This window comes from Triticum urartu, chromosome 2 (genome assembly GCF_003073215.2).
Source record: "Triticum urartu cultivar G1812 chromosome 2, Tu2.1, whole genome shotgun sequence".
Lineage (NCBI taxonomy): Eukaryota > Viridiplantae > Streptophyta > Magnoliopsida > Poales > Poaceae > Triticum > Triticum urartu.
The window spans coordinates 21,026,330-21,098,418 of NC_053023.1; the positions used below are offsets into that span (position 1 = coordinate 21,026,330).

The 72,089-nt window shown below is 43.8% G+C and overlaps 4 protein-coding genes and 1 pseudogene across 7 annotated transcripts in view; 2 read left to right on the plus strand and 3 right to left on the minus strand.

Moving 5' to 3' along the window:
* Positions 1-28,366: 28,366 nt before the first annotated feature.
* On the minus strand, positions 28,367-29,303 carry LOC125540741 (dirigent protein 5-like). Its single transcript, XM_048704314.1, has one exon. It carries the CDS (start codon positions 29,203-29,205, stop codon positions 28,600-28,602), a length of 606 nt encoding a protein of 201 aa, XP_048560271.1. The 5' UTR covers positions 29,206-29,303; the 3' UTR covers positions 28,367-28,599.
* A 3,046-nt stretch (positions 29,304-32,349) lies between these two features.
* LOC125534788 (dirigent protein 5-like) lies at positions 32,350-38,116 on the minus strand. The gene is made up of 2 exons (XM_048697893.1): positions 38,071-38,116; positions 32,350-32,832 (listed from the first exon to the last, which is right to left on the minus strand). Exons 1-2 carry the CDS (start codon positions 38,114-38,116, stop codon positions 32,351-32,353), a joined length of 528 nt encoding a protein of 175 aa, XP_048553850.1. The 3' UTR covers position 32,350.
* A 37-nt stretch (positions 38,117-38,153) lies between these two features.
* LOC125535258 lies at positions 38,154-41,163 on the plus strand. Of its 2 annotated transcripts, XM_048698309.1 has the most exons (3): positions 38,154-38,488; positions 39,510-40,541; positions 40,661-41,163. In XM_048698309.1, exons 1-3 carry the CDS (start codon positions 38,318-38,320, stop codon positions 40,661-40,663), a joined length of 1,206 nt encoding a protein of 401 aa, XP_048554266.1. In that variant the 5' UTR covers positions 38,154-38,317; the 3' UTR covers positions 40,664-41,163. The 2 variants fall into 2 exon arrangements, with proteins under 2 accessions (XP_048554266.1, XP_048554265.1); XM_048698308.1 differs by having other exon boundaries at positions 39,510-41,159.
* Positions 41,164-42,335: 1,172 nt separating this feature from the next.
* On the minus strand, positions 42,336-55,503 carry LOC125534789 (annotated as a pseudogene).
* A 12,339-nt stretch (positions 55,504-67,842) lies between these two features.
* The window catches only part of LOC125535259 (amino acid transporter AVT1C-like), a 6,051-nt gene continuing 1,804 nt past the window's right edge, over positions 67,843-72,089 (plus strand). Inside the window, exons 1-6 of one of the 3 annotated variants that reach the window (XM_048698310.1) lie at positions 67,843-68,254; positions 69,075-69,421; positions 71,110-71,324; positions 71,444-71,467; positions 71,692-71,872; positions 71,956-72,089. The exon at positions 71,956-72,089 is cut by the window's right edge and continues 89 nt beyond it. In XM_048698310.1, the coding sequence (XP_048554267.1) occupies positions 68,064-68,254; positions 69,075-69,421; positions 71,110-71,324; positions 71,444-71,467; positions 71,692-71,872; positions 71,956-72,089 (1,092 nt within the window). In that variant the 5' untranslated portion in view covers positions 67,843-68,063. The remainder of the gene's footprint in view (positions 68,255-69,074; positions 69,422-71,109; positions 71,325-71,443; positions 71,468-71,691; positions 71,873-71,955) is intronic. The other 2 variants (XM_048698311.1, XM_048698312.1) reach the window with 2 other exon arrangements.

Below are 72,089 nucleotides of genomic sequence, written 5' to 3' on the forward strand. Positions count from 1 at the left end.
CTACATCAACCGCGTTGTGCTAATGCTTCCGCTGTCGGTCTACAAGGGTACGTAGATCATACTCTCTCCTCTCGTTGCTATGCATCACCATGATCTTGCGTGTGCGTAGGAAATTTTTGAAATTACTACGTTCCCCAACACTTTTTCTACTAGTGTTTATTTCTCTGATGGCTAACAAAAATAATTTAGTTTGACACTTTGTTAGACGAAATATATACAAGTACCTTGTATTATCATCAAACATATGAGGGAGTTAGTCCCAAGATATTGCACGTGGAGTTCTACCATGTTTCTTTTTTGTTCATTTTTTTCCTCTGGCCTTTATCATACTTGCTGAGTCATATCCCGAGTGTGACCTGTTAGAAATTTAGGGTTTGTGGTCTACCCCTATTCCTCTGCGCTTATCCGTGGTGCCGCTCACGATTCACATATCTGAGGCTAGGGGGTAGGGCCTTTTTATACTGTCTTTCCAAAGAGTGCACCTCTTATACAGATATAAGATTCCTAGTCTTTTCCACTAGTTTTCGGGAAAGAGTCTAGATAAAATTACCAACCACGATCATATTTGTCTGTTAACGGATTCTACCTGTTATGTCCCCGGAGCACGCGCTTGTGAGTAACGGGCCATAATAGAGTGTAAATTCCTCTAATTATGTAGACCAACATTAGGGCTGTAATCTAACTATATGATCTAGCTCCTTCCAATTATCAGTGTACCCGGGTAGTCTTTCCAATATAAATAGTATATTGTATTACACTGATAATCGACCAGCTTCCTTAAGCATATATTACTTAAGTACATTCCAGCAAGTAACAATTCCATGCTAAACATGTAAATCAATTCCATGTATAAATACATGTACAATTCCATAATGTGGTATTCCGAATATTAACAATTCCAAGCAATTTGAATATAGTTGCAGGACACATAATTCCAACATGACCCTCATTTGTGTTTATTGGAACTTCGAACCCACCATTACTGTTTGTTGTGGATACACTCCGATTTTTTTCACATGGAGTACGCACGTTTCTTTTTTTTGGGAGAACATTTACTAATTTATTCCAAACACAACTATATCATCTTTTCATTAAAATATTCAAACCTGTTACTAATTTGCCTATGTCATTCCTGATGTGTGAAGATAACTTTAGCTATGCTGAGTAGCAGATAAAATTTGTGCTCTGTTTTTGGGAGTAATTTATGTTTGTCTCTACAACTCTTTAGGTTTGTTGCTACCATTTTCGTTGTTCTATCCTTAAGTTCTACCACCCCCGCAAGGAAGTCTATCAACAAATTTACTGTCTGAATGGCAGTTTGGATGGATCCATTACTCTATTGTAGTTCATATCTCTTGCATTTCATTTTCTATATTATGTTGCATTTCAAAATCAGCTCATGTGAATCTCTGAACGGATCTACTCCCTCCGTTTCAAATTATAAGATGTTCTAACCTTTTTCTAAATCGGATATATAGACACGTTTTATTGTGTTTGTTCACTCATTTTAGTCTGTATGTAGTCCATATTGAGATATCCAAAACATCTTATATTTCACAATGGAGGTAATACATTTCTTTGCATGTCGGTTGAATTCGGTCCTTATATATTTGGGTGATGCAAACTAATTTAACCAGATACATAAGTCTTTGCATTAGCTCTTCACATGTGCTAGTTCAACCATGGAAATGAACATGTACTCCAGAGCGCAATGGAAATTTTACGTTGCATGCAAGTACTATGTACTTCTTGCAAAGGCAAAATAGACTAGGATGAAAGCAAATGATGAAATGTGCAATAATTCTGTAGAAGTTATTCATAGTTTGCAACATACTATAGCATATATGACTGATGCATTGAATTCTCGAACCAAAATATCGAGTTCATATAAAAAGCTCTGACAAACCAGGCACACCCGGTCCCCAGCGGCATTAATCTAAATAAGAATGACTAGACACCAAACACTACGAGGCACATCAAAGTAGAACTTCAGCTCATGATAAAGAAAAGAAGCAGTGTCTATGGCCATATGGAATAATTCCTCTCATCATCTCCTTGTAGCATCGCCCAGGCACCATAATCTTGCATTGCAAAGAAAGGAAGTTGACAAATGTTCTCCTGAATGCAAAATGGAGTAATATGCATATGGTTTTCTTCGTCTTCATTCCACTCCATCTTTCCAAGAAACTTACCACCAATGTCAGAATGCAGAACACATCCTGGAAACTCGATCACCATCTCACACTCATTAAGTGTAACAATCTTCAGTACAGTTCTCACCCTTAAATTGAGCGACGGAAATCCATCCAATGCCATCATGTTAATACTGTAAATGAGAGTCCATACCTCATCTTCGTAGTCATGCATAACATAGATATCTATAATGATGCCATCATGACTACTGCAAATACAAAGTGCTTCGTCCAACTCCAACAGTGACATCCAAGGGTACTGTCGGGGAGGATGGGACGACCACCGAAATGTGTCATCCTTAGTGTTGAATATCATTATGTTGCTAGGTCCATTGCTAATATATTGTCGTCGTAATAACCAATGAAGGTTGTCGCGGTAGAGGACTGTTGTATTGTGAGAACATGTGAGCCCACCCATACTACTTGTTGCAATGGTGGTTGTTCTATAGGCCTCAGTTCATTGGCTCCCACTGCAATGATGTAGAACTCAACCGTGAAAGTGAAAAGATCATCGTTCCTTGTCCAGATTGAGTAAAGCACCTGGTATCCTCCAGACGGACGATGTTGGTATAATCCGGCAATGTGAACCCTTCTACCTTGTAGGTCTTGTTCATGTAGCAGTGGTAGAGGAGCACGTTGGCGAGTACTTGGATTGCAAACTTCAAAATGTCCCTCCCAGTCATGGAAGGAGATTATAAGGAAGCCATCACATACTGCATAGATCACCAGGTTGTCTTCGTGGGGACGGGTGTTGGGATACCGGAGTATGGTCCGACGATTGAGCTTGCGACTTGCGGCACCAGGACTAGTGTGACAAAATACAGAGAGATGGTGGTCAAAGACATGGCCATCACTCTTGATAAGGTGAATGACTAGGAGTGACGGCTGGTGGTGGTGGTGCGCCAGGAGGAAGTCCTTGGTGGTGGTGGCATGACGCCACGACTTGCGGACAGCACGACACCGGAGGATTTCCTCTACCGGCAACCTAACGAGTATCTCTTGGATGATGATCGACTTGGGCAAGTCGTCGAGGACGGTCATGCTATAGATGTTCCGCGAGGGGTTTGATTGTTAGTGTTGTGACAAAAAAGAGGTAAAGGTTAGCAAATATTTGGTAGCTAAATGGGGTTCTTCTTTTGAATAGAATGTTTTCTTGTGTAAATTACACTACATACCAAAATATTTATACTTTGATGAAAACATTACAGGGGCACATGTATTCTGAACTGATTCAGTAAAGCTGAAAAAGTTTGAAATCTCTTCAAACGTTGGTCAGATATGAATGAACAATAAGTAAAATTTAGCCCATTTGGCCCAACCAAGATATGAAAACTTGAGAAGTGTTTCCCAAAGCGACGGATTGAAAAACCTATGCTGCACCACCGTTGTTAATGAACTTGTTAGGCAACAAGTAAAAAAGGTGGGAAAACGACACTTATAGGCGAGATAATTTACCATGGTACATATATGGAGGAGGAAGATGGCATAGATAGATAACTATGGTAGCATACCGCTAGTGCCATGACTGTTTTCCATTGTATCTGGAAAAAACTGGGGTAAGGAAAGGGGGAGAGGGTGATATTAGCTAAATGAATAGTTGGATGGACGAGATAGATAAAACATACCAGACGTCGCGGTCATGCATGAAGCTTCTCACCTCAGTGAAGGAGGCACTCCGACGAGCATTGGGTTTTGGTGTGGTTCCTTGGTTTAGTGAGGCCGAGAGGAACAACACAAGTAGCTTTATATGAACAAGATTCAATGGATGGAGGCGAGTCCCAGTTTTACTAGCGAACACGTTATGGGAAGTATTAATTAGGTTCCTTTTCTTTTCATCGTTGTAACTTATCCTATGTTATTTACTTTTAGAAAATGTCAAGACACATTTTTTTCCTTTTTTGATAGTGTAGCAGGTAAACAAGCGTTCCTTTCCAACAAAGGATTGAGAGTTGTACTGGAATTCAGAACATGGAAGTGGAAGAGAGGAAGAGATGTAAGTTCCTATAAAGTGATTTTGTTTAACGTTAAACCAATACTAGATGCGCACTGCTACGTGATACGTCTCCAACGTATCTATAATTTTTTATTGCTCCATACTATATTATCTACTGTTTTGGACATTATTGGGCTTCATTATCCAGTTTTATATTATTTTTGGGACTAACCTATTAACTGGAGGCCCAGCCCAGAATTGATGTTTTTTTGCCTATTTTAGGGTTTCGAAGAAAAGGAATATCAAACGGAGTCCAAACGGAATGAAACCTTCGGGAACGTGATTTTCTCGCTGAACAAGATTCAGGAGACTTGGACCCTACGTCAAGAAACCAACAGGGAGGCCACGAGGTAGGGGGGCGCGCCTACCCCCCAGGCGCGCCCTCCACCCTCGTGGGCCCCCTGTTGCTCCACCGACATACTTCTTCCTCCTATATATACCTACGTACCCCCAAACGATCAGATACGGAGCCAAAAACCTAATTCCACCGCCGCAACCTTCTGTATCCACGAGATCCCATCTTGGGGCCTGTTCCAGAGCTCCGCCGGAAGGGGCATCCATCACGGAGGGCTTCTACATCAACACCATAGCCTCTCCGATGAAGTGTGAGTAGTTTACCTCAGACCTTCGGGTCCATAGTTATTAGCTAGATGGCTTCTTCTCTCTTTTTGGATCTCAATACAATGTTCTCCCCCTCTCTTGTGGAGATCTATTCGATGTAATCTTCTTTGTGCGGTGTGTTTGTTGAGACCGATGAATTGTGGGTTTATGGTCAAGATTATCTATGAACAATATTTGAATCTTCTCTGAATTCTTTTATGTATGATTGGTTAACTTTGCAAGTCTCTTTGAATTATCAGTTTGGTTTGGCCTACTAGATTGGTCTTTCTTGCAATGGGAGAAGTGCTTAGCTTTGGGTTCAATATTGCGGTGTCCTTTCCCGGTGACAGTAGGGGCAGCAAGGCACGTATTGTATTGTTGCCATCGAGGATAACAAGATGGGGTTTTTATCATATTGCATGAATTTATCCCTCTACATCATGTCATCTTGCTTAAGGCGTTACTCTGTTTTCATGAACTTAATACTCTAGATGCATGTTGGATAGCGGTCAATGAGTGGAGTAATAGTAGTAGATGCAGGCAGGAGTCAGTCTACTTGTCTCGAACGTGATGCCTATATACATGATCATACCTAGATATTCTCATAACTATGCTCGTCAATTGCTCAATAGTAATTCGTTCACCCACCGTAAAATATTTATGCTCTTGAGAGAAGCCACTAGTGAAACCTATGGCCCCCGGGTCTATCTTCATCATATTAATCTTCCAATACTTAGTTATTTCCTTTGCTTTTTACTTTGCTTTTATTTTACTTTGCATATTTATCATAAAAATACCAAAAATATTATATTATCATATCTATCAGATCTCACTCTCGTAAGTGACCATGAAGGGATTGACAACCCCTTATCGCGTTGGTTGCGAGGAGTTATTTGTTTTGTGCAGGTACTAGGGACTTGCGTGCAGCCTCCTACTAGATTGATACCTTGGTTCTCAAAAACTGAGGGAAATACTTACGCTACTTTCCTGCATCATCCCTTCCTCTTCAAGGAAATCCAACGCAGTGCTCAAGAGGTAGCAAGAAGAATTTCTGGCGCCGTTACCGGGGAGGTTCGCGCAAGTCAAGATTTGACTCCCGACAACGAGCCATTTCTGGCGCCGTTGCCAGGGAGTCTACGCAAAAGTCAACATACCAAGTACCCATCACAACCCTTATCTCCCGCATTACATTAGTTGCCATTTGCCTCTCGTTTTCCTCTCCCCCACTTGACCCTTGCCATTTTATTTGCCCTCTCTTCTCGCTCGCCTTTCTTCCGCGATGTCTGAATCAAAAAGGGTTGGGAGTTCTCTCCAGAGTTTTAGTACTTTGGACAACCCTTCTATTCTCGCTAAGCTCATAAAAAAGGATACTATGGAAAAACCTACCGAAGTTATCAATGAGAATCTTAATAATTTTGATGAAGATGATTCTGGAATTTTTCGTTATTTACTTGATGAATCTTTGAAAGATGCTTGGTATAGACTATTAAGGATCAGGGCTAGCTATGTGCCTCAATACCAAATTCAAGTTTACTTAAAAAGCTTTTATAATGCCCTTCCTTCTTATTTTAAGCATGCCTTAGATTCTATATTTGAAGAAGGTTTTCTTGAAGGGGATGTCGTAGACACTTATGAAAAAATGAAAACCATATTTTGGCACCCCATGAATGAGAAAGTTGAATCTACATCTCTTTTGCTCTCTTACCAAAATGAATCTATTAAAGAGATAAAGGCTAGCCTAGATACAAATTTCCGTAACATACTTAATATTTCCTATACCATTAATAGACATGTGCTTTATCAAAATAGAAGGATTAATTCTATAGATATCAAGTTTTCTCTTTTCTTTCCTAATACCAAAGATGGCAATACCTAGATCTATCCTTGCTTTTTATGCCTAGCTAGGGGCGTTAAACGATAGCGCTTGTTGGGAGGCAACCCAATTTTATTTTTATTCCTTGCTTTTTGCTCCTGTTTAGTAATGAATAATTTACCTAGCCTCTGTTTTGGTTGTGTTTTTTTGTGTTTAATTAGTGTTTGTGCCAAGTAGAACCGTTGGGAAGACTTGGGGAAAGTCTTGTTATCTTGCTGTAAAAAACAGAAACTTTAGCGCTCACGAGAACTGCTGCCATTTTTATTTAGAAAGTGTCATTTAGTTAATTATTTTTTCAGATGATTAAAAGATAAATTCCTCACGTCCATCAATTTATTTTAGAATTTTTGGGGTTCCAGATCTTGCGCTAGCTACAGATTACTACAGACTGTTCTGTTTTTGACAGATTCTGTTTTTCGTGTGTTGTTTGCTTATTTTGATAAATCTATGGCTAGTAAAATAGTTTATTAACCATAGAGAAGTTGGAATACAGTAGGTTTAACACCAATATAAATAAATAATGAGTTCATTACAGTACCTTGAAGTGGTCTTTTGTTTTCTTTCGCTAACGGAGCTCACGAGATTTTCTACTTTAAGTTTTGTGTTGAGAAGTTCTCAAGTTTTGGGTAAAGATTTGATAGATTATGGAACAAGGAGTGGCAAGAGTCTAAGCTTGGGGATGCCCATGGCACCCCCAAGATAATCTAAGGACACCTAAAAGCCAAAGCTTGGGGATGCCCCGGAAGGCATCCCCTCTTTCGTCTACTTCTATCGGTAACTTTACTTGGAGCTATATTTTTATTCACCACGTGATATGTGTTTTGCTTGGAGCGTCTTGTATGATTTGAGTCTTTTCTTTTTAGTTTACCACAATCATCCTTGCTGTACACACCTTTTGAGAGAGCCATACATGATTTGGAATTTGTTAGAATACTCTATGTGCTTCGCTTATATCATTTGAGTTATATAGTTTTGCTCTAGTACTTCACTTATATTTTTTAGAGCATGATGGCGGAATTGTTTTATAGAAACTATTAATCTCTCATGCTTCACTTAGATTATTTTGAGAGTCTTAAATAGCATGGTAATTTTCTTAAATAATCCTAATATGCTTGGTATTCAAGAATAGTAAAAAACTTTCTTATGAGTGTGTTGAATGCTATGAGAAGTTTGATGCTTGATAATTGTTTTGAGATATGAAGATGGTGATATTAAAGTTGTGCTAGTTGAGTAGTTGTGAATATGAGAAATACTTGTGTTAAAGTTTGTGATTCCCGTAGCATGCACGTATGGTGAACCGTTATGTGATGAAGTCGGAGCATGATTTATTTTTTGATTGTCTTCCTTATGAGTGGCGGGCGGGGACGAGCGATGGTCTTTTCCTACCAATCTATCCCCCTAGGAGCATGAGCATAATACTTTGCTTTGATAACTTGTAGGTTTTTGCAATAAGTATATGAGTTCTTTATGACTAATGTTGAGTCCATGGATTATACGCACTTTTCTTCCTTCCACCATTGCTAGCCTCTCTAATATCGCGCCGGTATCATAAACCCACCATATACCTTCCTCAAAACAGCCACCATACCTACCTATTATGGCATTTCCATAGCCATTCCGAGATATATTGTCATGCAACTTTCCACCGTTCCGTTTATTATGACACACTCCATCATTGTCATATTGCTTAGCATGATCATGTAGTTGACATCGTATTTGTGGAAAAGCCACCATTCATAATTCTTTCATACATGTCACTCTTGATTCATTGCATATTCCGGTACACCGCCGGAGGCATTCATATAGAGTCATATTTTGTTCTAAGTATCGAGTTGTAATTGTTGAGTTGTAAGAAAATAAAAGTGTGATGATCATCATTATTAGAGCATTGTCCCAGTGAGGAAAGGATGATGGAGATTATGATTCCCCCACAAGTCGGGATGAGACTCCAGACGAAAAAAAGAGGCCATAAAAAAATAGAAAAGGCCCAAATAAAAAAATGAGAGAAGGGACAATGCTACTATCCTTTTACCACACTTGTGCTTCAAAGTAGCACCATGATATTCATGATAGAGAGTCTCTCATTTCGTCACTTTCATATACTAGTGGGAATTTTTTTCATTATAGAACTTGGCTTGTATATTCCAATGATGGGCTTCCTCAAAATGCCATAGGTCCTCATGAGCAAGCAAGTTGGATGCACACCCACTTAGTTTCTTTTGTTGAGCTTTCATATACTTATAGCTCTAGTGCATCCGTTGCATGGCAATCCCTACTCACTCACATTGATATCTATTGATGGGCATCTCCATAGCCCGTTGATACGCCTAGTTGATGTGAGACTATCTTCTCCCTTTTTTGTCTTCACCAAAACCACCATTCTATTCCACCTATAGTGCTATATCCATGGCTCACGCTCATGTATTGCGTGAAGATTGAAAAAGTTTGAGAAAGTCAAAAGTATGAAACAATTGCTTGGCTTGTCATCAGGTTTGTGCATGATTTAAATACTTTGTGTGGTGAAGATAGAGCATAGCCAAACTATATGATTTTGTAGGGATAACTTTCTTTGGCCATGTTATTTTGAGAAGACATGATTGCTTTGTTAGTATGATTGAATTATTATTATTTTTATGTCAATATTAAACTTTTATCTTGAATCTTTCGGATCTGAATATTCATACCACAATTAAGAAGAATTACATTAAAATTATGCCAAGTAGCAGTTCGCATCAAATATTCTGTTTTTATCATTTACCTACTCGAGGACGAGCAGGAATTAAGCTCTGGGATGCTTGATACGTCTCCAATGTATCTATAATTTTTGATTGCTCCATGCTATATTATCTACTGTTTTGGACATTATTGGGCTTTATTATCCACTTTTATATTATTTTTGGGACTAACCTATTAACCGGAGGCCCAGCCCAGAATTGCTGTTTTTTGCCTATTTTAGGGTTTCAAAGAAAAGGAATATCAAATGGAGTCCAAACGAAATGAAACCTTCGGGAACGTGATTTTCTCGCCGAACAAGATCCAGGAAACTTGGACCCTACGTCAAGCAACCAACAGGGAGGCCACGAGGTAGGGGGGCGCGCCTACCCCCCAGGCGCGCCCTCCACCCTCGTGGGCCCCCTGTTCCTCCACCGACGTGCTTCTTCCTCCTATATATACCTACGTACCCCAAAACGATCAGATACGGAGCCAAAAACCTAATTCCACCGCCGCAACCTTCTGTATCCACGAGATCCCATCTTTGGGCCTGTCCTGGAGCTCCGCCGGAGGGGGCATCCGTCACGGAGGGCTTCTACATCAACACCATAGCCTCTCCGATGAAGTGTGAGTAGTTTGCCTCAGACCTTCGGGTCCATAGTTATTATCTAGATGGCTTCTTCTCTCTTTTTGGATCTCAATGCAATGTTCTCTCCCTCTCTTGTGGAGATCTATTCGATGTAATCTTCTTTTTGCGGTGTGTTTGTTGAGACCGATGAATTGTGGGTTTATGGTCAAGATTATCTATGAACAATATTTGAATCTTCTCTGAATTCTTTTATGTATGATTGGTTAACTTTGCAAGTCTCTTTGAATTATCAGTTTGGTTTGGCCTACTAGATTGATCTTTCTTGCAATGGGAGAAGTGCTTAGCTTTGGGTTCAATCTTGCGGTGTCCTTTCCCGGTGACAGTAGGGGCAGCAAGGCACATATTGTATTGTTGCCATCGAGGATAACAAGATGGGGTTTTTATCATATTGCATGAATTTATCCCTCTACATCATGTCATCTTGCTTAAGGCGTTAGTTTGTTTTCATGAACTTAATAATCTAGATGCATGCTGGACAGCGGTCGATGAGTGGAGTAAAAGTAGTAGACGCAGGCAGGAGTCGGTCTACTTGTCTCGGACGTGATGCCTATATACATGATCATACCTAGATATTCTCATAACAATGCTCAATTCTGTCAATTGCTCAACAGTAATTCGTTCACCCACCGTAAAATACTTATGCTCTTGAGAGAAGCCACTAGTGAAACCTATGGCCCCCGGGTCTATCTTCATCATATTAATCTTCCAATACTTAGTTATTTCCTTTGCTTTTTACTTTGCTTTTATTTTACTTTGCATCTTTATCATAAAAATACCAAATATATTATCTTATCATATCTATCAGATCTCACTCTCGTAAGTGACCATGAAGGGATTGACAACCCCTTATTGCGTTGGTTGCGAGGAGTTATTTGTTTCGTGCAGCCTCCTACTGGATTGATACCTTGGTTCTCAAAAACTGAGGGAAATACTTACGCTACTTTGCTGCATCATCCTTTCCTCTTCAAGGAAATCCAACGCAGTGCTCAAGAGGTAGCACTACGCGTCGGCTGTTGGATCTGATGGATTGAGCGTTCGAGGGTCACCATCTACCACAGGAATGTTGGGGAACGTAGAAATTTCAAAACAAATGCATACGCACACACAAGATCATGGTGATGCATAGCAACGAGAGGGGAGAGTGTTGTCTACGTACCCTCGTAGACCGACAGCGAAAGCGTTATGACAACGCGGTTGATGTAGTCGTAAGTCTTCACGGCCCGACCGATCAAGCACCGAAACTACGGCACCTCCAAGTTCTAGCACACATTCAGCTCGATGACGATGCCCGGACTCCGATCCAGCAAAGTGTCGGGGAAGAGTTCCATCAGCACGACGGCGTGGTAACGATCTTGATGTTCTACCGTCGCAGGGCTTCGCCTAAGCACCGCTACAATATTATCGAGGATTATGGTGCAGGGGGGCACCGCACACGGCTAAGAGAACGATCACGAAGATCAACTTGTGTGTTTAGAGGTGCCCCCCTGCCCCCGTATATAAAGGAGCAAGGGGGAGGGGTGGCCGGCCAGGAGGAGGCGCGCCAGGGAGGAGTCCTACTCCTACAGGGAGTAGGACTCCCTCCTTTTCCTTGTCCAACTAGGAGAGGGGGAAGGAAGGGAGAGAGGAGAGGAAGGAAAGGGGGGCGCCCCCCCCCCTCCTTGTCCAATTCGGACTAGAGGGGGAGGGGGCGCGCGGCCTGCCCTAGCCGCCCCTCCTCTTCTCCACTTTGGGCCCATGAGGCCCATTAACCCCCGGGGTGGTTCCGGTAACCCCCCGGTACTCCGGTTTTATCCGAAACTTCTCCGGAACACTTCCGGTGTTCGAATATAGCCGTCCAATATATCAATCTTTATTTCTCGACCATTTCGAGACTCCTCGTCATGTCTATGATCACATCCGGGACTCCGAACAATCTTCGGTACATCAAAATATATAAACTCATAATGAAACTGTCATCGTAACGTTAAGCATGCGTACCCTACGGGTTCGAGAACAATGTAGACATGACCGAGACACGTCTCCAGTCAATAACCAATAGCGGAACCTGGATGCTCATATTGGCTCCTACATATTCTACGAAGATCTTTATCGGTCAGACCGCATAACAACATACATTGTTCCCTTTGGCATCGGTATGTTACTTGCCCGAGATTCGATCGTCGGTATCTCAATACCTAGTTCAATCTCGTTACCGGCAAGTCTCTTTACTCATTTCGTAATACATCATCGTGCAACTAACTCATTAGTTGCAATGCTTGCAAGGCTTATGTGATGTGCATTACCAAGAGGGCCCAGAGATATCTCTCCGACAATCGGAGTGACAAATCCTAATCTCGAAATATGCCAACCCAACATGTACCTTTGGAGACACCTGTAGAGCTCCTTTATAATCACCCAGTTACGTTGTGACGTTTGGTAGCACACAAAGTGTTCCTCCGGCAAACGGGAGTTGCATAATCTCATAGTCATAGGAACATGTATAAGTCATGAAGAAAGCAATAGCAACATACTAAACGATTGGGTGCTAAGCTAATGGAATGGGTCATGTCAATCACATCATTCTCCTAATGATGTGATCCCGTTAATCAAATGACAACACATGTCTATGGTTAGGAAACATAACCATCTTCGATTAACGAGCTAGTCAAGTAGAGGCATACTAGTGATGTTTAGTTTGTCTATATATTCACACAAGTATTATGTTTCCGGTTAATATAATTTTAGCACGAATAATAAACATTTACCATGATATAAGGAAATAAAATAATAACTTTATTATTGCCTCTAGGGCATATTTCCTTCAGTCTCCCACTTGCACTAGATTCAATAATCTAGATTACACAGTAATGATTCTAACACCCATGGAGCTTTGGTGCTGATCATGTTTTGCTCGTGGAAGAGGCTTAGTCAACGGGTCTGCTACATTCAGATCCGTATGTATCTTGCAAATCTCTATGTCTCCCACCTGGACTAGATCCCGGATGGAATTGAAGCGTCTCTTGATGTGCTTGGTTCTCTTGTGAAATCTGGATTCATTTGCCAAGGCAATTGCACCAGTATTGTCACAAAAGATTTTCATTGGACCCGATGCACTAGGTATGACACCTAGATCGGATATGAACTCCTTCATCCAAACTCCTCGTTTGCTGCTTCCGAAGCAGCTACATACTCCGCTTCACATGTAGATCCCGCCACAACGCTTTGTTTAGAACTGCACCAACTGACAACTCCACCGTTTAATGTGAACACGTATCCGGTTTGCGATTTAGAATCGTCCGGATCAGTGTCAAAGCTTGCATCAACGTAACCATTTACGATGAGCCCTTTGTCACCTCCATATACGACAAACATATCCTTGGTCCTTTTCAGGTATTTCAGAATGTTCTTGACCGCTGTCCAGTGATCCACTCCTGGATTACTTTGGTACCTCCCTGCTAGACTTATAGCAAGACACACATCAGGTCTGGTACACAGCATTGCATACATGATAGAGCCTATGGCTGAAGCATAGGGAACATCTTTCATTTTCTCTCTATCTTCTGCAGTGGTCGGGCATTGAGTCTTACTCAATTTCACACCTTGTAACACAGGCAAGAATCCTTTCTTTGCTTGATCCATTTTGAACTTCTTCAAAACTTTGTCAAGGTATGTGCTTTGTGAAAGGCCAATTAAGCATCTTGATCTATCTCTATAGATCTTAATGCCCAATAAGTAAGCAGCTTCACCGAGGTCTTTCATTGAAAAACTCTTATTCATGTATCCCTTTATGCTATCCAGAAATTCTATATCATTTCCGATTAGTAATATGTCATCCACATATAATATCAGAAATGCTACAGAGCTCCCACTCACTTTCTTGTAAATACAGGCTTCTCCAAAAGTCTGTACAAACCCAAATGCTTTGATTACACTATCAAAGCGTTTATTCCAACTCCGAGAGGCTTGCACCAGTGCATAAATGGATCACTGGAGCTTGCACACTTTGTTAGCTCCTTTTGGATCGACAAATCCTTCCGGCTGCATCATATATAACTCTTCTTCCAGAAATCCATTCAGGAATGCAGTTTTGACATCCATCTGCCAAATTTCATAATCATAAAATGTGGCAATTGCTAACATGATTCGGACAGACTTAAGCATCGCTACGGGTGAGAAGGTCTCATCGTAGTCAATCCCTTGAACTTGTCGAAAACCATTTGCGACAAGTCGAGCTTTGTAGACAGTAACATTACCGTCAGCATCAGTCTTCTTCTTGAAGATCCATTTATTCTCAATTGCTTGCCGATCATTGGGCAAGTCAACCAAAGTCCACACTTTGTTCTCATACATGGATCCCATCTCAGATTTCATGGCTTCAAGCCATTTTGCGGAATTTGGGCTCACCATCGCTTCTTCTTAGTTCATAGGTTCATCATGATCTAGTAGCACGACTTCCAGAACAGGATTACCGTACCACTCTGGTGCGGATCTTACTCTGGTTGATCTACGAGGTTCAGTAGATACTTGTTCTGAAGTTTCATGATCATCGTCATTAGCTTCCTCACTAATTGGTGTAGGTGTCACAGGACCGGTTTCTATGATGTACTACTTTCCAATAAGGGAGCAGGTACAGTTACCTCATCAAGTTCTACTTTCCTCCCACTCACTTCTTTCGAGAGAAACTCCTTCTCTAGAAAGTTTCCGAATTTTGCAACAAAAGTCTTGCCTTCGGATCTGTGATAGAAGGTGTATCCAATAGTTTCCTTTGGATATCCTATGAAGACACATTTCTTCGATTTGGGTTCGAGCTTATCAGGTTGAAGCTTTTTCACATAAGCATCGCAGCCCCAAACTTTAAGAAACGACAACTTTGGTTTCTTGCCAAACCATAGTTCATAAGGCGTCGTCTCAACGGATTTCGATGGTGCCCTATTTAACGTGAATGCGGCTCTCTCTAAAGCATAACCCCAAAACGATAGCGTTAAATCAGTAAGAGACATCATAGATCGCACCATATCTAGTAAAGTACGATTACGAAGTTCGGACACACCATTACGTTGTGGTGTTCCGGGTGGCGTGAGTTGCGAAACTATTCTGCATTGTACTCGTAACTCAAATATTCTCCTCCACGATCAGATGGTAGAAACTTTATTTTCTTGTTACGATGATTTTCAACTTCACTCTGAAATTCTTTGAACTTTTCAAATGTTTCAGACTTATGTTTCATTAAGTAGATATACCCATATCTGCTTAAGTCATCTGTGAAGGTGAGAAAATAACGATATCCGCCATGAGCCTCAACATTCATTGGACCACATACATCTGTATGTATGATTTCCAACAAATCTGTTGCTCTCTCCATAGTACCGGAGAACGGTGTTTTGGTCATCTTGCCCATAAGGCACGGTTCGCAAGTACGAAGTGATTCATAATCAAGTGGTTCCAAAAGTCCATCAGTATGGAGTTTCTTCATGCGCTTTACACCGATATGACCCAAACGGCAGTACCACAAATAAGTTGCACTATCATTATCAACTCTACATCTTTTGGCTTCAACATTATGAATATGTGTGTCACTACTATCGAGATTTAATAAGAATAGACCACTCTTCAAGGGTGCATGACCATAAAAGATATTACTCATATAAATAGAACAACCATTATTCTCTGGTTTAAATGAATAACCGTCTCGCATCAAACAAGATCCAGATATAATGTTCATGCTCAACGCTGGCACCAAATAACAATTATTTAGGTCTAATACTAATCCCAAAGGTAGATGTAGAGGTAGCGTTCCGACCGCGATCACATTGACTCTGGAACCATTTCCCACACGCATCGTCACCTCGTCCTTAGCCAATCTTTGCTTAATCCGTAGTTGTAACGCCCCAAGACCGACGCTCTAGATGCCTTCCTTGTTTTGCGAGTCAGCTGTGTTATTTATTTGTTTGTTGCATTCATCATCGCATCATGCGCATTGCATTTGCATGTTTTCATAAAGCTTGCATCCGTTCGTAGTTGCTGTGTCCCCCTGCCTTTGTTGACGGTTCCGAGTCCCATCGGGTTTTCTCTTCACACTTGACCTCGTTCGCCTAATCCCTCTTTGCGCAGTGCATCGTCTCCTCGCCCGTGTCCGAAACTTCCCCGAACCCGAACCGGACTATCGTTACCGTTGGGTCCGGATCATCCCCAAACATCTATAAAACATCTTCGTTTTGTTAATTGGACTCCCTAACCTATTTATTCTCGTCCGTCGAATTTCCATCGGAAGATCAAAACTTCCTTCCTTTTTCATATATATAGGTCCAACCAACCCTAGATCCTAGGGGCCTTGTCCCATCGATCCTCCTAGCCGCCGCCACCCCTGTCCATTCCCTTCTCCTCCCTCGGGATCTCACCCGCCTACCCATCCGCCAGCCGCCACTCTATCCGTCGGGATCCCTCCCGATCCACCACCTCCCCTTGTTTTTCAGCCCCGAGCCAACCAGCAGCTCCTTCTCGCCCCATGCAGCAGCGAGCAATGCCTGACCCCGCCTCGTCTCCGCGCCGCCGACGAGCTTCGTTCAAGATTCGTTATTCTAGCTTGTCACCATCCTCTCATAATTATTTTTCGGTTGTGAGAATTCTTTTCACCCTTCCGGAGCAATTCAAGATTCTGTTCAGTTTGATCATCTGGAGCCCATCACCTCAGGAGTACTCATTCTCAGCTTTCAGCTCTCATTCTCCAAATCATACCAATGCTTAAATCAAGGATTCTCTAATCAGCTCGTAATCTCGTCGTTCTCATGGATCTAAATTCTCTCAAGCATCTTCGTGTATTTGCTAATCCTTCCCGGTGTTCATCATGTTGTATTCGTTCTTTTTCAATTCTTATGGTGGTTCGTTCAAGAGTCTTCTTACTTCGTGTATCATATCTATGCATTCGTGCTTTTCAAATCCTACCGATGGTTCGTCGAAGACCTTCCCAAGTTTATGTTATATCTCTCTTAATCTTTTCTACGAGAATAAGTATTATGTCAAATCCGTTGTTTTTCATCAATTTAATTGGTGAAGGATAAGCATAATGTAATTCTTATTCTTGTTTCATCGAGTAAATTCAATTATTCCGGAGGTTCATCAAATTCTAGGTTTCAATTGGTTTATCTTTTCTTTTTTCCCGGAGTTCCAAGATTTCATCATCATGAAGATCCATCTAAATCATTGCAAGGATTCACCTTGTGTTTTCAATTTCTCTTTCTTTTTATTCTTTTATTACCGGAGTTCTCATGAAGGCTCTACAAGATGGTTCATCAAGGATTTAATTCTTTCTCGAAGTGTTCATCGAGATTCTTTTCTAAGGAACTCAAGTATTCTTCTTCGTGTAATCCGGAGTGCAATTCTTTCACGCATATCTTTGAAGATGGTATTATGTCATTCTTGATAATTTGAGTTCAGGTTTCATGATTCACATGTTGTTAAGAATGAGATATTTTAAATCCATTAATCTCGTCATTGGAGTTATCTTGGGTTATATTTCACCTAAAGCCTTCTCTAAGGTTTGTTGCTATTATGGTGCTCATAAATGACCCAAGTTCTTCTTTTATCCTCCCGGTCATATAGCTTTCTCGTCGCCTTTTTCTTCTCAATCCAATTCTTTTCCCGTGAGTGGCAGGTTGTCACCTCATAATTCGAGATGTATTCCATAAGACCATATCAAGCTTATTCTTTTCGTTGTTGGTTTTCCAACAACTCCGTTCGAACCTTCTCCTAAGGATGCCTTCTCAAGCTCTTTTGGAAGAAGTTGACTTTTTCTTCTCCTTTCTCCTATTTCAATTACCTATATTCTATCCTTTCGTTCCGGAGGCATCGCGATGTTGTTCTTTTCACCCATCATCTCGTGTTGTCAAAAATCATGTTCTTTTCATGCCTATCCATTTAACCGGAGTGATGTCCGAATTTGTAATTCCTTGTTTCCTCTTTCCTACCGGAGTGCTTTCAACTTCATTTATCTCCGTTGTATTCTTTTCTCGATATGGCTTAACCTTTTCAAGGTTCTTTGGTCTCACTCGTTTGTCAAAGAAGCAACTTAGTTTTACCTCTTCTCTTTCTCTTCCATTTTTTCCCTCCGATGCCATTCTAGATCTCGGGACGAGATCCTCTCGTAGTGGTGGAGTGTTGTAACGCCCCAAGACCGACGCTCCAGATGCCTTCCTTGTTTTGCGAGTCAGCTGTGTTATTTATTTGTTTGTTGCATTCATCATCGCATCATGCGCATTGCATTTGCATGTTTTCATAAAGCTTGCATCTGTTCGTAGTTGCCGTGTCCCCCTGCCTTTGTTGACGGTTCCGAGTCCCATCGGGTTTTCGCTTCACACTTGACCTCGTTTGCCTAATCCCTCTTTGCGCAGTGCATCATCTCCTCGCCCGTGTCCGAAACTTCCCCGAACCCGAACCAGACTATCGTTACCGTTGGGTCCGGATCATCCCCAAACATCTATAAAACATCTTCGTTTTGTTAATTGGACTCCCTAACCTATTTATTCTCGTCCGTCGAATTTCCATCGGAAGATCAAAACTTCCTTCCTTTTTCATATATATAGGTCCAACCAACCCTAGATCCTAGGGGCCTTGTCCCATCGATCCTCCTAGCCGCCGCCACCCCTGTCCATTCCCTCCTCCTCCCTCGGGATCTCACCCGCCTACCCATCCGCCAGCCGCCACTCTATCCATCGGGATCCCTCCCGATCCACCACCTCCCCTTGTTTTTCAGCCCCGAGCCAACCAGCAGCTCCTTCTCGCCCCATGCAGCAGCGAGCAATGCCTGACCCCGCCTCGTCTCCGCGCCGCCGACGAGCTTCGTTCAAGATGAGCCCCGCGCCCCCTTCTTTTCCTTTCTCTCCCTTCCCCTGGTTCTTCTCTCCACTGACCGCACTGTCTTCCTCTTCTCTGGTTCACAGGAAGGCCATGGCCTTGGAGCTTCACCCGCGTCCATCTCCCTCAGGGCGCCCGAGATCCGTCCTCCCGATGCAACCAGGCACCTCGACCTCCTCCTTCGTGCGCCCCTGTGCCAGCGAGCGCCGGGAAGCCAGCCTCCTCTCGCGCCCGAGGGGCTCCCCGGTCTTCCTCGTCCCCGCCAGGTGTTCCACCTCAAGCCACCGCAGCTAGCTGGAGTACATCCCTGTTGTCGGTCCTCTTCCACAGCACGCCGGCACCGCCATGCCTCGTTTTGACCCGATCCGGCCGAGATCGACCCCGCCGCCTCGGATCCCTGCGACCCAAGTTCGCCGTCGTGCCGCCATGCCCGCTGACCCCTGTCGAGCTGCTCTGCTTCGCCCTCTCATCCCCGTTGACTCGTTCAAGCGCCAGCGTGGCCAGCCTCCTGGGCCGCAAGCGCGCATCAGGCCAGCGCCTCCTCACCTCGTGGCTGGCCCGTAGCCAGCGCCAGGCCTCCTCTGCTTCCAGTCGGGCCTTGGCCCATGGTGAGCTACCCCCCCCCCCCAGCGACTGTTCCTGTTAGGCCCGCAGCCAGTTTCGGCCCGTGTAGTTTTTTTTTCTCCCTTGCTGCGAATTTATCCTTTTTTCCAGAGACTGCATATTTACAGAAAAACCCTCATGTTCATGCATTTAATATCTCACAAACCGTGCATCGGATTAAAATGTTTTAAATATGTAAAATGCTTAGAATTTCATCTAGTTTCATAATATGCAACTTTCATCCATGTTAAAAAAATGTTTAACTTGTTGTTTGCTTTAATTTGCATAAATGCCATGTTAAAATGATTTATTTCATAACTAAATAACCGTAACTCGGAATTTAATAAACTTTATATGTAAATGGGGTAGAAAAATGCCTAGTTTAACATGGTGACATTGCTTTGCATGTTAAACAACTCTAAAATATGGTTTAGGGCAGAACAGGACCTAACCTAATATATACACATGAGGAGTTTTCCGGAATTGTTGTTCGTTGCTTCCGGCCTCATTTAAACTTGCCTAGATAGGTAGTTTTGTTGTGCTTCACCTCTTGCCATGTAATCAACATTTAATCTTGTTGGGTACATAAACGAGAGAGAACTAAATAAGTCATGTGGTGTTTTCTTCAATATGCAACTCTGTTGCATAATGAGCTCCACTTAATTTGTAGGATTGTTTGTGCACTTTGCCATGCCACGCCTCTTTAAACTGGACATGCATCATACTCGATTGTGCATCATGCCATGTTGATGTGTTGGTTGTTTACTATGTTGTTTGCTTCTTTCCGGTGTTGCTTCTTCGGGTTGGTTCCGATAACGTCGCGTTTGTGAGGACCCGTTCAACTACGTCCGTTTGTCTTCTTCATGGACTCGTTCTTCTTCCTTGCGGGATCTCAGGCAAGATGATCATACCCTCGAAATCACTTCTATCTTTGCTTGCTAGATGCTCGCTCTTTTGCTATGCCTATGCTGCGATACCTGCCACTTGCTTATCATGCCTCCCATATTGTTGAGCCAAGCCTCTAACCCACCTTGTCCTAGCAAACCGTTGTTTGGCTATGTTACCACTTTTCTCAGCCCCTCTTATAGCGTTGTTAGTTGCAGGTGAAGATTGGAGCTTGTTCCATGTTGGAACATGGATATTTTGTTGGTATATCACAATATATCTTATTTAATTAATGCATCTATATACTTGGTAAAGGGTGGAAGGCTCGGCCTTATGCCTGGTGTTTTGTTCCACTCTTGCCGCCCTAGTTTCCGTCATATCGGTGTTATGTTCCAGGATTTTGCGTTCCTTACGCGGTTGGGTTATAATGGGAACCCCTTGACAGTTTGCTTTGAATAAAACTCCTCCAGCAAGGCCCAACCTTGGTTTTACCATTCGCCACCTAGCCTTTTTCCCTTGGGAGTCGCGCATCCCGAGGGTCATCTTTATTTTAACCCCCCCTCCCCCCAGGCCAGTGCTTGTCTAAGTGTTGGTCCAAACTAGAGCCCCTTGCAGCGCCACCTCGGGGAAACTCGAGGGCTGGTTTTAGTTGTACGGATTGCTTATCCGGTGTTGCCCTGAGAACGAGATATGTGCAGCTCCTATCGGGATGTCGGCGCATCGGGTGGTCTTGCTGGACTTGTTTTACCATTGTCGAGGATGTCTTGTAACCGGGATTCCGAGTCTGATCGGGTCTTCCCGCTAGAAGGAATATCCTTCGTTGACCATGAGAGCTTGTCATGGGCTAAGTTGGGACTCCCCTGCAGGGATTTGAACTTTCGAAAGCCGTGCCCGCGGTTATGGGCAGATGGGAATTTGTTAATGTCCGGTTGTAGATAACTTGAACCTTAACTTAATTAAAATGAGTCAACTACGTGTGTAACCGTGATGGTCTCTTTTCGGCGGAGTCCGGGAAGTGAACACGGTGTTGGAGTTATGCTTGACGTAGGTTGTTCTAGGATCACTTCTTGATCATACTTTTATCGACCATGCTTTGCCTTCTCTTCTCGCTCTCATTTGCGTATGTTAGCCACCATATATGCTAGTCGCTTGCTGCAGCTCCACCTCATACCTTTACCTTACCCATAAGCTTAAATAGTCTTGATCGTGAGGGTGCGAGATTGCTGAGTCCCCGTGGCTCACAGATACTTCCAAAACCAGCTTGCAGGTGCCGATGAGTCCATGCAGATGACGCAACCAAGCTCAGGAGGAGCTCGATGAAGATCTTGTCCTTTGTGTTGTTTCGTTCTAGTTGATCAGTAGTGGAGCCTAGTTGGGGTCGATCGGGGACCTTGTCGCATTTGGGGTTCTTCTTTTATTTTGGCTCCGTAGTCGGGCCTTGATTGTAACTGGGTGATGTATTGCTTTATTCATGTAATTGTGTGAAGTGGCAATTGTAAGCCAACTATGTATCTTTTCCCTTATTATATTACATGGGTTGTTTGCGAAGATTACCTCACTTGCGACATTGCTTTCAATGCGGTTATGCCTCTAAGTCGTGCTTTGACACGTGGGAGATATAGCCGCATCGAGGGCGTTACAGTAGTCCCTGTTTTGAGTTGCAAATATTAGCAACAGAACCAGTATCAAATACCCAGGTGCTACTGCGAGCATTAGTAAGGTACACATCAATAACATGTATATCACATATACCTTTGTTCACCTTGCCATCCTTCTTATCCGCCAAATACTTGGGGCAGTTCCGCTTCCAGTGACCAGACTGCTTGAAGTAGAAGCACTCAGTTTCAGGCTTAGGTCCAGATTTGGGTTTCTTCTCCTGAGCAGCAACTTGCTTGCTGTTCTTCTTGAAGTTCCCCTTCTTCTTCCCTTTGCCCTTTTTCTTGAAACTAGTGGTCTTGTTGACCATCAACACTTGATGCTCCTTCTTGATTTCTACCTCCGCAGCTTTCAGCATTGCGAAGAGCTCGAGAATTGTCTTATCCATCCCTTGTATATTATAGTTCATCACGAAGCTCTTGTAGCTAGGTGGAAGTGATTGGAGAATTCTGTCAATGACGCAATCATCTGGAAGAATAACTCCCAATTAAATCAAGTGACTATTATACCCAGACATTTTGAGTATATGCTCACTGACAGAACTGTTCTCCTCCATCTTGCAGCTATAGAACTTATTGGAGACTTCATATCTCTCAATCCGGGCATTTGCTTGAAATATTAACTTCAACTCTTGGAACATCTCATATGCTCCATGACGTTCAAAACGTCGTTGAAGACCCGATTCTAAGCCGTAAAGCATGGCACATTGAACTATCGAGTAGTCATCAGCTTTGCTCTGCCAGACGTTCTTAATGTCGTCAGTTGCATCAGCAGCAGGCCTGGCACCCAGCGGTGCTTCCAGGACGTAACTCTTCTGTGCAGCAATGAGGATAATCCTCAAGTTACGGACCCAGTCCGTTTAATTGCTACCATCATCTTTCAACATTGCTTTCTCAAGGAACGCATTAAAATTCAACGGAACAACAGCACGGTCCATCTATCTACAATCAAACATAAACAAGCAAGATACTATCAGGTACTAAGTTCATGATAAATTTAAGTCCAATTAATCATATTACTAAAGAACTCCCACTTAGATAGACATCCCTCTAATCCTCTAAGTGATCACGTGATCCAAATCAACTAAACCATGTCCGATCATCACGTGAGATGGAGTAGTTTCATTGGTGAACATCACTATGTTGATCATATCTACTATATGATTCACGCTCGACCTTTCGGTCTCCGTGTTCCGAGGCCATATCTGTTATATGCTAGGCTCGTCAAGTTAAACCTGAGTATTCTGCGTGTGCAACTGTTTTGCACCCGTTGTATTTGAACGTAGAGCCTATCACACCCGATCATCACGTGGTGTCTCAGCACGAAGAACTTTCGCAATGGTGCATACTCAGGGACAACACTTTTACTATGATAATTTAGTGAGGGGTCATATTATAATGCTACCGTCAATCAAAGCAAGATAAGATGCATAAAAGATAAATATCACATGCAATCAATATAAGTGATATGATATGGTCATCATCATCTTGTGCATGTGATCCCCATCTTCGAAGCACCGTCATGATCACCATCGTCACCGGCGCGACACCTTGATCTCCATCGTAGCATCGTTGTCGTCTCGCCTATCTTATGCTTCTACGACTATCGCTACCACTTAGTGATAAAGTAAAGCATTACAGGGTGATTGCATTGCATACAAATAAACCAACAACCATATGGCTCCTGCCAGTTGCCGATAACTCAGTTACAAAACATGATCATCTCATACAATAAAATTTAGCATCACGTCTTGATCATATCACATCACAACATGCCCTGCAAAAACAAGTTAGACGTCCTCTACTTTGTTTGTTGCAAGTTTTACATGGCTGCTACGGGCTTAAGCAAGAACCAATCTTACCTACGCATCAAAAACCACAACGATAGTTTGTCAAGTTGGTGTTGTTTTAACCTTCGCAAGGACCGGGCGTAGCCACACTCGGTTCAACTAAAGTTGGAGAAACTGACACCCGCCAGCCACCTGTGTGCAAAGCACGTTGGTAGAACCAGTCTCACGTAAGCGTAGGCGTAATGTCGATCCGGGCCGCTTCATCCAACAATACCGCCGAACCAAAGTATGACATGCTGGTAAGCAGTATGACTTATATCGCCCACAACTCACTTGTGTTCTACTCGTGCAAATAACATCAACACATCAAACCTAGCCTCGGATGCCACTGTTGGAGAATGTAGTAATTTCAAAAAAATTCCTACGCACACACAAGATCATGGTGATGCATAGTAACAAGAGGGGAGAGTGTTGTCTACGTACCCTCGTAGACCGACAGCGGAAGCGTTATGACAACGCGGTTGATGTAGTCTACGTCTTCACGGCCCGACCGATCAAGCACCGAAACTACGGCACCTCCGAGTTCTAGCACACGTTCAGCTCGATGACGATCCCCGGACTCCGATCCAGCAAAGTGTCGGGGAAGAGTTCCGTCAGCACGACGGCGTGGTAACGATCTTGATGTTCTACCATCGCAGGGCTTCCCCTAAGCACCGCTACAATATTATCGAGGATTATGGTGGAGGGGGGCACCGCACACGGCTAAGAGAATGATCACGAAGATCAACTTGTGTGTTTAGAGGTGCCCCCCTGCCCCCGTATATAAAGGAGCAAGGGGGAGGGGCGGCCCGCCAGGAGGAGGCGCGCCAGGGAGGAGTCCTACTCCTACCGGGAGTAGGACTCCCTCCTTTTCCTTGTCCAACTAGGAGAGGGGGAAGGAAGGGAGAGAGGAGAGGAAGGAAAGGGGGGGCACCCCCCCCCCCCTCCTTGTCCAATTCGGACTAGAGTGGGAGGGGCGCGCGGCCTGCCCTGGCCGCCCCTCCTCTTCTCCACTTTGGGCCCATGAGGCCCATTAACCCCCGGGGGGTTCCGGTAACCCCCCGGTACTCCGGTTTTATCCGAAACTTCTCCGGAACACTTCCGGTGTCTGAATATAGCCATCCAATATATCAATCTTTATGTCTCGGCCATTTCGAGACTCCTCGTCATGTCCGTGATCACATCCGGGACTCCGAACAATCTTCGGTACATCAAAATATATAAACTCATAATGAAACTGTCATCGTAACGTTAAGCGTGCGGACCCTACGGGTTCGAGAACAATGTAGACATGACCGAGACACGTCTCCAGTCAATAACCAATAGCGGAACCTGGATGCTCATATTGGCTCCTACATATTCTACGAAGATCTTTATCGGTCAGACCAAATAACAACATACGTTGTTCCCTTTGTCATCGGTATGTTACTTGCCCGAGATTCGATCGTCGGTATCTCAATACCTAGTTCAATCTCGTTACCGGCAAGTCTCTTTACTCGTTTCGTAATACATCATCTCACAACTAACTCATTAGTTGCAATGCTTCCAAGGCTTATGTGATGTGCATTACCGAGAGGGCCCAGAGATACCTCTCCGACAATCGGAGTGACAAATCATAATCGAAATACGCCAACCCAACATGTACCTTTGGAGACACATGTAGAGCTCCTTTATAATCACCCAGTTACGTTGTGACGTTTGGTAGCACACAAAGTGTTCCTCCGGCAAACGGGGGTTGCATAATCTCATAGTTATAGGAATATGTATAAGTCATGAAGAAAGCAATAGCAACATACTAAACGATCGGGTGCTAAGCTAATGGAATGGGTCATGTCAATCACATCATTCTCCTAATGATATAATCCCGTTAATCAAATGACAACACAAGTCTATGGTTAGGAAACATAACCATCTTCGATTAACGAGTTAGTCAAGTAGAGGCATACTAGTGACGTGTAGTTTGTCTATGTATTCACACAAGTATTATGTTTCCGGTTAATACAATTTTAGCATGACTAATAAAAATTTATCATGATATAAGGAAATAAAATAATAACTTTATTATTGCCTCTAGGGCATATTTCCTTCAGTCTCCCACTTGCACTAGAGTCAATAATCTAGATTACACAATAATGATTCTAATACCCATTGAGCTTTGGTGCTAATCATGTTTTGCTCGTGGAATAGGCTTAGTCAACGGGTCTGCTACATTCAGATCCGTATGTATCTTGCAAATCTCTATGTCTCCCACCTGGACTAGATCCCGGATGGAATTGAAGCGTCTCTTGATGTGCTTGGTTCTCTTGTGAAATCTGGATTCCTTTGCCAAGGCAATTGCACCAGTATTGTCACAAAAGATTTTCATTGGACCCGATGACGCGGACGCTGATTCGTCCCCAGGACGGCGGATGTAGCTTGAGTTCATGCGCACCGCGATGGCCGGCGTTCATGGTGGAGGAGGGCGGCAACGGCGGCGCCTATGCTAGCGGCGACCGTCGGTGGTGGCGGTCGAAATGACACAAGGAGGCATTGGTGGCAGCGGTCGAAGAAGCATGAGGAGGCGTCGCCTTGACGGGGAGCTCGGGAGGTGCACGAGTGGCCACTGCTCTTGTGGGATCTAGATCCAGATCCCGGAACACACTAGTTGTTGAGGTGGGGGAAATTGCAACAACGGCTCGGTTTCGAAACCTAGTCTAGGTAATAATAGGTTGATTAAAATCAGATCCAACATCCACGGAGGCGACAGACGGACGCATCGCTACTGTCAGATGATCCCAATCATTGGGATTGCTACGTGTCCGCCGGCTGATCAAAAGATCGGCCGACTAGTGGGCCATCTGATCTAGTGCATCAGCGCCCTCCATCATTGCAACATAATTATTGTTGCGGAAAATTTCTGCAACAAAGTCTTGTTGCATAATTTTTTTGCAACTAAGGTTTTGTTGCAGGTTTTTTGGCAACACAGGCTTTGTTGCGGAAAAAAATTGTTTTCATCTTTTTGCAATTTTTTTTGCAACTCAAGTTTTATTGCGGAATTTTTTTTGTAGTAGCAGGCTTTGTTGCATAATTTCTTTTTTCTTCTTCATCTTTTTGCAATATAGCTAATATTACGGAAGAAACTTCTGCAACATTGATGATGTTGCAGAAGTGGCCAAAAAATCGCTAGGAGTCAGCTCCATGTCACGTGGGACACGTGTTGTGCGAGCAAGCCGACGGATGAGACCCAAGAAATCAGCCGGTTGAAGGGAATCATTTCCCTTGAATAATTTACGAACCAACATATAGGCCAACTGAGGATGAGTGACATCAAATCGGTCAAAAGTGCCTACCTGGAGAGAGTAAAAAAGTATCCATGCACCCCGACCCAAAACAATAATCACTTAGATCGAACGAATTTGTGTTAAAAAAAACATTTTTCGTTATACTTTCAAGAACACTGTTTCACATATTACTCCTTTAAATCCTCCCTATGGGCGCTTCGAGGGCAAACAAAGCCTCCGCGTCGTTTGTTTCCGGCTAGCGTGACATGGTGGTTTCTCGAGGGCTCTGCATGCCATCCGATCTGCATGGATGGCACGTGTCCGTATGACCTGATTGGGTGGTATGGGGGCACATCCATTGTCACTGTCATTGGGCGGCGGCGGGCATGCCCGTGAGCGCCTTGTAGCACGTTTCCCCACACACGAAAGCATGCCCGAACGTGCCTGTCGGCGTCCTCGCCTCATGCCAGGCTGGTCTAGTTGCGACAGGCAGGGCGTACCTAGTGCCCATATGTCAGCTTGCACGTGGGGGCTTGCGTCGTGTCTAGTTCGCTCTGCCAGCCGGATCCTGCGTTGCGGGTGCAGCACCTGATCACGCGTGCGGCCTGCCTGTCATGTTGATGATCAATATATGTATCATTTTTAGAAGAATAAACAACCAGACATTGTATCCAATATCGATGCAATTTCTCAAAATTATTTAGAAAAAATATTACAATCATTAAATACGTTGCCCGCGCAATTGGGCTGGTGGCTGTGCTAGTTTATTTACTAACAAGATCATCAATTTTATTGTAGATGAGTGCAACATGCATAACACTGTCCAGATGAAATGCACATGATATGACATATCCCACCATCCAAGTCCAAGGCAAAACAATCGTCCTGACGTCGTTCATCACACCTATCGTGTTTGCAGTACTTTCGTTTATTGTATTTCCTCAACAGTTAGATGGCCTTTGGAGGGCTTTTCCTCGCATTCCAGAAACAAAATAGGAGCAAACCAACTTGTGGTTGGATGGTTAGAGAGACAGTGGTATCTCCAGCCCACCAGGTTTCAAGTTCTGGTGCTCGCGGTATTCTTGGATTTATTTCAGGATTTTCGGCGATCTTTCAATGGGAGGAGACGTTTCAGTCGACGACGAGGCTCCTACGGTGACTTCGTAAATCTTAGGATGATATGCTGGCACAGTCTCTCGAAGGTGCTCATAGGGGTGAGTTTATGCGTGTTTGTATGAGCGTTTGCGTCCATATTGTGTTAAAAAAATAGGAAATACCAACGGCACTGAGAAATCTTCTTTTAGATAATATATATAGAAGAGCTACCTCCCCTGAACTAGCACTTACAAAAAAACAGTAAAGACGAATAAAAATGCAGTGCATTTCGCATACTTGTCAACGTATGCGACAATAACACACAAACCTGCCCTCACACACCAAGACAAATCGAAGAGCATAGAAAACAGCAGCATCCTTATTGACAGACACCATAATGGATGTGTCACCTTAATATAAATCGTCAGACGTAGCACTCGTAGAGCTTGATGTCCATCTGCAAACGGAAATAGACGGTTCCCTCGGAGGCATCGAGTCGGAGCGTGGCGATGCCGCGCGCCATGAAGAAGTCGCCAGTGCCGCCGACGACGGAGAGGTCCCGGGTCTTGTCGTCCATGAGGTCCGCGCCGACGAGGTTAATGGTGCCCTTGTGTGCCGTGGAGTTGAACACGATGGAGAAGCCAAACCACGAGGTGTAAGACTCCTGCTTGTCGTAGAAGTAGAAGCCCTGGGCGCGCGCCGCGGGCTCCTCCCCCGCCATGGGTAGCGCCTTCCCCACCGTCATCGGGTCGTCGAACACCACGAGAGTGCCGAAGTAGGTGCCGTTCTTCCAGTGGGTCGTGCTGAGCGCCGTGGGCTTGGTGGCTGCTGCTGACGTCGCGTTCTTCGTATTGTTGACGCCGTTGTAGAGGATGTCGTGGTAGTAGAGCGTCATCTCGTTGCACGGCTCGTCGGAGCTGCTGGAGACGACCCTCCTCAGGCCGTGGGCGGCGGCCGCCGACGAGCCCAGCAGAAACACGGCGACCACAACGGCCAGTGACAGCTTGGAAGTTGCTGCGAGGCCTTGCATTGTTGACAACGCTACTGATTACTGAGCCTAAGCTGCGAAGGATCTATCGACTAGCTGTGATGTAGTAGAGCACTGCTAAGTGAGGATGCAGCTCTTGTTGTTGCTTGTTAAGAGCTTGACTTGTGCATGCTATTTATAGATGTGCATGCATTGAACTGTGGGGCATGCAGGTAGAAAGTATGAGTTTAGTAACTTAATTTAGCTTACATGATAATCTCCCTTGTACTCCAAGTGACCAGTCTTGTTTACAAATTGATTCGCCGGTTGGGTAGCTCCTCCAACGTAGCATACCAAAAAAAGCAAAAGCAATTATTGGTTTTGTGCTATTGGGCAGTCTTGAGTATGTAATCGTACACCAGCTACTCATGTTAGGTGGGCTTCCAAAAGCCACACACATGCACTGATGTTTTTTAATTTGGAGCAGAATATTCCCTCAAAGATTAGAAGGCATACTGATATAGATTGTTTTCGTTCCTCTCCAACCAGTTAAGGCAATGCATGAGATCGCTTTTGCCTTTTTCGCTAGCACGTCCACATGCCAGCCATGGCCGGAGCTCGTGCCTTTGACAAGGTGGCAAAGAACACTTGAGACGACAGATCATCTGTATACCTGGCATAAACTATTTCGCTCGACATGATAAATATGTTATTTTAGTAGACATGTCACCTTAACATGTAACATGCATGGCAGACGCTAGACCGTTTCCATTCTACTATTATACTGTTGGGATTTCGCTCTCGGTTTCGATAACATCAAAAACAACAAACACACACACACAAAAATCTTATAGCCAAGGACCCGTATCCGTATCGTTACTTCTGTTTTCTTTTCAACGTCCTCGGTTACTATTGACGCACTCGTGCTCATACACACACAGACACACAGCGCGACCGAAACAAGCTATCAAACCGACTCAAACTAATCCTACCATAACACGGACACTAACTCCTGATGACAAGTTGCCAAACAACCTTTCCTAATCACTGGCTACATCCCTATTAGCCTATGCCTATTCGCATACAACTCCCGAAAGCTACTAAGTATGCTAACAGTGCTACTAGACCATAGAGTCACATATGGTAACTCTTCTAAACTTAACTTAATGACTAATTAAGACATGATGACATCCTAACTCAACATTATACTAACATATACTACTTAAATTAAAAAAATATTTTACAACTACACAATAATTAGTTTTTTGTTTTAATTTTTGTATTATAAATTAAAATTTTAATGTTTTATACATCCAAATTTCATTGAAAAATATTGCAACCAATTCCGCAGCAATATGCAGGGTACCATCTAGTTCATTCTACCTAGCGCTGCATGTAGCGTCCTATTTTCTAAATCTAACATATTTGCATTCAAAATAGAACTGTTATTCCAAAAATCTAATTATAAATTTGATGTTGATTTTAAACAAAACAAGTGAATTGCGTGGAAATTTGTATACAGATAAGTCTCATTACTAGATAAGACCTTCCGTTGATCGTCTTCCACTAACATGAGAGGTAGACCGGAGGCCACCTCATGGACCTTCTGTTGAAGGGCCTGGAATGACCTGCCGGTTGTGCGGAAACTAGAGGCCCTTTTTACATATATTGACAGATCCACTCCACTCACGAACAAAGCCATCTCGTCCGTCAAAGATGAAGCCATCACCATCAATGGGCGCCGTGTAGTCAGTCAGTCTAATTGGCCCCCAGTGTAATCCCCCCCCCCCCCTTGTCAAGCTTCTCCATTGACAAGCGCTTAACCATGGCTCGTCAGGTTTTGCTCCACCGAAGTCACCACGGTGCACAACATGTGGAGGACATTGTCAATCCTGCTAGAGCTCCGTACAAAACCAAGAGAGGAACATCAATTGTTGGCCTCCTTAGTTTCGGAAGGTCACCGCATATTAGCCGTGGGTCAACTAGGAATGTCTTCCACCACCACTTGTAGCAACCGGTCCTAAATCGCTGAGTAGCAATAATTCTATCGAAGTGATCATCCATTGCTTCCAGCGTAGCATATGACATATACTCAAATCTCGAGCGAAAACATGGGGTTCATATTAAAAAAAACTCAACCAACAAGGCACTAACACCCAATATCATCACTCTAAGTAAGAACGATCGAACACCAATCACTCCATTTAGCCACGTCCCAAATAACGTGTTGATGCAAGATGAAGGAGTAACGTTGAAGGCTATATGCATCGTGCGGCATAGTAGTTTTGCCAATGGGCAATCTAGAAAGAGGTGGGTGATCAATAAATGTAATTTTTAGGGAGCAATTAACAACCACACGTTATCTAATATATCGATGCAATTTCTCAAAATTATTTAGAAAAATAATTACAATCATTATGTTTCCCGGGCAATTGGGCAGGCAGCTGTGCTAGATAATTTACTAACAAGATCTTCAAATTAATTGTATTTCCTCAACTGTATGATGGCCTTTGTAGGTTTTCCACGCATTCCGGAAACAGAATAGGATGGGACTGTCGATTGAAATACTACCAACACTTGCGAATCAACCTGTGGTTGAGTTGGTTAGGTGGACAGTGGTATCCCCAGCCCACCAGGGTTCAAATCCTGGTGCTCGCACTATTCCTAAATTTATTTCAGGATTTCCGGCGATGCGCTTTCAGTGGGAGGAGACGTTCCCGTCGACGACGAGGCGCCTACGGTGACTTCGTAAATCTCAAGATGATATGTCGGCTCAGTCTTTCGGAGGTGCTCATAGGAATAGGGTGTGCGTGTGTGTGTTCATAGGGGTGAGTGTATGCGCGTGTATATGAGCGCTTGTGTCTGTACTGATGCTCAAAAAAAAAGAAATACTACCAACACTTAGAAATCTTCTTTTGGATAATATAGAAGAGATAACTCCCCTGAACTAACACTTAAAAAGTAAGCAATAAAGACGAATAAAAATACAGTGCATTTCACATACTTATCAGCGTATGTGAAACAGTAAAGACGAATAAAAATGCAGTGCATTTCGCATACTTATCAACAACGTATGCGACAATGACACACAAACCTGCCCTCGCACACGCACCAAGATAAATCGAAAAGCATAGACAAGAGCAGCAGCACCCTTATTGACACACACCAGCACAGCAAATGGATGTGTCGCCCTAGCTAATATAAATCGTCAGACGTAGCACTCGTAGAGCTTGATGTCCATCTGCAGACGGAAGTAGACGGTTCCCTCGGAGGCATCGAGCCAGAGCGTGGCGATGCCGCACGCCATGAAGAAGTCGCCGGTGCCGCCGACGACGGAGAGGTCCCGGGTCTTGTCGTCCATGAGGTCCGCGCCTACGAGGTTGAGGGTGCCCTTGTGCGCCGTGGAGTTGAAGACGATGGAGAAGCCAAACCAGGAGGTGTAAGACTCCTGCTTGTCGTAGAAGTAGAATCCCTGGGCGCGCGCCGCGGGCTCCTCCCCCGCCACGGGTAGCGCCTTCCCCACCGTCATGGGGTCGTCGAACACCACGAGCGTGCCAAAGTAGGTGCCGTTCTTCCAGTGGGTCGTGCTCAGCGCCGTGGGCTTGGTGGCCGCCGCCGACGTCGCGTTCTTCGTGTTGTTGACGCCGTTGTAGAGGACCTCATGAGAGTATGTAAAGCATACACCAGCGACTCATGTTAGGTGAGCTTCCAAAAGCCACACACATGCACAGATGTTTCTTGATTTGGAGCAGAATATTCGTGGCATAAATTAATTGTTCACTCAAATGGACGCAAAAATCAGAAGGCATCGTTGGTACGTGAGATTGTAATGTAATGTACTGATATAGATTGTTTTGGTTCCTCTCCAACCAGTTAAGGCAATGCATGACATCGCTTTTGCCTTTTTCGCTAGCACGTCCACATGCCAACCATGGCAGGAGCTCCAGCATTTGACACGGGGCAAAGAATACTTCAGACGACAGTGTATACCTGGCATAAACTATTTCGCTTGACATGATAAATAGTCCCTCCGTCTCATAATATAAAGGCGTTTTTGACACTACACTAGTGTCAAAAACGCTCTTATATTATGGAACAGGAGGAGTGTGTTATTTTAGTTGACATGTCACCATAACATGTAATCATTCATGACAGACGGTAGACAGTTTCCATTCTATTGTACTGTTGGGATTCTGCTCTTAGTTTCGATAACATAAAAAACGACGTACACACATGCACAAAAATCTTATAGCCAAGGGCCTGTATCGTTATTTTTGTTTTCTTTTCAAATGCCCTCGATTACAATTGACACACCCTTGCTCGTACACACACACACACACACACCACCACCACCACCACCACCAAAACAAGCTATCGAACTGACTCAAACTAATCCTAGCACAACACACACACTAACTCCTGATGCAACACGAACAAGCTGCCAAACAACCTTTCCTAGTAACTGGCTACACTGATCGCTATTAGCCTAAGCCTATTTGCATACAACTAGTGCTCCCAAAAGCTATTAGTATGCTAACCGTACTACTAGACCATAGAGTCACAAATGGTAACTCTTCTAAACTTAACTTGATCACTAATTAAGACATGCTGACACCCTAACTCAACATTATACTAACAGTAGAACACTACTTGGAAAAAGCCTAGTAGTAGGGTGGGTTAAATAGCTATTAGTAGCACGGGTGCCTGCGCTACTACGGCGCTACAGCTAACTGGTAGTAGTAGCGTGATGCATCCCGCGCTACTACTAAGTATCTGTAGCGCGTGTCTGTGACCCGCGCTACTATTATTAATTTCAAAAACCAAAAAAACAAATCTTGATCCCGTTTGTGCTGTCAATGGTGTCAATGGTTCGATCCAACGACGACAGGGGTCGCCGGAGGTGTGGACGGGCAGCGGCAGACCAGATCGGGCGACGGTTGTTGAAGAGGGACCGGATCCCGGGTAGAGCAAGACGACGGTGTGAGGATCCTCTTTGGGGACAAGGCAGAGAGCTCTTGGTTGGCCATGTCGACGACCTGCGCAGGCATGTGCATGGGAGGTGAGTAAAACCGGAGGGAGAGGGAGAGGGAAAAAGAGAAATAAGGGAGAGAGGAAGGAGATGGAGGGTGCATCGGGGCTGGTCGCCGGTGGTGAGGTGCTCTGTCGAGGTGGCAAGGCGGCGAGGGGGGAGATGGGCGAGATCCTGGACACGAGCGACGCGAGGAGGCGGCCTCGTTGGGTGCCATGGAGGAGGAGGTGTGTTTGGCCAGGAGCACCATGGGAGAGCCTATGGAGAGAGGGGGAAGAGTGAAGGAGAGAGGAGGGATTTGGCCGAGGATATGAGGACTTCACCTACCTTGTAATTAGTAGTAGCGAGGGGTATAAACCCTCGCTACTACTATGGCCTATCCGGGGCGGGGGAGGCACGGTAGAGACCACTTAGTAGTAGTGAGCGGTATAAACCCGCGGTACCACTAACAACTTAGTAGTAGCGAGGCCTATAAAGCAATAGCGAGGGGTATAAACCCACGCTACTAGCAAGCGTCTACCTATAAGCTTTTCCCTAGTAGTGGCGTGGCAAAAGGGCCCGTGTGTTATAATGGGAGCAAAAAAATCATAATGGCCATGATCATATTTTGCTGTGTCACCGAGATACACTATCACTCCCAATTTTGCGAAATCATGAGCATTTTTTTAAACTCATGAACTTATTTGAAATCATGAATATTTTTCGAATTCATGAACACTTTTATAAATTTTCAAACATTTTATAAAATCAAGAATATTTTTTAATTCATGCATTTTTTTAACTATTTACAAACATTTTTAAAAAATTGTGACCATTTTTTAAAAAAAATCTTGAATCGGCGAACATTTCTAGAATGGGCGAACCTTGTTATGGAAATTGGTGGAACAATTTTTGAAATTCATGAACATTTTTTTGATTTAATGAACATTTTTTAAGTGCATGATCATTTTTTGAATCAGCAGACATTTTATGAATGAATAAACTATTTTGTAAGTCACGGACAGTTTTTGATTTTTTTACTATATTTTTCTATTCATGAACATTTTTTTAATTGGCAAAATTTTATCCAATTTCATTAACATTCTTAATACACGGACATTTTAAAAAATCATGAACATTTGTTTGCAAAATTTTGAACATTCTTTGAATATGCAAATACTTTTTTATAAAATCACAAACATTTATTGAATACACATACATTTTATAATTTATTACACATTTTATTTCCAAATTCTCATTTTGTTTAACATTTGGAACTTTTTTAAGTCTAATATTATTTAAAGTAGAAAAAACTAAAATAGAAAATAAAAAAAACAGGCTGCCCGGACATGGGCCGGCCCAAACGGGTGCTTTGTGTCTTCTCTCAGCGCGCAGAGCGCAGTTAGAAGGTCCCTATTGCATGGGCCAGTCCAGGCAGGGGATGTGAAACGTTTTTTTATCACGTATAGGTGGCATTGGTGGGTAATATTTTACAACTTTGGGAGCAATTTTCTTGACGTGCCGCAGGAAGCAATAACCCCTTTATTATTAGGTATATATATACTACTTAAATTAAATAAATATTTTACAACTATATAATAGTTGATGTTTCATACATCCAAATTTCATTGAAAAATATTGTAACCAATTACGCAGCAATATGCAGGGTACCATCTAGCTCATTCTATCTAGCGTCGCATGTCGCGTCCTATTTTCAAAATTTAACATATTTGCATTAAAAATAGAGTTGTTATTACCAGATCCTAATTCTAAAAATAAGAAAAAACTAATTATAATGTTGATGTTGATTTTAAATAAAACAAGTGAACCGTATGGAAGTTTTTATACAGATAAGTGTGATTACTAGACAAGACCTTCTGTTGGTCGTCTTCCATTGACATGAGAGGTAGACCGGAGGTCACCTAATGGACCTTCTACTGAAGGGCCTGGAGTGCCCCGCCGGTTGTGTGGAAACTAGATGCCCTTTTTCTCATCTATTGACGGAGCCTCTCCACTCACGAACAAAGCCATCTCGACGGTCAAAGATGAAGCCATCACCATCGACGTGTGTCGTTTTGTCAGTCAGTCTAATTGGTCCCCCACTGTCAAGAGTCTAATTAGCCCCGAATGTCAAGCATCTCCATTGATGAGTGCTTAACCATGATTCGTCAGTTTTGCTCCACCGAAGTTGCCATGGTGCACAACATGTGGAGGATATTGTCAATCCTGCGAGAGCTCCGCACAGAACCAAGGGTCGCGAACATCATGTTGGCCTCCTGAGTTTTGGGAGGTCACCACGTATTAGCCGTGGGTCAACTAGGAATGTCTTCCACCAACACTTGTAGCAAGCAGTCCTAAATCGCTGAGTAGCAATAATTCCCGACCATCGAGGTGGCCCGTCCATCACTATGATCAAAATTTGTTTGCATGGCAGCCCAACTTTTCTTTCCGTGCTTATTTGGGTGATGTAAACTATATTAATCAGACACGAGATTTCGTATTAGACCTTTGCTGGTAATAGCTACGCAGAATCGCAAGTTCACCCTTGGAACACAAACATATACCAATGTGCAATTAGTTTTTTAGGTTGCACACAAGCACTTTGTAATTCTTGCAAAGGAAAAGTAGCATCTACATCATGAGTTAGCCCCAAGGCAAATGGACCAAAAGCAAAATGGTAAAAGGTGCAATAATTCTATAGAAGTGATCATCCATTGCTTCCAATGAAGCTTATGACATATACTCAAATCTCAAGCGAAAGCATCTGGTTCATATAAAAAACCTCAACCAACAAGGCACTAACACCCAATATAATCACTCGAAGTAAGAACAATCAAACACCAATCACTCTTAGCCGTTCTCATATAGAATAGATACTTCGAGGCACATCAAACTAGAATTTCCCTCAGATTAGTTAAAACAAGCAGTGCATTCTGTGGTCATATGGAATAATGCATTTCATCATCATCTCCTTCTAGCATCCTCCAGTAACCATAATCTTCCCTGTCCACTGATGCTAACAAATATATGTTATGCCTTAGGTTTTTGGAGCCCATAGTGAGGACACAATAGCCAACTATGCAGTATACATCATAAGGCAGTCTTGAGGTTCTCCAATAAAGGAGATGGCACACCCCGAACGGTTAGGGCCAATCAAATTTAGTTGTAGACAATGACAAAGCTTTGTGTTCGGACGAGGGGCGCCCACTACTACGTGGGCGGGTTGCAGATATAGTTGTCCATGATGACCATGCCGTCACATGAGGCATGGAGATAGAATCTAGCAAAAGAGTTCATAGAACCCAAATATTAGAGCATCTCTACCAAATCCCTAATATCGTGGTACCATAAACCACTATAAAAGGGGGACTTTAAAACTGTTTTACGGTACCGCACAAGCCGCGGTAGAATAGATACCACCAATTTCTACCGTAAAAACAAATATTCTATTCGCCGGTGCGAAATAACTAGTTAAAGTAAGCATAAAAGAGTTAAATTCCATTTATGTTTAACTACACTACATACGTTGGTAAAGCATTTACCTAAGTTATGGAAAATTCATAATTCATCAGTTATTTTAGAAAATACTAAAAAATCAAGATAGAGTAAGATACAAAAGTGTAAAAGAAAGTGGATTCATCAGAAGATACATGAGTCCTTAATTCCGAATCAAGAGATTTGCTATGCAATTTGTCAATTGAGTAAAGTAATAATATTAAGAACTAGATCACCTAACCCCATTGAATGAAAAAATGAAATTCAATTTTCAGGGAAATTTTGAATAAGAGATAAATAAACAATTGAATTTGAAAAAAAAAACTTCTTTCTATTTTGGATAATTTCTTTTTCAATAGGACCCTTTTTTGGAGTTTTTATTTTTCTTTCTCTTTTTTTTCGTAGGCGTCTTCTTTCCATATCACCCGCACAAGTAGCCACCCCCAGCCGCGACCGCTTCCACGACTCCATGGCCCGTCGGGCATCGATGGTGACCTTGAGCCCACATCCATGGCGGAGCTGTCGTGGCCACTCGAGAGCTCGAGGGGCCATATGGCTGTCGGGAATGAGGCGACGAGGGGCGGGGACGTCGGTTAGCTGGTCAGCGGCGGGGATATCGGACGGGCAGCAGGTGACCGATGGGAATCGGCAAACGGCTAAGCGTCGCCGTAGATGAAATGGGCGAGAGAAACTGCAATAAAAAAAAACGCTCTCCGGAGAAACACTCTCTCTCCCCACTTTCTCCGGGCGGCGGCGAGATCCGTTCCCCAGTCGACGGACCACGCCGACGGCCGCCTCCGGGAAGCTCCTTCACGCCATCGCCCCGCGGCCTCCGCATCACAGGTCCGTCCCTCCCTTGATTTTCTCTCAGATCGAGCAAAGCAGAGGAACCTGAGGGAGGGGGAGATGGCGCCGCCGGGCGGTAGATACAGGGGGAATGAACACGGGGAGGCGCTCCAAGGGAGTAGCTCCTGCGCTGGGGAGAGAGCGGAGCGGGGTGGGCATGTGTTCGTCGTTGCCGTGGGCATGATGGCGCCGCTGCTGGAGGGGTGCTGATCTGATTAGTGTAGTCTGTGATTCAGAGAGTGCTTGCTTGCTTGCTGCTGCTGCTGCTGGTATTTGTGCTTGCTGATTGATTATACAGTGACTGAGATGCTGCTATCTGTACTGATTGATGTTATTGGCGCTACGCGATGCACATAGTTCTGATGGAAAATCATTTGATTCACTGCTGTATCAACATTTATATAGCTGAAATCTGCATCTTCAGAAAAAAAAAACTGGATTGTACTTTGGTCCAGCTCTAACTATTTGTGTAAAGTTGGTGGTAAAGATAGATCTGGATGTGTGGGAGAACGAAAGGCAGAAGGATTTCACATCCCTCTACGTCATACATTCATGATTTCACATCTTATCATCTAAATGTAGTTTCCTATATGGCTTTCCTATCTGAATGAACGTGTAATTTGTGAATGGAGTGGAAATCGCTGAATATCCTCTCACTTGTGCTCGCCATACTCACAAATATGCGTAATTGTCCCTTCTAACGTTTGTGAGAACATTCTCTATCGTTCTCCTGCGTCTTATAGTTATAATTGACATTGTTTTCTCTACAGCTATATTTGGCCCTGCTGTCAAAACAATGTTATTCAATTTACTTTTACTGTGACATGAGTATTGGTGTGTCATCTAAATTGTTGAAAAAGATAATAGCCAAAATGTGTGTCTCACAGGGAACACGATCGTACTTTGGTGGAATTTTTGCATTTAGGTGTTTTACTGTTTGTGAGGTGGCCTGCGTCCTATTATTCTACTGATAATATAATACATACTAACTTTTTGCATCTTTTTCGTTGATCATCAGATGGAGCAGCGGCAATCAATCACCATGTCGAAGCTAGATAGTAGCGGTGTGACCATCCTCGACGACTTGCCAGAGTCCATCATTGTTGGGGAGATACTCATCAGGTTGCCGGCGGAGGACATCCTTCGCTGCCGTGCTGTGTGCAAGTTGTGGTGCCATGCCACCTCCGCCCACGACTTCCTTCTCGCTCACCACCGTCGCCAGCCCTCGCTCCTTCTCATCGATTGTCTCAACCGTGACAACAGATTCTGTGACGGCCATCTCTGCGTCTTCTGCGGCGACCATGCTGGGGCTACCGGCCGCAAGCTCTGCCGGCCCATCCTCTGGTATGCTGACCACACACAGGATGTAGACAGCCTTGCTATCCAGGCTGCCTGTGATGGCCTCCTCATCGTCTCTTACAAAGATAATGGCAGACGCTTCGATATCTGCAATCCAACGACCCGCCAACGTGCTCCCCTGTTGCTGCTTCCTGGACCAAGATGTCGTGCTTCAGTTAAAAGCATTCGCATAGCAGGATTCTACCAGCATTGCCCGTCCAGAGAATACCGTCTGCTCTACTCAATCTGGACAAGGAATGAGAATGGTTTCGCTTCCACGACTGATTTCTACGTCCTCACAGTGGGATCCGATGAGCCTAGGCCCATAGGACAGCCACCTATGGAACAAGGCCTACTGGATGGACATCCACCTATGGGACAAGACCTACTGGATGGACTGACCTGTTCGTCTAATGTATCTGTTCTCCACCGCGGCAGCCTGCATTGGGGACTAGAACAGTACCACTCTGATGTCAGCAAAATTCTAGTGTTTGACACTGCTGACGAGACATTTAGGTGGATGAGCCGTCCCACCGGGATGAGCTTTTGGACATTGTTGTTGGAGATTGACAGTGTGCTCGCTATGTGCACCAGTTACAATGGCATTGTTGTAGATATACACATGATGCAGGACTATGAGGCTGAGGTCTGGGCCTTCAAGTACCGGATTGACCTGTCGGCGCTGAAGGCGTCCCTACCGCTTGATCTAAGGGTGAGATGTTTACGCAAGATTGCTGTGCTCGGCAAGCATGAGCTGCTCATTGAGCTTGATGCTGGGCATCTTGTGCACTGTGATATTGATGGCAATTTTCTGGGACACGTGAAATGCAGTGAGTGTGAGGAAAGCCGTGTGCACATCACACCTTATCGCTTCCAGGAGAATATCATTCCACTTCCGTTCTTGGAGATGCAAGATGATTATGTGATACCAGAAGCAGAAGATGATGATGAGATCCATTACTTCATCTGGCCATATCCATAGAACGCATTTATGTAATATCCTCAAATCCTGGTCCAGGTTTGCTATGCCCTTGCAGTACTTATGCTATGCTATCTAGTAGGCTTAAGTGGGCATTTCGACTGGTAACGGTAGCATCTTTGCAATGAGCTATCTACACATGATAAATGCCGTGAACTATTGATAGTCTATTCTATAAAAATGTTGCACTTGTTTCATTCTGGTCTATGGCCAATTTTACCGATCTCAATTACTGTCTGGTTGCTTTGTTGATGTCTGTAGTTTGTTTTTTTAATTGAGTTGTTAAGTTTGTTTGTTGTAGCATGCTAGATTAAGTAGAGAGTTTCTGAATGCCCCGTCGGTTTGAGGAAAACCCGAAACTCAATGACGTATTAGCTTAAATAGGACAACATGGTAAGTGTGCTGTAGAGTACAAAATCGGATAGCCTGGTGTATATTTTTCCTTTGAAAAATGTGCCTGACACTCACCTGATCAACATAATTTATCTTTCTACTTAAGAGTTTTCTGCTTGAGGTGACAGCAATGAATTGAAGCCACGACTGCTATTATAAAATCCGCAAGCAGCCGTTGTGGAAACCTCATGATCTATGAATCTATCCATGTTAGAGTGGTGGCAATATATATTGTTGAGTCTGCTAATTGTTTGAATTATTGTTTTGTCTGAACATTCTTTCTCACCCTTCTGTTTTCATACATATCCTGTGGTCATGACGATCTGCCACCCATAAGGAAGAACTGAGCTCTTGCTTGTGTCAGCAGAGCTCCAGCTCAAAAGTTAGAATAAGTTGGAAGAACTGCGTGATTTTGAAAACGAGCATGTCACCATGTTCTTTTGATTCTCCGAAAATGTACCTTTGATTGTTCTTTTTCATGATCTTCAGTTAGAATTCTGATAGTTGTGTGGACTCTCGCTGATAGAGGCAACATGAGTTGGACAAGTGAACGTTTTCGCCCACACATCGATCACATCAACATCACGCAAACACATGCACACAAAAACTGCCACGTAGTTTTTCTTACTTCTTTTCGATGCTCATGGTATCTGCACCTACATAATCATAAATGATCACCAGCGCGTTGCTGACGACTGCCCATCCCCATCATCTTTCTTCGCCGGATGATGGTCACCTGCAGATCCATAAACACTTCAAGGCGCATATATATTGCTTGAGGTCCATTATAAATCATGAGATGTACTTCCTCCGTTCCTAAATAATAAGTCTTTTTAGAGATTTCAAATGGACTACCATATGCGGATGTATATAGACATATTTTAGAGTGTAGATTCACACATTTTGCTCTGTATATAGTCACTTGTTGAAATCTCTAGAAAGACCTATATTTAGGAACGGAGGGAGTACTTACAAAAAATATGCATCTTTTAATCTAAACCTGGTCCTGTTTCGTACATAATGGTCAATAACAATCATAATGCAAAGCAGGTAATAAAACCATAGCATTCGATCTACACCAGGTCCTATTCTGGGATTCCTTAATTCTGGGATTCCTTGCATAATGCAAACGAACATCCTAACATCACAGATAGACAATGTTCTGGCAGGCAGTCCCAGGATCATGCTAACATCACGCAAACAATGGATCTAATACACAAAGTATTCTCAAAATGTCACCATCAGATGCTGGATTCTACTTTTTGGCGTTTCGATTGGGACCGCTTCATCCAATCGATGCAATCATCCATGGTTCCTTCCGGATGCGCAAGCCGCCACTTGAACACACGTTCTTTCTGTGAAAAGGAATACTAGTTGTGTCAACATTTTTTAAGATACAATTGATGTGATCAGTTACAAGCGGGCAGGGCAACCCATTCTCCAATCAGTCGACCTCCTGACTTGACCTGCAGAACTCCCATTATAGTGTTGCCATTGACCAATTGCTTCTGTTTCCACTCGCACTCCCACACCCCGTCGAGACCTAAAGTGTTAAAATGTGATACAGATATCTCTACGCTTGTGGTGATGGGAAAAGCGTAAATTCAACAACCGCCGTTTACTTTACCTAGATCAGTTATGGAACGCTCAACTTTGATGTACTTCTCTTTCCTCCGACGCAGCTCATCCTGCTGACTGAGGGCATTTTCAGCTTCTGGATAGGAGAGAATGGATATAAGAAGTGCCACCCGCCACAAGTTCTTTATTTCATCAAGTATCAGTCCTGAACGCGTTCAGTGTCAAATGTTATGGTCTAAAATACAACTTAGTTTTCCACTGTAATAGGAAGACATGCATCAGATCAGGACAGGGTATGACAGTTTTGAAAAAAATTAGCAAGCTAAAAATGACCTGCTTTTACACGCTTCAACATGTCTGTTGGTATATCGAGATATTCATCTTCCAGCTTCCCCTTGAGAGTTCCCAAAGCGACATTTGATTCAAAGAGGGGAACTAATTCAGCAAACTCTCTGCTGGCAGCATGTATGTTAACAACCTTTAGGCACACAAGATATTACGACGAGTTAATTAATTTGTTACCACACTAAACAAGACTAGGAGTCACAATAGCAAATGCTACTCGATGGGGGCAACTCAACAGAACGTACGGATTTAGCAACATATGCGTCCAGCCTTAATGACTCCTTAATAATATAGCTAGTGACAGGAATCTGCAGGCGACACAATAGAAGAAAAAGACTTGAGACAGTAGCAGATGGATACCATTCAAATTGACAAAACATTGGATTCACAAATGATTGGATGATGCATAAGTTAGATGTTACCTCCTTAGATTTTTCGTCCAAGCAGGACATCTTTCGGAGGGGAAAAAAGAGTGCACTATAGAGGTAAAGCTGTTGCTGTTCAGCCTAATAAACACCATAAAAGGTCTAATGTTAAGGGAAGACAAGAGAGAACAGAGATTATAGTCAAATAATTATAATTTTCCATAATAGCATTGAGGGAACTGAGACAGGACATATTATCAATATCACATCACAGGTGCTCTGAATATTAACAGAACAATACTATGATAAATCATTGCAGACAAAAAAAGACAAACAGTTCGATTCCAGGTTCAATTTTCGATATACATTTTTCTGTAAAAGGCTCAAGTAGTTCGCCAGTGTAGGGTCGTTAAGCTCTCACGCATTTTAAACAGAGGTAAGAAGATATTATCTGAGTAAAAAGAAAACAGACCGACAGCATGGGATGAGAAAGGCCGTCATGCACAGAAATTGCAAGGCATTTTAAACAGAGGTAAGAAGATATTATCTGAGTAAAAAGAAAACAGACCGACAGCATGGGATGAGAAAGGCCGTCATGCACAGAAATTGCAAGGCATTTTAAACAGAGGTAAGAAGATATTATCTGAGTAAAAAGAAAACAGACCGACAGCATGGGATGAGAAAGGCCGTCATGCACAGAAATTGCAAGGCATTTTAAACAGAGGTAAGAAGATATTATCTGAGTAAAAAGAAAACAGACCGACAGCATGGGATGAGAAAGGCCGTCATGCACAGAAATTGCAAGGCATTTTAAACAGAGGTAAGAAGATATTATCTGAGTAAAAAGAAAACAGACCGACAGCATGGGATGAGAAAGGCCGTCATGCACAGAAATTGCAAGGCATTTTAAACAGAGGTAAGAAGATATTATCTGAGTAAAAAGAAAACAGACCGACAGCATGGGATGAGAAAGGCCGTCATGCACAGAAATTGCAAGGTTCCAAGCTGCTTCAATGTGTGAAACGCAACATCTGCACCAGTACAGGATAACCATGGGTGCTAATGTAAATAAAAAGATAAATGCACATAGGTATCTTCTACTATTCCAATCCCTATAATGAGTATAGTAAATAAAACTGTGTACAGACAGTTGCCTGGCTCTAAAACACAAAATAACTAGATGTCAGAACAAGGACACACCGATCATAGTTGTCAAAACCTGGTGGGTCAGATGTTTCAGGGAAAGAAAATACAACGTAAAATAACCCCAAATCACGGATGTGAGACATTGCTTCAGCTGGGTGTTTGCCTGACATCATAAGATTAATCTGCACAATATACATGCAAGAGATTTATCACTAGGGTTGTTTTCTGAGTTCATCTAGAGCTTTATTATTCACAAAAGCAGGAAACCAATTAGCAAAAAGCTGTCAGATGATAGGTAGTGTAGACATCAAACCTCCTTGCCAATACGTTCTCTGCTAATCTTGCAACCAAGTCCCAATTTCACCTTTTCATCCGAAGCAGCTTCCTTCAACTCATCGGATAATGTAAAGTTGAATCTAGCAGCTGCAAAAGATAAAGATGAGCTTACACAAAGAAATAGGATGTTTCAATTAAGTGTTGGAGCATGTCTAACCGACACCTTATAATTTAGAGGAGCAAACGATAGAGTATCTGTAACTAAAAATTGTACTCCTCCAACGGTGGCTGGATGTAACCGAACCATCAAATTTAACTCCTCAAATGAACTAACCCCACATGGAAGTCTCTGTTCATCTCCTTCTTCCTTCCGACGCGCCCAGCCGGAGCAGCACCTCGACCGCACACAGGAACGACATGTCGCCCAGCCCTGATTCCGCCGCCTCGCCACCGGTCTTCCCCACCACGGTGAGGTCCAATGCGCCTGCGCCCATGCTACCTAGTTGAAGGTTTGGTCATGCTCGCCATCGAACATGACGGCGGCCTACCAGGTGAGTGTGTGGTGTGAGTGCGTGTGTGGTATGCCTGTATGTGGTGTGCGTGTGCGTGCATGGTGTACTTGCACAACAGGCTAGAAGGCCTTGGCCGGTGGCAGCGCGGGTGTTGCAGGACGCCATGGGAGCTCCAGTACGTGGCAGCCATTGTAGGACGAGCACACACAGCTGGCGCCATACAGCCGCACAAGCATGATTTTATGAAGTTCCTCATCACCGGCGAGGGTCCCCGGAGTTGTGAGAGCATCGGGGGTTTCCATTTTGCGGTCACCAGGGCGGCCGACAGCCTGCGGCGTGGATTCTGGCAGCGGGCGACAGGAGGAAGGAAAGGGATGTTTTTTAAGGAGTGGTGTCGCAGAGGAGTAAAAATAGGAGAGTTGTGCGTTGGAGTAAACTTAACTCCTTCGAATATCCTCCTCTAACGGTTTGAGGGTTTGGTTAGGTGCAAGGGAGATATAGGCTTTTAGGGGATTGGTTAGATGTGCTCTTACATTCTTACAGTTGCAGCCCCTATACCCGTTTGGTTCTGAACTATTAATTAGTTTAGGGGCCTCAACTATTATCATCTTTATGTAGGATCTCATCAGAGGTTTTGTTTGTTTATTGGAATTTATTGGGGACCAACGGTGAATTTATGATGAGTTGGCAAAATTAGATGACATGGATGCCATGTATGCAGACCAATAAGTGAGGTTTGGATCACGAACATAGCAAGTATAGGAGCATAAAACTGCAAACTAATAATTTAAGGACTTAGATGACATCACCGAACAAGTTTGGGTACTCATTATAATTCATTGTCCATTTCTTAGATCAAGAAATGCACACAGCAGAAACAAATCCTTCTTCAGAACAGGGGAGATATCCAACGTTGTGTACTAATTACCAGGGAGTTATGAAGCTGTGGGAGAGGGCTATCGAATCGAGCCTTGCCCGAGAAGAATTACACGCAATACCATCAACTAGTTTTAATTTTATATGCCTAGAAGGTCAACCACGATGGTGATTTTCCTAACAAGTATAGAGCCATAGAGGGGAGCAGAAGAAAGAACTACACATGATTTTTTTTTATTGGAGAAGGTCAAATCAAATTTTGCTAGCCGCCCCAGGGGAGCAACGTTCATTAGAAGGGGCAACGTCCCAAAATACTAAATATTGGAATGTCACATTTTCATAACATCGTGATCTCAATTATTTGATCAAATAGTTGGAGCCACATTTATCTATAAATGGAACATAAGCAATTTCTTAAGTTCGCAACTAAAATTATACACTGGTTACATTTATCCATTATCCACAATCATAGGAAGTAACTTTCATGAATAGTTCTGTAATATGAAAATTGGCATATAGAAATGTTAAGATCAACTAGGAGATGTTTAAACTTACCAAATCGAATTGCTCGAAGAACTCTAAGTGGGTCATCGAAGAAGGTAGCTTTGGCAGGTAAAGGAGTGGCAATAAGGCCCTTTTTGAGGTCATCAATACCTTCACAATGAGTCAATGACATAGCAGCATTTGTATTGTAAGACAGCCCCATTAATTTAGAATAAAATGCATAGGAAGTCCTCTAACTTCATCTCCACGGACTTTGAAAATGTGGTTCTGGGTCCTCAAACTTGTTAAGTTGTTTACAGCAGGTCTTAACCATCAAAGTTAGCATCTTGGTACCTGTGTCACATTGTAAGCCGACATCACATGTGTGGTTTGTTAGGTAGAGGGGAATAATGGCCATGGCCATGCGTGTCAGATGAGCAAGAAAAGAAGGAAGGTGAGTTTCACAACACATGTCCAATTTTAAGAGAGAATAGATATGTGAAATTGGGGGCTCACCTTAAAAGAGTGTAGGTGAGTCAATATGCCACAAGGCACCAAGATGACGACCGGCCTGGTTTGGACTAGTAGTGAACATAAGTTGAAGATTCAAAAGCGCACTTTGAAAGTTCATGGACATGGATGATACTCTCTGAGAAGTTAGAGGACAATACTTACATTTCACTCATGAGGTCGACAGGTTAAGGACGACACTTACATTTCACTCATGAGAATTTATTATGCCGTGCCATAGAAGTACTGCAAACTTACCTCTTAAAGTAAAATCTTCCACAGAGTTATTGTTGATGTTGAAGAATAAACTGTCAAATTTATTTTGAAAAATATAAATTCAGGGATTCTAAAGAATAACTTGTGTTGTAGTTTTGATTTTAAACTCGTATCAACATTAATGATCAAAGAAAAGCTTCGGACAAAACACAAGCACGTCTTAAATGGAATATCATTGTGTTACCTATTCATTGTTAGGTGCCTACGGTATGCATCTTCTTCCACTGTGCCAAACTTCTGCAAGTTGAAAACATAATACGGCCATAAGCAGGTTGTAAAGTATCTCACAATGATAAAAAATTACTCTTATATGTATTGTGTACACTGAGCTCAATAATATGAGTATGTAAAGGGACACTAGATAAGTACACACCATGGTAGGAATACGGCTGCTCCCAACATATTTTTCAGACCTCAAGTTAACAAAATCAACAACTTTTAGGAAAATCTTCATGTTAGCAGTTTCCAAGTGCTTTGATTGATCAGGGTTGCTGCAAAAAAAAACTAATAAACGTTATCACACAAGTTAATTAATAAACAGATAGCCATGGTATTTGATGGGAACTATTCCTTTTTGACCAAGCATGTGTAAAGTGGCATAACAGTAATAAGTCACTCATGAGGATTAGCATAAAGAGAATTGCATACCGTGGTATAATATGGATTCCTTCCTCCTCCTCCAGTCTCACCTTTGCGTACTTATTTACGTACTCACAAAATCCTTGCCCGTCATATTATCAAGAGCAATGTCAATGTCAACTGGTTCTTTCCCTAATAGCTGTTAAGGTAACAATGAAGTCAAAAAACTAGCCAACAGTTATTTCATATAGAAATTGCAAGCAGATGCTGATTAGTGTCAAACAGGCAGAATCAGTGGCGGAGAGAGGGGGACCAGCAAGGGGCCTGGACCTCCCAAACATCATGGATTTGTTTCATTTTTTAATGAAGAGTGCAAAATTAGTGATGATTTTCTGTTTAAAACACTTTTTAAGAGCACTTGGCCCCCTTGATAGAAGATTTACATATAGAACAGAGCACCGTTCGTAAACCTCGGTACAAAAGGACTGATTTTATGCAAATTCAACAATCTGTTACCCAGACATTATAAAAGGGTACTCAGGGCATCTCCAATGCTAGCCCCAAACCGAACACCGCAAATGTCCTTTTTCACGTCCGGATGTGGTCCGCGGACATGATGCGAGAGAGAGTCATCCAATGCTTATTCACAAATTAACCTCAATTGTCCGGTTGGAAGGAGAGAGACGAGAGGGAGACCATGCATGTGGTTGCTTTTGGTTGGATCGGAGTTTTGATTTCCGGCCAAATTTTTTTGGATTTCAGCCATCTCGGCCTAGGGTGAAAAAAATCTCTTTTGGGCAAATAATTTTGGCCCAGTCAAATTTTGTTCAAAAAATCAAATTTCAGTTCTGCAATTTCGTCCGAGATTTGGAAGAAATTTTTGTAACGACCAAAATTCGGCCATCTTAGCCTGGGGCAAGAAAAATGCAAAAAAATAATAATCAAAACTCTGGGTTGGATATGTGTGTGTGGTGTACGGTTTGGAGGAGAGAGGGGAAAGATAGAAAAGGAGGAAGACCACGTGGTTGCTTTTTGTTAGTCAAGTGAATGTTCGGACTCCTGCATAGCTCCCCCAAGTGCTTCCAGTTTAGACTGAAAGGGATCCCACTGAAAAACAAAAGTGGACAAAAATAATCCGAATACCACAATTCAGACATATACAACAGCTTTGAGGGTCTCCTTCGGAGATGCCCTCATCAAAGCAAAAACTAGAACAAAGTTATAGAAGCTTCCCCGCTCTGTGTGTCTGCCGCGAGCAAAGAAGAAAGGAAGAACTCATATTGCCTAATAAACCACAAAAAGAGAATAAAAAGATCAATCACCTTGTCCCGAACCCAACCACCGGCGACGTGAAGCTCAGTGCCGAGCTTGAAGTGACGGATGACATCGAGAAGCCGTTGGAAGATCTTCTTCTCTCGCTCCGTCAGCTCTACGGTCTCCAATACCTTCACGCCTCGTGGCAACTGCTCCGGCGAACCCGCCGCCATGCTGGAGTTGCCGGTGAAGGCACGTATGCAGGAAAAGAAGGCTGTAGGGAGGCCCGCCGGAGAAGTGTGAACCGTAGAGCGGCGATGGAGATGGGGAAGGAGGAGGGCGTAGGCGATGTCGCCGCCGTGCTTCGCCCGTACCCTAGGGCACGGTATGCGTTTGAGAGCGGTAAGAATCGATCCCCTGCCTGTTGGATGGCAGGCCAGGCCCGTTTGTTCGGGTGCCGCGCGCTTGGACTTCTCTTCTTATGGACCGTGGAAAGTGGATCTTTTTCCATGGAAAAACTATACAGCCCGACAAAGAAAAAAAAATCACGTGCTACAGCAAAATAGCGCTGGCCTCAGAATATGCTATTAGCGTGCTATATTGCGCTATAGCATGCTATTAGCAAGACCTTGTACAATGATTATTTAGAGAGACAACTTTAAGGCCCCGTTCGGCAGCTCTCCAGCTCCGTAAAATACGGGAGCCGACAGAGCACCCCTTTTTTTTGTGGGTAAAATCTTTGCATTACTCAAATCTCAATGTCCTTACAATCAGCCTCGGCTAGCTCTGTTGACAGCTCCACAAAAATACACTGCAGGCCGCTCCGCTTCGGCCGGGAGCTGCGGAGCGGAGAGCTGCCGAACAGGGCCTAAATACGCTATAGTGCTTTATTTTTTTCAGCGAGCCAAAGTCATTAATGTTCCCATTGTAGCGCAGTGCTGCTCCTAACATCGGCACTGCCTATAAGACAACCAGAGACTTCCAGAGTCAGTAGGTTACGCTGCTAACAACAATAAATATCTGAAAAAGCCTAAGGCATCAACTGAACAGGAGCCTCACATGAAGTTAATCCATCAGAGTTGTCAGTGAACATGCTGATTTCAGCATACTGAAAAAGGGTTTCGCCCTGCTTTATATGTAAAGCAACAATCATTGTATTATACTGAAACCTACAAGAGCTTGTATTATACTATCTAAAACAAGAGCTTGTATTTTTAGTCCTTCCCTAAAACCAAGAGCTTGTATTATACTGTCTTATTGCGGAAGCCCTGGACTTGGAGCAGCCATGTACGATTAACAACATAATCATATCACCTTGCTTGCGCAATGAGATATTTGATCATCCCTAAGAACAACTCAATGCAACTGCGTGCCATTTCCTGCCGAACAAGCATAGGCATAATCAGATCATCCCCATCTTAAGCACTCAGAAAGTAAATTCCAAGGTGGACACAATATTTTTATGGTTCATCCTCCGAAAAAAGAAGGGTGTGAGAGCATACCACACAAGCTGCTCGATTCAAGAATGGAGAACCATAAGACTTACCAATGAGTCGTCACTAGCTTTGCAACAGCCATGAGTTACCTTTTTGCATTCTCTTTTTTTACCCTTGTTGCTTATCATTTCTTAGTATCATGACATGTTACATATAGTACTGACTATACATATGTATACAATTATTGCTCTCATATTTCACCTACTATCACCTTAATTTACACTACCCACTACTTCTCTGACAAACAGATCCTTAATTTACACCACCCACTAATTTCCTCAGAACATGATATTTACAATGTGTACTCTTTTTCTCACTTCTTTGCATCCTTTTATATAAACGCCGGAAGTGTGAAGCAGTGGTATGGATAATTGTGTGTGCATAGATCTATGACTAGTCTATGTAGTAATGGGTGCAACTCTAATTGTTGTCGTGAGGATGGGAGGTGTTAGGAAGAAGATGCGTGCTACTCTCGTTGCTCCTAGAGTTGAAGTGTGCCATGGTGTTCTCAATCTCTTTGCGCAGCTTCACAAAGTTATTTCTCAACCATTCTATGAGAATCTTACCACAACTAGTCCTTTAGCCAGCAGTACGCGCGCCTCCTGTAGCACTGCCAAAGTCTGTGTTATCTTAAAACAGTGGCTACTCCCGCTAATAATTTGCCCAACATACCTATGTTCTATTGTTATGGCAAAGTGAGCTCCCAGCACAGAATTTAAACCTAAAACTTGAATCATCAGAATGTTATGGAGCTATCTAACTATTTGCTGCAACAGACGGGGTCATTATTTTGTTTCTAAAATCTATTAGAAGTTACATATATGTGGCGATATGTAAACTCAAAGTTTCAAGTGTTTTTCTTTCAACGATGTGGCTGCTCTTCTGGTAATGTTTTTAGACTTCAAAAATCGTACTTGTACACATACAAGTTATACTCCCTCTGTTTCATAATGTAGTGCTTTGTGAAAAGTCAAACCACCCAAACTTTGACCAAGTTTGTGAAGAAAAACATTTACACCTAGAATGCCAAAAGTATAACATAAGATTCATCATAAGATGTAGGTTCTAGTAGATATAATAGTTTTCTCTATAAATTTGGTCAAAGTTTGACTTTTGAAATAATCTATACACACTATATTATGGAACAGAGGAAGTATATGATAATGGTACCCCATATTAGTCCTCAAGATGGGGTGGGACCGTGGGAGTACCAAAAAAATCCAACCTATATTTCTTAGGGGAACATAGACATTTCATATCCGTACAGTATTGTGTTTTCTCCACAATCTCTCCCACATGAACGTTGACTTCACCATCAGCTGCAACGTGTCATGATCACGCAACTTCATCATAATCTACTCATCCATTTTAATGTTTAAGAGTACCAGCATGATCTCCTATGCACAGCTTGCACTAAAACATAAGCGATTTCTTTGGCAACAGTTTGGGGGGCCACATTGTCTAATAACTACTAGATTTTTATTTATTTTTGAATTGAGAGGGGTTGCCCCCCTGCCCCAACTTTTATTAAAAAGCAAAGGCAAAACCACACCATACTGTTAACAGCTCTCGGCTCCAGCCAGAAAGTAGTTGCAGCAGAATTATTACAAGGAGAGATTTACTGAAGAAGTTCAACATCTCTCTCAGAGGATCTTATCAAGTCTGAGCCAAAGGGAAGAAAAGCAACAGAGCTATTTGAGAACATTTCAGCACATCAAAACACTAGCTTACTACCTAACTACCCCAGAGTCATCCACACGCCGGGCAATTCTAAACAGTTCCTATTGTAGCGCCTATACCTTACATATACATGACACAACGGGTGACAAACATAAATATTAATGTTCCCATTGTAGCGCAGTACTGCTCCTAACATTGGCACTGACTCAAGTAGAATTACACTGCCGGAAAGAACATCGGAGACATCCAGAGTCAGTAGGTTAAACATATTACATAATGAGGCTTCAAATAAGCCCCGTAAGCATGCAGCAGAAGGAAATTTATGTAACGCTGCTAATAGCAATAAATATCTGAAAAAAGATGCGGCATCAACTGAACACAGGAGCCTCACATGAAGTTAATCCATCAGAGTTGTCAGTGAACATGCTGATTTCAGCATAGTGTCTGCACTAAACAGTAACATAGTCGATACTAGTTTTGAAATTCTGACTGCGCAAATATAATAGGATATATTTCTTCTTAACGGAGAAGTGCCTCTAATCGAACCATCTTCGCTTAGCAGAGAACCAATCACAAAGGCGGTATCCCAGGATGTGCTGGACCCAAGCGACATGATGATGCCTTGATGGCAGAGGCACCACATAGGCAGCGACAAACCAAACACTGAGGAATGCCAATATACTTATTGATTAACTTCAAATGATAACTATGGACGTTATTATGTGATGGTGGTAGAACCTAAGAATAGAATGAAAAAAAAAGATGGTCCCTAGAAGAACAGATAATGGATTCCTCCAGTATTCAACATGGCCAAAGTCATCTTCCAACCTCAGGAAGCACGTGGACAAAGTACTAACAAGTTTTGAATGAAATTCTCAATGTGCAAAACTTAGCTATATGGTGTTTTGTTTTAATAACTCGGTGTGCAAAACTGAGTTATGGTGCTGCCAAATCGCTCAGTTCTAGAACAGGTTCTCTGATTGAAGATAATTGTATTTTTGTTTCAAAATTATGGGAGGTTGAATAAGGAGAATCCAAGAACAACTTACTCAAGAGGCACAAAATGAGATATCTGGAAGAGTCGACAGGAATCACTTGTTCGTCTTCTCGGAAAAATGTATGCTGAATAAAACTCTCTTTAAGGCTGTGAGGAAGAACCACCGGCAGGTCCTCATCAAACTGGAAGTTTTTTTAGGGTATCATCAAACGGGAAGTTGGCTACCAAATTTCCTTTTTGGTCACAGTGCAACAACTGGCCATAACAGCTGACAAGAACGTCTCCCTGATCATTGAAACGCCTGGTACCCATCACTGGCAGCATGAACCAGGACTGAAGCGCCCAAACGTCATGCTGATGGTCCTGAAGTGTGAAGATGCTCGTCCCTCCATTGCCTCCGGCTCTGACCCCAACAAACTTGTGGAGATATCAAAGACACAAGCCTTCCTCTGGTTTAAAGGAACCAAATGTGAGGATGATAAACAACCTGCTAGTGGTTGCCTAGTCTCCAACCCACTTGCCAGCAGAACGTGGCCATTGTTGACCTCTTCCACTGAGAGCTGAGGTTGAACTACTGGGTTTGTAGGAAGGTTAGGATAGGATGAAATAAATTTGTAGCTCATTTTTTGATGAGAAAGTACCACTTCATAGACTAGGAACCACACATGTTTGGGTGCCAAGAAATTATTGTTGCAAACATTATCAAGGATATTTGCTTCACAGCTAATTTCCCAATATCTCTCAATCCGAGTTACATATTACTTCTCATGGAAAGAAAGATTTATTCTGTGCTTGCCGCCAACATTGGTTATTTGCATTGTGGTCTTGTTCCAGAAAGAAGATACTTATAAGGATATGGTGTGTGTGATCCACCTCATCACTCACCATCTACCGAGATACTGCAACGTCAATTAATGATTGAATGACACTAGTGAAAAGCCATAGTACTATGATATATGCTTACCGAACCTATAAAGATAGGCGAAGATACAATGCCCAAGAAAAACATGTTGTACCAACTACACATTACAAACCACATGCTACACCAATTGAGGAAGATACTCAAAGATTTGATAGTAAAATGATGAAAAAAGCCATTCCTTTACCTAGAAAGTATACAATAACTAAAGAGGGGGGGGGGGATAACCATGGAACCAAGAAAGCATAGACATTGCTCGGTTTATCGAACCAAGGGTCACATGCAAGTCAACAGTATAATTAGCATGCTTAAAAATTGTTTTCATCTTACCAGTTACAACAGAGAATCTGTGAGTCTGAAAACAGAAATATACATGTTGTGTTTCATCTCTTGTGCCACGTCACTCGAGCAATCAAGAAAAAATCTACCGCAAATAGAATGGTAAATCAAGGAACATTGAAAACAAGGCAGTGTTGCATGTATTTTGTACTCCCTCCATTTCAAAATATAGTGCGCCCGCGCTTCCCGAGGTCCAACCATAAATTTAACCAACGAGACCAACTGCGGCGGGAGAAAAAAAATTATATAATTGAAAACTTCTTTCGAATACGAATTCACTGATATAATTTTTGCTCCCGCCGCAATCGGTCTTGGTAGTTAAATTTACAGTCAAAGTTGAAGCACGTAGATAGAGGAAGCACTACATTGTGGAATGGAGGGAGTAATGGTCATGGTGGCGTTGATTCTTGGATACATTCTCTAAACCAATCTCCGATGGTTATTGACCTTGAGTTACCATAGGCACGATCAACCTGAACAAAGAGGTTCGAGTTTCTCCCATCAGCTTGATCCTTGTTGGTGGGCACTACAAGCTTGCCACCCATGTCAAACAAGCACATAACATGCCCAGGGTTCACCAGTGGTGAGCGCATGTGCCGGAATGACTCCGCCACCATGTCGAACACCATGATCCTGTGGTGGCGGGGTGCGGAGTCTGCCTTCAAGTGCATGCGTAGCCTTTCAAGAAGAAGGACTGGCGCGCCAAGGATGCATGGTGGAGACGAGATCTAGCCTAGCATAGTGTAGTGTTGGGGTGGAGGATGAATCAAGCTGGAGGCAGAGGAGAGGCTCAGACAACAGCCTGCGGCGTCAGCTCGAGCGGAGCGGCGGGGAATGAAGGCTAAGGAGGGCGACTGTGGGGAACGGGACACTGCGGCGACAACTGAAGTAAAAAAGACCCAAAATTTCAGATTTTCTTTTCTCTCCTTTTTGTGAGGGAAAAGAAGGAAAGAGAAAAGAGAACAGACATTCCGAGTTTTTACTGTAAAGAAAAACCAATTGCATGCGGAGAGCTTTGTTCAAAGGAAAAATGAAGAAGCATGATTTCTCCGTCATTTTCTTGTACCAACCAGTCCTAATATTCATCTTGCATCACAAAGAATGGAGGTCGAATATTCTCCTCCTCATTGCAGTGTTTAGCAAGCGCCCCGTTCATCTTCAATAGTGAGATCCAAGTATACAGGGTTACAGACGCAGCAAAAGGACACATTCATGGGAATGACTCAGTCGTGGTGTGGAACACTATTATGTTACTAAACACATCCCCACATGTATATATTACTCAAGGGTGAACCATGGGTTCAAGTTCCAAGATTTACAATGAGGCACCGATGCACGAGGAGAGGTACTGACGCCATGGCATAGTGTTTGCCTTTTGACTAGGTTCTTTAAATAGATGAGTCCACAACGGGCATCATAAAGAATGTTTCTGATGATAGTGAGGTTGGGGAGTGACTTGTCGCGGAAAACCATCGGGTTCCTCCAGGCCTGAGTTTTCAAGAAGATGGTGAGGAGCACATTGGGCTGGACGGATTGGTCGAACCCATGCAGTGTGCGGATGTCCCAATCCTGAAGTAGGGTGTCCGAACTTGTGTGGAACCGAGCCTCGCCCAAATCTGGCAAGCATCAGGGCATGGAGGAAAAGGTAGAGTGCATCTTCCGAAGGATCATCACAATACATTTGCGTACAATGTTGTAATGAACCTTTCTATGAATAATAGGAATGCAGAAAAAAAACACTTTAGGGCCTTGGGCATCCCAATATGCGTCGTGTTGGGGTCTATGTATGTCATACGTGGACATGAGCTGAGCATATGTCATGTCGTGCCATCTTGAAGGAGAAGGGCAAACCGTGGATGGTGAATCTTTTGTCTGGTTGGTCCTCTAGGCGAAAGTCCTGCAACAAAAAAAGCTCCTTAACCAGTTCTACGGCAGAGACATTAGTAAACGATTCCAAGGTTAGAGAGTAGCCCGTCTTGCATGACAATCAAGATTGAAATGTTTTTTTTTTGCGACTGAAATGTTTTTATTGATGGAGTGAGAGAATAGGTTAGAAAAAAGGTTCTATGAGGCAGTTAGTAGCGACACAGGTGCCGGACCAGAAGAAGCTGTTGGAGCCATTATAAGTGAGAGCAAAGGCAATTTCCTGAACAGCGTAAAGTTCTGCGATTGCTGTTTTCCAAAGAAAGGAACATCGTAAGGGATTATTTGACAGTGGTACGGATGCTGAGCAAAGAACCACTTAACCCAAGGGAGGCCAGGTGATTGTTGCAGCTTGAGATAAACTGCTAGTACTTACTATAATCTATATCTATACTTCTATATCTATCTATATCTATATCTATCTATACTTCTATATCTATATCTATATCTATCTATCTATATCTATACTTATACTTATACTTATATTTACTTATACTTACTTACTTACTTACTTCTACTAATCATGGACTCCCTAGAAATTCCTACGTTAATTAGAAATTATGAGCCGTTTATTTTAGTGGGGCCGAATTATAACGGTGTAGATCTTTTGATAACTCCCAGAGAATTCCCACGTTGAAAAAAAATCCCTAGAAATTATGAGTCGTCGGATGAAGTAGCATATCTGAAGATGGGAACCTGCCCTTTGCCTCTCCTGCAATCTCTCACGACTCAATATCCTCTCGCTAAGCCAGATAGAAAAATCTCCTGTTCTCAAACGATAGGCAACGGTGCCCCTCTCCCTTTATCTCACGACTCTTCTCTTCCTCTAGGTCAGCAAAAGAAAAACCCCATCTCACAATGATAGGCATGCGTATTCCAGGGAACCTATAGATTGTTTTTGACGAAGCGCAGGTGAGCTGCGATTGCATTATGAGAGGAAGACGGCGGAAGAGCGCCAACTGTACAAACACGCTGGGTGCACTGACATATTGATGAGCGAGCTGTTACCTCACAAAGTGGACTGCTGAGGATTAGAGGCTAATCATGCTTGATCTTTTTGCCGGAGAGTAATCACCGGTGGCAGCTCCATGAGTACTTGCCGGAATATACGTATCTGCATGGCTGCATCCCATTGGGAACATGAGTTCGACTTTGAGTAGGGTCGTACTTTTCTCCACGTACAAGAAAATTAAGGTAGTTGAATCCGATGGATTTGTTCTGCTATTGCAGTTATGTGAGAGAATTTGTCCTTCAATTTAGTCGCTTCCTTCATCACACATATCGCTGATGTATGCAGACTGGCCGTCTGATCGACCGAGGCATCGGGGCTGCGTGCAGCTCTGTATGGTGGATGAACGGACGGCCAGATTGCATCCCCCGTACGCACTGCCGGGCGAACGAGTTCAGATCAATTGTTCCTCATCGCCTTCTTTTGTCAAATCCTTTTCCTCCATCATATCCGCCGCTCGCTCATGCAGCAACCATCAGTCAATCCCATGCCGCCGGCCATCCTCCAGCTCTTATTGCCAATTGATTACTTTCCAACTTCTCACTTGATTGATCTTCTAGCGAGATGTGCAAGTGCAAAAAGCTTGCTTGATGGATCCTTTCAAAGCGATGGAACAACATCAGCTGTTGCAGGCAGACTACACGTCGCATCTCAATCTCGCACGCACATACGGACATACGCGTATATGCTGCCTTCTGTCAATTACTTCCTGGCAAGATGCATATACGTGAGCTAAACACTTGATTGATCTTCTGCAAGTTGTGCAAGTGCACAATGCTAGCTTAACCGATTCTACACGGTTGCAGGAGCACACACGTGAGAACAGCTGAAAGGTATGCAATCAATTGGTTTACACAGTGGTACATGCATGTTGAGGCATCTAATCAATTCGTCTCTATATTGATATTACCGTAACCGTTGTCTATACTACCCATTGCTCTTAATGTTACGCCTGTATTCATGTGTGTGTACATGCAGCAGGTACCAGGTACAAATTTGCCATGTCATTGTCTGGAGGATTCTGCTGTCCGCAACAAAATAAACGGAACAACAAGCTTCACAATCGACCAAATTGAGAGTGAGAACCGGTATTATTAAAAAAACGGGACCTGATCTTTATGTCCCCAAAATAGACTTTTATAACTTCTTATGCCATTCAAGAGATGACTATGAGAAAACCTATATTGTGAATATTTTACTTGAGCAAATTTAATCAGATAATATCTTTGTATGCAATCAATGTGGAATCTTTTTTTCTTAATTAGTTCTGAAAGATAGAGAAGTATATAATACTACTCTTTCCAAAATGTTTTATATTTAACAACCGCTGTGTTCAAAACTTTCTGCAATACATAAGGTTGTATATAGCACAAGGAGAGCAAAAGTTAATTTTGGCATGCAAGGCAAATGTTTGTAAGATGATCCATGCCCTACCGAAGCATATAGCACCCCTGTAAGCTAGCATGTGAGTAGTCAGCTCAATATTTATATTAACTATTCTATTTTCAACATTCCATCTTTTCAAGTTGTGTATATTAAATGATCCAACTATACTCAAGCTGATTGTCCTTCATTTGTTCATGCAGTAGTAGTTGCAAGTATCCAACAAGGAACATAGAGTGTTTTGTAGAATCCTTTTATGCACGTGAGAGTTTGGTATGCTATGCAACACAAATTAATATCATAAACAGGTCTACGTGCTGACAAGTACAGTGGTATAAAATATACGCAAAATATTCTAAAACAGTATCCAATATTTATGCATATTACCAAATTATACAAAGACAACATTTGGATTAACATGGATCATCGATCAGTAATCTGCCAACTATTCATGCTAATAAAATTATATTGTGTTGGTTATTAAAGTTATGATGTATTTTGCTACTTACCTAATGTGATCCCTAATCATGCAGGATTAATTGACTTAATATTTGTAAGTATCATCGTTATTTTAAAATATTCTAATCCAATATCCAATATTTCCCATTATTGTAAAGTCGTTATTAATTGTTAATATATTTCATGGGCAATGTGGAATATTTTAATTATTATAATATCGATTGCCCGTGCAAATGCACGGGTTGGCGACTAGTATTATTTAATTATTGTTGTCTAACCAACGATGAAAAGAAGTAATTAGAAGAACTCCTAGTTTTTTTAAAAAAAAAGGAGGTTGAACCTCGACATCTGCATCAATCGATGCATGCAGCCAATTTTATTAATTATTCCACAAAGGTCTGAAAAGAACATACATCAAATCACCCGAAGCCAGCACTCACACCTACAAATTCGATAATGAGTGCTCTCACTTTCCATATCTACAACCAGTGTCGTCGTCGATCCATCCACATACCATATTCGGACTAACGGCCGGTGCAACAGACCTAAAGCGCACACTACATGCACACGTTTTAAAAGCCTCCATCTTCATCGGACCACTGACCCATCTTCAGGAGATAGATCCGCATCATTCTTACCAGTCCGGACATCCATCGATGCCACCATGGCGTCCAACGGCGCCACCGCCCTGCGCTCGTCCGTCCAGACGTGAAGACTCTGGAAAATCTGTCGTGCGTAACACCTGCCAACTAGGCATGACTCAGCGTAGCACCTGTCGGCCAGGCATGACTTGACAGCTCCACCGAAGCTCCATGCAAGACGGAGCCGCTCTACCTCCTGCCTGTATCTTCTAGCGCTGGTCCACAAACGATGCTCCAAGAAGAGAAACGGCACCGCAATACCGCCATCGTCCGATCTGGAGAACCAGATCCTAGGGTTTCCCCCGAAGCAGTGCCCACCACCAGCAACCGTCAAGGACCCACACAATGCCCACCACCACTCAGCCCTCAAGGCGACGCCTTCAGGAAGGTCACAGCGTCAAGGACGCCACCGCCGCCCACCGGAGTTAGGGTTTTCACCCGAGAGGCAGAGAGCGGGAAATGAAGGAGCAGACATAGACCGACGTCTCCAAGAAGAAAAGCGGTGCCCTTGAGCGTCATCGTCGGTGCGGCCGACCGAGGCCGACCAAGGGGTTTCCCCCAATCTGGATCTCCTCCACCAGCTTCACCCGCGGCCAGGGTCCCGGCAACCACGCCGGCACCGTCAGGAACCCGCAGGAGAGAAGCCCGCCGATCAGGGCCGGATGACTACGGCCAGATCTGGCGCTAGAACCCACCGCCCGCACGCACCGGCAGCCGAACAAGCCGACCCCGACAACGCCGGCCGCATATCTGGCCACACCCAGATTCGACGTGTCCGCCGCGCCGATGACCACCTCCACTCGCCAGAGTGGAGAACCACCCCGGACGTGCAGCCAAGCGCCGGCGACACCACGGGCCGCCACCACCCATAGCAGGACGAATTTGGGCAGGGGGCGCCCAGATCCACCGCCACTGCGCGCCATGGCTGACCACCACGCTGCCCCGACAGCTATGGAGGCGCAGCCCCGCCAAAAAGCCCTGGAGCGGCCGCTCCAGCTTCCTATCTCCGCCGCCACGCATGACGCCTAGGTTCGCCGTCACGCGCAGCCCGAGTCCGGCCCCAGGATGAAGGGCGAGCCCGCCACCGCCGTCCGCTAGACGAGCTTTGCTCGCCGACTTCCTCCGGCGGCGGCGAGGGAGGGTGGGTCAGGGTGGGTTGGGGGCGGCGGCGGATAGGGTTCGCCAGAGCCGCCCCCCTGGGGGCAGCGTGAGCGCGTTTGTTTTCTTTGGCACAAACTCAACACCAGAACCCTGCATGGGATGTTTTGTAGTAATGATTTTCTTCCAACGATCAACTCAGATATGAGCAGGTCCCCGATGATACTGGTACGAAATGTTTGTCAATGAGGAAGAACCGAACAGTGTGACGAAGACCATGCATGGACGATGGCGTTCCGTGCCTAGGGAGACGGCACAATGAATACCGTACCACGTAGGCGGCGGAGTGGACTGTGTGCCATGGCGCTACGGCCTGAAGGGGTAATGCAGGGGTAGCGTGTGTCGGTGCAACGATGGGGAAGACCTTAGGGCGGCGGCATGAACCGCAATGCCGCGATGCTACGGCCCAAGGGGCGACGCCGCAGCAGCGCGCTTCGGTGCAATGGCAGGAAAGACCTTGGGGCGACGGCGTAACGGCAGCCCGTTACTCAATCGATGTTGAGATGCGCAAATTCGGGGACAATCTTCACAGGGACCTACGGAGACGCACACAACCTACAGATCAAGTCGATCGTGCAGCATGGATGAAGTGGATGCGGGTGGTCAGATGATTAATCCAAACCTCGGGCGAGCGAAGCAACAGGAGCAGCCTTGCGAGCACGCGCGAACATATATGCAGCGGACACACCAAGATCACGAGTTGGACATGAGGCTGATTCATACGCATAATACGCAGGAACAGCCAACATGTGCACGTCAGCCGCAGCCAACGCTTTTATGTACAGAAATATCTGTACCAAATATAAGACATTTTTGGTACAGAGATAGTACAAGGGAAACATAAAATAGACAGAAAGTGACGGTTCTTACTCGCTTTTATGTACATGTATGTTCACATGTTCCTATCAATAAGCAATACATTTACAACACCATTTACCACCTTATATTATTACTCGGTATGTTTGTGACATCTATAAATATCATATGTGTCTTCTCCTTCTCGATCTTCATATTGTAGCTGTAACATAACATAGACGTCCAATAGTGATGGAAATGCCTACGAAGTAGCTGTGTGATAAGCTCAACATATGAATTTTTTTGGAAATGCAATATATTCTAGATTTTTTTGTGTGTTTATAAAAGTAGTCCTTTTATACAATTTATGTTGAGCATGGGAGGTGTCGGGAGTTTGAAATCCTAGCTCCTAAAGATATCTGGTACATATTGGGCAGCATGGACTCTTGTTGAAACTAGAGGATACTGCGCACGATGTTGCGGGAATTGGTTGATGAAAAATTGAGTTGATAACATGAGAATCAAAATTAAAAATACATGTGAATTATTTTAGGTATCTCTCCTATCTAAAAAAAGAAGTAATATTCCTTGTTCCGCTTTCATTTCATCAAGCCCTCCCACATCTTCTTCCCATCTCCCACGCTTGGTTTTTCCTATCCATTTTTCCCTAACCTCCTTGCCATTGAGCCCCTCCCCCCCTCCACGCATGATCTCACCCAAACCATCCGTGCAGTTGACACACGCCCACCGTCCGTCGTCTTCTATAGCTACATGATGTTGCCATCCATACAAAGCGCATCACCTCACTGCTCATGGCTGCTTGAAGCCCCGACACTTCCAACCACCGCTGCAGGTCACCATCTTTGTCCCTTCAAAGCGCAGCACCTCCCCCTGATCGCCGCCGATGGGCGATGATGAGGAGGTCGTGTGCAATATCGATATGGGCTTTTTGGGTGGCGAGCACCTAACCATGTCGCCTCGGCCGCGGGTAGATCATGCTCCTTATGCTAGTTAGTCATCTGTCTGTGGACTTTCATTCAGTTTTTCTCTAGTTAACCGGGTAACTCAAGTTTCTTATAGACGGCGCGGGTAGATCATGGTTGCACCGAACAGTGTGACGAAGATCATGCATGGACGATGGTGTTCCGTGCGTAGGGAGACGGCGCGGTTAGCATACCATATAGACATCAACGCACGGGGACGGCGGAGTGGACTATGTGCCATGGCGCTATGGCCCGAAGGGGTAATGCAGGGGTAGCGTGTGTCGGTGCAACGACGGGGAAGACCTTAGGACGGTGGCATGAACCGCAATGCCGCGATGCTACGGCCCAAGGGGCGACGCCGCAGCAGCGCGCTTCGGTGCAATGGCAGGAAAGACCTTGGGGCGATGATGTAACGGCAGCCCGTTACTCAATCGATTTTGAGATGCGCAAATTCGGGGACAATCTTCACAGGGACCTACGGAGGCGCACACAACCTACAGATCAAGTCGATCGTGCAGCATGGATGAAGTGGATGCGGGTGGTCAGATGATGAATCCAACCTCGGGCGAGCGAAGCAACAGGAGCAGCCTTGCGAGCACGCGCGAACATATATGCAGCGGACACACCAAGATCACGAGTTGGACATGAGGCTGATTCATACGCATAATACGCAGGAACAGCCAACATGTGCACGTCAGCCGCAGCCAACGCTGCCGCGTGACGCTGGAGCAGAGATGCACACAGCGCGGCGGCCAGCGCAACGCAAGCCGTGCAAGTCAGGGCGCGAGACGTGCCATCTTGCATGAAGTGGATGGAGGCGGTTGATGGAGGAGTCCCGATCAGATTAGGTGACGACAGTCGGCACAGAATAATGTGCGGATGACGGTCGTTCTGGGCCGGCGCCTGTCGCGCGAGGTCGCCTAGTTAAAGAAGAGGCCGGTGCAGTCGATGCCGAAGTCGAAGTAGTGGAGCGCGAGGGTCGCCGAGGGGCGGGCGACGTAAACATATCTTAGATCGTAAAACAAACAAAAAAGACACCGATCCAAAAACGATCGACGAGAGACAAAAAGCGGATCAATGGATCGGGGAAAACGACTCTGAATAGCCGATCAACGCGACCGACGGACGAATCGTAGCTAGAGGATGCTTAGCCCCCGATAGAGATCATGAAGGTTGACGTCTCGAGGGCTACGTGGCGCTAAAATGATGATAAAGCTAGGCCTATAAACTTGCGGCCGATACCATGTAAAAGGATTAGGGAGGAGAGAATTAGCGTAATCGTGAACTTGCCTCAGCCGCGACAGATGATGCTCCTTATGCTAGTTAGCCAATCTGTTGTCGTGTGGCCTTTAATTCAGTTTTTCTCTTGTTAACCAGATGACTCAGTTTTCTTATACAAGCATAACCACACATTTATGTGTGCCTATCAACTTCAGAATTGCAATTATCATCAGTTATGGTTTAGTTACATTGCTATAGATAAAGATGCGGGAGATGGTTCGATGAATAGCGATAGTCTATCTATTGAACTTGAACAGTGCATTTATACGCAGTGGGCTAGTGGCTTTGTATACTGCTTCCTTACCAAATATAAGACATTTTTAGAGTAGTTTAACCTACAGAAATATATGTACCAAATATAAGACATTTTTGGTACAGAGATAGTACAAGGGAAACATAAAATAGACAGAAAGTGACGGTTCTTACTCGCTTTTATGTACATGTATGTTCACATGTTCCTATCAATAAGCAATACATTTACAACACCATTTACCACCTTATATTATTACTCGGTGTGTTTGTGACATCTATAAATACCATATGTGTCTTCTCCTTCTCGTTCTTCATATTGTAGCTGTAACATAACATAGACGTCCAATAGTGATGGAAATGCCTACGAAGTAGCTGTGTGATAAGCTCAACATATGAAATTTTTTGGCAATGCAATATATTCTAGATTTTTTTGTGTGTTTAGAAAAGTAGTCCTTTTATACAATTTATGTTGAGCATGGGAGGTGTCGGGAGTTTGAAATCCTAGCTCCTAAAGATATCTGGTACATATTGGGTGGCATAGACTCTTGTTGAAACTAGAGGATACTACGCACGATGTTGCGGGAATTGGTTGATAAAACATTGAGTTGATAACATGAGAATCAAAATTAAAAATACATGTGAATTATTTTAGGTATCTCTCCTATCTAAAAAAAGAAGTAAGATTCCTTGTTCCGCTTTCATTTCATCAAGCCCTCCCACATCTTCTTCCCATCTCCCACGCTTGGTTTTTCCTATCCATTTTTCCCTAACCTCCTTGCCATAGAGCCCCTCCCCCCTCCAGGCATGATCTCACCCAAACCATCTGTGCAGTTGACACACGCCCACCGTTCGTCGTCTTCTATAGCTACACGATGTCGCCATCCATACAAAGCGCATCACCTCACTGCTCATGGCTGCCTCAAGCCCCGACACTTCCAACCACCACTGCAGGTCACCATCTTTGTCCCTTCAAAGCGCAGCACCTCCCCCCGATCGCTGCCGATGGGTGATGACGAGGAGGTTGTGTGCAATATCGATATGGGGTTTTTGGGTGGCGAGCACCTAACCATGTCGCCTCGGCCGCGGGTAGATCATGCTCCTTATGCTAGTTAGTCACCTGCCTGTGGGCTTTCATTCAGTTTTTCTCTAGTTAACCGGGTAACTCAAGTTTCTTATACTGCAAAGGCAAATCTCCCTCCTTGCTTCGTCGGTTAGGCAAAAAATATTGACGATTCAAGTGATTTTGTCGGTCCAAAATAATTCGGAGGAAAAGGTAAGCCAAGCCAATAATGTATACAATTTTCCCCTATTTCCTTCTAACCACAATGTCTATCCAACTTCCACGGCTAATAATTTCTCACTCTCAAAGCGAATAGAAAAATCCTTCCAGCATTACTTGAAAACGCAACATTAAGCTCAACAAATGCAAATTTTACCAATAAACAAATTAGCATCGCTATAAAATGTGACATTATATTGGTCTAGTACTCCATCCACGACCCTAGCTACTACCTCAACATGGACTGAAAAACAAAACAGTGGGAACCATACGAGGGTGTGGGGAGAAGCAGCTAGGCGGTATGCAATGCATGCATGCGTATATGGTTGGATCGTGCCCACTGTTTTACATCCATGCATGCATACCTAATCAAGGGGCACGACAGAGGCATGTGGGGTTAGTGCTGGTGTGTTAATCAAGTCCTAAAAAAATGCGCACACACACACAAAAAAAAATGGGACAAGGAGGCATGCATGTGATGGTGTTATACAATTAGCGACGTATCACGTGAAGCCATGTGGACAGGCAGTTTCGTCCCGGCCGGCTGCAGATCTGCAGTGCAGATGCTTCTCGGTCTCTCAGGTGCGTTGCTAGCTGAGCTGACTCATGCGTGGAAGATATCTAGCTAGGGGCCAGTTCTTTTAGGCGATTCTCCCATAATCGTCCTCCTCCCTAGCTTATTTTAGAAGTATTTTTTTTATAATCCTAGCTAATTAGACCTTAACTAGATAGGATTGTAAAAAATATATATAGTGACAATTCTGGGAGAAGCTAAGGAGGGGGGCGTTTTTGAAGAATCACCCAAAAAAACTGGCCCTAGGTGAGCTGCCGGCCGGTAGTGGTATTGGAGTTTGTCTGCATGGATGGGTTAAGTTTGCCAGACGATGCTCCAGTAGATGCACATAAGTTGGGCATAATCTGCAGAGATCGATACTAGTATATGATTATACTTCCTCCGTTTCATATTACTCGTCGCTGATTTAGTACAGTATTAACTAGGCAGCTAGCCGTCTGAGGCAGCAAATATGCTTGGATCCATTGAACATGGCTGTAAGTATATGCACTATCGGCCGATCGACCTATGGCATCACCATCCTAATTATCCAGATGCAAATTCTTCTTCTTTTTGTGGCCAAGAGAACCTGGATATAGCTAGATGGATACCTGAAGGAAGAAGGCTCAAGATCCGACCTTTCCCCTACCCCGTGGTTCATATATTACGTCCGTCCACCCGTCTCTAGTGACCACTGATCCACCATTGCAATGCCTGGCGCACGACGACCGAACAGTCACCGTACGTGCATACATACTAGGACCTCTCTCTCGTTTGGAACCTGCCTGCAGAATCAAAAGAGAACCCCATCGTAGCCGCAAAGGGCACTCGATTCCTGGCCGGCGTCCTTTCCTTTGATACACGGCTAATCAAACTGTCGACAGAAAATGAACATCTCCACGATTCAATCTGATCCAGATAAGGGCATCTCCCCCTCAAACCACATGTAACCGTCCGAACCGCGTCGTCCGAACGTGTTTTGCCATTTAACAACGTAGGTCTGTATCCATCTACAGGCCGGTCCGGACATGCTTTTTCCCGTAAACCAAAAACAAAATGGGAGGCTTTACGGATGTCTGTACCGCTGTCACATCTGCTACCCTAACCCACCAAAAACCCCTCCCGTGCCCGTCCGATTTCCTGCCCGAAGCCAGCTGCCCACCAAAAACCCCCGTCCAGCGGCCGTTCAGTGTGAGCGAGCGGCGAGGAACGTGCCGAAAATATATACTACTCCTTCCGATCTAAATACTCCTATATATTACTTCCTCCGATCCATGTTAGTTAGCGCTTGGTTAGTAGTACAGCTTTTCGTTTAATCCGTGTGGCCGCCACCACGGAATCCCCCAAGAGCAGAGCAGTCACATTGCCGTCGTGTATAAACACCCACGCCCCCCTCTCCCTCCTTCATTCTTCTCCTCACACTTTACTATCTCCCTCTTCCTCTCGGCTCGCTCGTTCCCTCTTTGTATTGCTCGGCCCATCGGCCATTGCCGCTAAGCAAACTTGAGGGCAGCGATGAGGAACTCGGTGTCCGACCAGAGCTTCGTCATGGAGAGCGACGACGAGGAGCACCGGCTGGGCGGCAGCGAGGAGGAGGAGGAGGAGTCGGACGGGTCGTCGTCGTGCAGGAGCCCGCGGGTGGTCGAGGCCGCCGGCGGTGGCCACCCCAGCTCCTACGCCAGCCAGCAATGGCCGCAGAGCTACAGGTGCGTACGCGGCGGTTGCTCGCGGCAGGATGCAGGCCACAAGCTGCATCATGCAGAGCTGCTTCTCATTTTACACCTGCTGATAACATTTCCTTGTCAATCACTAGTGCTATTTTTGCATGCATCTCAAACATTCCTGACCATGTATAAAATATGTAGTACTTATAAAATATGTAGTACCAATCAGCATTATGCTAACATTTTATGTTTAGCAGTTTTTACGTACTGTACTGTTGCGGCGAACATATGAATTTGACACATCAAAATAACGAGATGTTTGAAATCTTAGCCTTTTTTGAGCAAATTGAAATGTTATTAGCCTTAATTGGGATTCCAAACACAACTCTATGCATGCCCACGAGCAGACGAACCTGCGGATGGCGTGTGCGAGTGTAGGGGGGGGGGGGGAGACATTGACTTGTGGGCCACGTTTTGTTCCTCTACCAGATGTCTCTGTGCACATGGGTCCATGGTTGATAGGTCTGCTGACGTGGCAATTTCAGTTGGTCTCATCATCTGACTACTTGTAGAGAAGATCAAAATGGGTTCAAACCGGAACCAAGAGATAATCTAGCAAGAGATCAGAACGAAGAGATAATACTAGCATTTTTGTTTGTTTCTTTTTATAAGAACTGATCGAGTTAACTCAGATTTTTCATATCGATTCATCTGCTCTGCATAAAATTTACTAAGAGTACTTAGTTCTCGATCTCACTGCACAATCTCCGTGCATGATTCCAACTGAAACCATGCATGGAGATGTTCTGCGGCATTCAGTTGCAACAGTTGTGATCTCCTTTGATTTGATTTTTTGTTGCAGGCAGTCGATGGACATATATAGCAGCGTGCAGTCGCCGAGTCTGAGCGGGTTCCTAGGCACGCCCACTCTCAGCAGGCTCTCCAGCTCCTTCCTCGCCACCTCCTTCCGCGGGAAGCCGCCGCCGGAGATCCTCAAGCCGCTCCTGCCCACCACCGTCCCTTCCACTGACAGTGATGACGATCATGTCGTCGATGCCCGGAAGAGCTCCCACCAGTACCTGCCGCCGTCGAGGAAGGCGTCGTCCCTGTTCAAGATCCCCGAGGACCAGAAGCCTGCTGGCCGTGGTGGGGGTGGCCATGAGGTGGGGCCCTACCGTCAGTGCTCCTACACCCAGGGTGTCATGAATGGTACGCACCTATGTTCTTTTACACACACAAAAAAGACCTCACACAAGAGAAGGCACATTGTGAGATTTAGAGTTGCAGAGAAATGCAGGTTGCAAATTAATGAAACGGTTCTACGTGGTCTTTCATGACGTGTAACTAGTCAGTTTCAGTTTGATAGAAATCAAAGTATCCTTTTTTTCGTGAATGTGAGGGGGAAATATACTTGCAAGAAAAATACAAATGTATATATATGTCGATTATAAAATGGTTTGGAATTTAGTTTGGGAGAGCCAGTAATAAAAATTTGTCACTGACTCACCAATGAAAATACATCAAAAAGAAAATACTCCCTCTGTTCCTAAATATTTGTCTTTCTAGACATTTCAACACATGACTACATACGAAGCAAAATAAGTGAACCTACACTCTAAAATATGTCTACATACATCCGTATGTGGTAGTCATTTGAAATGTTTAGAAAGACAAATATTTAGGAACGGAGGGAGTATGATTGAACACCAGATGGTCATGCTAACATGGAAGGATACAGTCGATAAGTCAACTTAAGGGATCCCATCTGCAACCTAGGATGCTCACATTGGATAACATGCGTGCCATGACAAAAAGATGCCATGCTTGCTGAACCTGGACGCACACCCCCACATGCTGACACCCAGGTGCAATGTTCAGATTCTGTCCAAGAACGAGTTTCCACAGCTGTAGTGTTAATATAACACCTAGAATTGCCGATTAGCCCATCGGATTCTGGTCAATTCCCTGTGATGTAGACGTGCACCACATGGCTGATGGGCCAGGACAGCAGTGTCATGTGAGCCGGGAACATGGTCATGATCAATAAAATGATTAACTGGACCATGATTGCAGCCCAGGCATGCTGATTGAGATCTGTCAGGAGAAAGAGGAACCTTGTCCTAATCAAAGCATGCAATTTACTAATGACATTCTTAAAACCATTATTTCCCTGCATCTATCTGGTCATGTGGTCACTGTCAGTGTCATGTGAGCTAAGAACATGGCCATGATCAATAAATGATTAATTAGACTATGATTGCAGTGCAGGCATGTCGATTAAGATCTGTCAGGAGAAAGAGGAACCTTGTCCTAATCAAAGCATGCAATTTACTAATCTGTTCATGTGGATATCGAACTCTCACTGTCAGTGACAGTGTCAGTGTCAAGACCATTATTTCACAAGACGTCTCTGTCTGCCATTTGTTTGGGACTTGTTTCTTTCCATTAGCATGGTATCAGTGCCATTTTTGTGAGTAAGACAGCTACTGCCTTCGATTAGCAACTAAAACTGGATGGCACAAAATATATGTTAATACTCCGACTTGTAAGTTGGAATCAAAACCAAGACGATTCTGTCACCCACTCTTGTCTGAACTTCTAACAAAAAAAGTTTGTCACTGAACATTTTATATGTCTGGTATTAGCTGATTTAAAGCTTAATTGTTTTTCAAGTTGAAAGTTTCACCTGTAACCTGTAAGTAGTTGGAACATTAGAATTACGAAGTTTGGAATCTGAAATTTTCGATTTTATGAATATTCCAACTGAAATTGTTTCAAATTCGAAGTCAAAGCTAAGTCTTGTTTTCATCACTACATAATTTGTACACCAAGCTTACTGTTTTCATCCTGCACCGTTTAGAACTTCTGGATCTCAAATCATTGTGTGTCACTTGCAGGAGTGAATGTCTTGTGTGGCGTGGGGATCCTGTCAACACCTTATGCCGTCAGGCAGGGTGGCTGGCTTGGGCTGGTGATACTGGCCGTGCTCGCCGTGCTGGCGTGGTACACCGGCGTGCTACTCCGGCGCTGCCTCGACAGCAAGGAAGGCCTCGAGACCTACCCGGACATCGGCCACGCCGCATTCGGCACGCCTGGTCGCATTGTCATCTCGGTATAACTTCTGCCAAAATCTGATGACCAGCTCACTTTTATTTTGATTTCAGTATAACAGAGTACAGTAGAGGATGGTCTTGTGCTAACTCTTGACTCCTTTGTTTTTGCCACCTGCAGATAATATTGTACATGGAACTGTATGTAAGTACTTCTCATGAAACATTGACTTGCTTGTTTAGAAATATTATTACTTTGACAGAGTACGTTACTAGATGCTCTGTTTTTATGGTGAGCATAATACAGTGAAGTGAGTCTAACAGTCTGACAGAGTACATTACTAGATGCTCTGTTCAAAAGGCATGTTTTTTTCTTATACATTATCATTGTTTATAAGCATATCAATGGCTCCTAATTTTTCCCTGCAGGCCTGTTGCATTGAGTATCTGATACTGGAGAGTGACAATCTATCAAAGTTGTTCCCCAATGCACACCTGACTATATGGGGCCTCAGCCTGGATGCCCATGTGTTATTCGCAATCCTTACGACGCTTGTTGTCATGCCGACAACTTGGCTTCGTGACCTCAGTTGTCTGAGCTTCATTTCAGGTATCAATTCATTCACCTGCAGCTCATGTGTTTCATCATCTGACCAAATATGTGATATCATCTACTGATTCCTAATTTTGTAGCTGGAGGAGTCGTCGCGTCGATTGTCATCGTTGCCTGCCTCTTTTGGGCAGGGCTTGTTGATCATGTTGGTGTCAACAAGAGCGAAGGGACGGCACTGAACCTCCCTGGGATCCCCATTGCCATTGGCTTGTAT

What these genes read in the sequence shown, in the direction of transcription:
- LOC125535258 (XM_048698308.1), top strand. Translation starts at nt 38,318, where the DNA reads ATGAAATGGGCGAGAGAAACTGCAATAAAAAAAAACGCTCTCCGGAGA. An exon ending in CCGCGGCCTCCGCATCACAG is followed by an intron (nt 38,489 to 39,509) that starts GTCCGTCCCTCC and finishes GTTGATCATCAG; the next exon opens with ATGGAGCAGCGGCAATCAAT.
- LOC125540741 (XM_048704314.1), bottom strand. Translation starts at nt 29,205, where the DNA reads ATGCAAGGCCTCGCAGCAACTTCCAAGCTGTCACTGGCCGTTGTGGTC.
- LOC125534788 (XM_048697893.1), bottom strand. Translation starts at nt 38,116, where the DNA reads ATGGAGTCGTGGAAGCGGTCGCGGCTGGGGGTGGCTACTTGTGCGG. An exon ending in GGGGGTGGCTACTTGTGCGG is followed by an intron (nt 32,833 to 38,070) that starts GTGATATGGAAA and finishes ACCTAACATGAG; the next exon opens with TCGCTGGTGTATGCTTTACA.